General features: G+C 34.1%; 2 protein-coding genes across 4 annotated transcripts in view; one reads left to right on the top strand and one right to left on the bottom strand.

The window, feature by feature from the left end:
* The window catches only part of mocos (molybdenum cofactor sulfurase), an 18,719-nt gene extending 9,222 nt beyond the window's left edge, over positions 1-9,497 (bottom strand). Inside the window, exons 1-12 of one of the 2 annotated variants that reach the window (XM_056470997.1) lie at positions 9,235-9,497; positions 8,842-8,931; positions 8,673-8,739; positions 6,008-6,658; positions 4,705-4,781; positions 3,713-3,912; positions 3,369-3,485; positions 3,156-3,229; positions 2,837-2,945; positions 2,572-2,734; positions 1,973-2,057; positions 1,634-1,758 (exon numbers count right to left, since the gene is read on the bottom strand). In XM_056470997.1, coding sequence (XP_056326972.1) covers positions 1,634-1,758; positions 1,973-2,057; positions 2,572-2,734; positions 2,837-2,945; positions 3,156-3,229; positions 3,369-3,485; positions 3,713-3,912; positions 4,705-4,781; positions 6,008-6,658; positions 8,673-8,739; positions 8,842-8,931; positions 9,235-9,364 — 1,888 coding nt within the window. In that variant the 5' untranslated portion in view covers positions 9,365-9,497. Of the gene's footprint in view, positions 1-1,633; positions 1,759-1,972; positions 2,058-2,571; positions 2,735-2,836; positions 3,230-3,368; positions 3,486-3,712; positions 3,913-4,704; positions 4,782-6,007; positions 6,659-8,672; positions 8,740-8,841; positions 8,932-9,234 lie in introns of both variants that reach the window. The other variant, XM_056470996.1, reaches the window with a different exon arrangement.
* Positions 9,498-13,820: 4,323 nt separating this feature from the next.
* zgc:110045 (uncharacterized protein LOC664755 homolog) lies at positions 13,821-56,112 on the top strand. Of its 2 annotated transcripts, none has more exons than XM_056471502.1 (14): positions 13,821-14,207; positions 16,605-16,692; positions 21,592-21,712; positions 24,516-24,539; positions 24,677-24,709; positions 25,105-25,221; positions 27,710-27,841; positions 30,106-30,234; positions 30,571-30,660; positions 35,879-35,920; positions 38,961-39,036; positions 45,002-45,054; positions 47,651-47,820; positions 55,756-56,112. In XM_056471502.1, exons 3-14 carry the CDS (start codon positions 21,629-21,631, stop codon positions 55,790-55,792), a joined length of 987 nt encoding a protein of 328 aa, XP_056327477.1. In that variant the 5' UTR covers positions 13,821-14,207; positions 16,605-16,692; positions 21,592-21,628; the 3' UTR covers positions 55,793-56,112. The 2 variants fall into 2 exon arrangements, with proteins under 2 accessions (XP_056327477.1, XP_056327478.1); XM_056471503.1 differs by lacking the exon at positions 55,756-56,112 and adding an exon at positions 49,841-50,423.
* Positions 56,113-59,612: the final 3,500 nt, after the last annotated feature.

Genomic DNA, 59,612 nt, shown 5'->3' with positions numbered 1-59,612 from the left:
ATGTGGTGGCATGGGAGATTTGCATCATGGATGTGCAGCTGACAAATCTGCAGTAACTGCATGATGCTATCATGTCAATATGAGCTAAAATCTCTGAGGAATATTTACGGTACCTTGTTGAATCTACGCCACGAAGGAATAAGGCAGTTCTGAAGGCAAAAGCGGGGCCAACCAGGTACAGGTAAGGAGTACCTAAAGTGGCCAGTTAGTGTAGTTTGTTTCATGGTGGGCTCTACTAAACAAATTAATTGGGAGAAGTAAGGCAAACAGGTCATACTGTACACCAGGGTGTCCAAACTCAAACTTGCTTCAATACACCTGTCAGGATGTTTCTAGAAACCTAGTAAGAGTTTGATTAGCAAGCCCAGGTATGTCTGACCGGAAGGTCGTGCGTCAAGTTTCGCAGATCGCTGCGTTGGAAAGTTTAAGCTTGGTGAACTCTGCGAACCTGCGAAATCGCATCACTTTCCTTCAACCTGCAGTCACTACTTTATTTTTTTCAGTAATTAGGAAAATCAGTCCCGTGATTCCTGTCACACGGGAATCTATCACACATAGAAGGTCACATCATAATGATCTACCTCAAGACATGGGCGATATATAATTGCAGCAAACTGTTTGGAAGCATTAATAGTGTCCACACAGATGTCCAAAATCTTTACACGCAATGACCCAGAGACTGTTTAGATCCATGTCACTGATGAGAAGATGACGAATATTTACTGTAGGATGACTGAAATGGCCTTAAACACCCAGCAGGCACAAGACGTCAACATGACGTCAGATTGACGTGGTACCCCAACGTTTTGGGGACGTTGCATTTTTTTTGGAAATGAAAATCGGGTAGACATCTGAACTAAACATCATGCCCACGTCAATGTCCAACTTAAAATTAACCAAATATCAACGTCTAATGATGTTACAGTTTGATGTTGTGTGGACGTTACCCCTATGACGTCTATCAGATGTTGGATTTTGGTTGCCATAGCTGACGAATAAATGTCAGTATTTGACGTCAATATGGCATTGGTTTAAGATGTTGGTGCAACATTGAATTTTGAAATCAACCAAACATCAACGTCATTTGACGTTGTTATTGGCGATCAAAATAACGTTGTCCTTTCTGAATTTTGGTCACCTTATATCACAACCTAAATCTAACCTAATATTAACGTCTTATGATGTTGTGTGCCTGCTGGGCAATAACTAAACGCACTACAGAATGTTACGTTTACACACGTCCATAAATTATATGTAAATGCATCAGCTTTTCACAGCGTAATACTCAATATTCACTACTAACTACTCTTAAGTACTTTTAAAAGGGCTACTTTTTACTCATACTTTGAGTTATATTTACAACAGATACTTTTACTCTACTTGCACTACATTTTAGGCAAGTAATGGTACTTTTACTTAAGTATTATTTTCAGTACTCTTTCCACCACTGACTATATTATTAACCATTTAATATTCCATAGATACTGTATAAGACTAACAACCACTGCTAGTAGTAAAGAGCTACAACTACTACTGTGTATACTATGCTACTATATGCAATACATATTAAGAGATCATTCAGGATTTCATGACATTTCAAAATTAATAATTGAATACAAAGACAGTCTTTTACCTTTTCCTCCTCCAAATTTCATATCACGCATAAATTCTGGTCTCTGCCTTATAAGACGACAAGGTTTTCCCAGAAACTCAGAAAGCCAGGCTGAGACTTCCTCCCCACAGTCCACTGTCTGTACCCTACACCAAAGAATATTAACGTTAATGTTTAATATTCAACTACAACAAAGTTTATATTGATTACAAAGCATTAAATATGAGTTTTAAACATATTTAACTGTTTATAAATGTCAACACTTCATATATCTAAATGCATAATGTAATTATATAATAATATAAGAGGACTCAAATGTTTTTGGTTGGCATTTTGGTGGCATTGTGTTTCTCATCATACCTGTCACCACAAACTTTGCTTTGGGATGTTCTCAGATCTGACTTTTCTAGAATGGGATCCAGAGGAATAGTGACTGCTTCAGAGCCTTAGACAAGAGAGAACTTATCATTTTAACTTATTATTCAATACATTACATGATAAACCTGCAGTTATTATTCTCCAGTGCCTAGACTGCAGCTATGCACAAGTTTTTTGGCCATTGGAGAAATGGTCATGCCCAACTGAGCCTGGTTTCTCTCGAGGTTTTTTAGTTCTTCACTTTTGCCAATTGGTGAATTTTTTTGGACGCCGTTGTTGCCACGGGTTTGCATGGTTCGGAATCTGTAGAGCTGCGCATTGATGGATTTGCTCTTCAGTGATTGGACTCTCAGTAGTGATTATTAAACCACACTGAACTAAGCTAAACTGAACTGAACTTAAACACTCAAAACTGAACTGACACTGTTTCAATGTACTATGATCTTCTATGTGAAACTGCTATGACACAATCTACATTGTAAAAGGGCTATACAAATAAAGATGAATTGAATTATTTAATTATTTTCAAAGATTCATTGATTCACTTTGCATCTCACTAATGGAAACACCAAATCTCTAACCTGAGACCTGCAGCTTCAGTGTATTTGATGCCAGCCAGATAACAGGACGGATGAGACACAGTTTTGGCTCCCTTTTCTGGCTGAGACACACTCCATTCTCATTCACTACCATCCACAAACGGTCATACAACAAACCCTGTGGTCCCAGCGGCCACTCTGTCACCTGTAGATCAATCACAACAACTCTGAATACCTACCATGATATCATTATATCAGTCTGCTATTCACTTTCAGCCTAGAAAGTTTACAAAACAGCTTTGTGTACCTCAAATGATGCGCATGATTTGACAGGATAGATAAAAAGATTGGTTAGCGTATGGCTGCTGCTATTCTTCTTTCCATCTTTTGACATGGTGACTTCAGATAGGGCCATCCTGTCAGATGAAGGGGGGTTAATTTGGCCATTCTCACATCTTCGTTGGTCATTGGGTATTGATGTCAGATGAAAAGACGATGACAATTCTGTTGGTGCAGCTAAATTCAGCTTGGCTAGCTTTGTTCGGTCCAGGATTAGGGGTTTGTTCACAAAACAGTTCACAACAAATCGAAGAAAGTTCTGACTGTCTTCAAAACTGGACATATACCCAAAAGACACACGGAGGGATCCTGTGGGATGTCCATCAACCAGATCAATGTTGTCTCCACAGATGTGTCCGGCCTGGGAAAGAAGCACTTATTAAAGGTTAGTTCAAACATTTTATTCTTATCTTATTCTGTCTGTCTGTCTGTCTGTCTGTCTGTCTGTCTGTCTTTTTGTCAACAAACATTAAAGTTTGCATTGGCTGCCATCCACGTACATGCAAATTACTCTTCACATTTCGGTTGCTGATAGCAAGATAATGTTGGCAGGCTCCTGTGTTGCAGAAACAGCCTGTGCGGATATGAATGTTGAAGAGACTAGCCATTTTGTCCACCTGGCAACAATAGGCAAACAAACAAACAATAAGTAAAAACATATTCAACATTTCCTAAATCTCACATTTTATATTTTCTTTATTATTTGAAAAAAAAAGAAGAAACTGCTTTATTCTCACATATTACAGTATAAATATACATGTAATATATGTGGATTAATAAAAAAAGCAAATACAAGAACAACCCAGAAGAAAAAGGTAAAATAAAGTAACATTTGAGAAACAACCTGAGAATATCCTACTGTTCGTCCATGACAGTCCAGCAGACTAAAGTTGATGATTGCACCCTGTTCTGCAATACTCTGAAAGTCATTATCACAGTAAATCTGTGCCACATGTTTTCCATTGCTGTGACACAGGCACGAAAGGACAGTATATGTGTAGTGAGCTAAACCAAATGTGTGAAGCTGAATGTTCGTCATACTTCCTGCAAACAAAATATAGACACTTTAATAAAATGCATTAGAATTTGAATCACATAACATTTTCATTTATTCAATTAACCATTCAAATGAGGGCAATAGAAGCAGGTTAAATCTTCGGAAAATAAATAATATATGATAATGTGAGTGTCAGTTGGTCTAGCATTGTGTTTTGTATATTTTTTAAACAAACAAAGTACAAACCAGCAGGCACACAACATCATAGGACGTAAATAATAGATTAGATTCAGGTCGTGACGTCAGGTGACCTAAAATTCAATGTCTAGCCAGCATCTAAGAACAACGTTATTTTGACATCCAATAACGACGTCAAATGACGTTGATATTTGGTTGATTTTTAGGTTGTGTTGGAAAGTGATCTAAAATCCAACGTCGCGCCAACATCTTAAACCAACATCATATTGATGTCAAATATCAATATTTATTTGTCAGGTATGGCAACCAAAATCCAACGTTTGATAGACGTCATAGTGGTAATGGCCACACAATGTCAAGCTGAAACTTTATCATCATTAGACATTGATATTTAGTTGATATAGCTTGGATGTTGGACATTGAAATCGGCCTGGCGTTGGGTTCTGACGTCAACCAGATTTATATTTCCAAGCAAAATGCAATGTCCCTATGACGCTGGGGTACAACATCAATCTGATATTGACGTCCTGTGCCTGCTGGGACAATTAGATATATATTTAGGATAGAAAATTGGATATGCTAGTATTAAAGGATATTAAAGTGTTGATGAAAAAACATTCAAAATTAAAAAACTTCTAAACCTGTTAGTTTTTGAAGAGTTTCAAAACCATGATGAAGAGAAATGATGTCCAAGAAAGAAATTGTGCCATCTTCAAACCTTCAAATAATTAAAAAAATGTAACATTAAATTATGACAGCTATCAAATAGTAGCTAACAAATAAAGTCTAAAGGGATAGTTCACTTTAAAATGAAACACAAAAGAAGATATTTTGAAGAATAATACAAACCTATATTTCCATCCACCTATTTATATTGTATTTTATTGTCTAAACATGTTTAATCAAAAATGTGCGTGCATAAAAACATTTAAATGGATAAAAAAACTTCTGGAAACTTAGAATAAACTTTTTATAAGAAAAAATGCACATAAATTACAATGAAAATGTCACAATCACTAGCTCTCTAATTATGACATTTTCATTTTAATTTATGTGCATTTTTTCTTATAAAAAGTACCCTTGCAGATCACTGGAGAACTACACTTCTATGTAGTTCTATGTAAATAAACTGGACTTCAAATACTATCATGCACCTCACACACACCAGTTCCTGATTTCCCTGATGCCAAGACTATATACGCCCCTGACTCACACTTTCACTTTGCTTTGTCTTTTTCCCTGTTAGCATTACAAAACGTTTTCTTTGTCTTGCTTTCCTGTTTTTTTTTTTTTTTTTTTTAACCTTTGTTTTGTTTTTATTGTTTATGCTGTTATGCTTCCTGTCCTGACCATTTGCCTGTTATTTTGACCACATTCTTTGGATCACCCTTCTGCTTCAGTTTGTACCTGTTTGGCCATTGCCTGCTTGACTATTCTTGATTATGAAGCTGCACGTGGATCCTCCTCTCCGTTGTCCTGACCCGTATGTAACAGAAAACACATTTACTGTATAAATTCTAGCATGTACATTAAAAAAAAATCCTCATGACCTCAAAGTCAGTTATGACTGCGTTCATTGCGTTTCATTTTCATTTTTACAATAAAAAAGCCCACAGTGGCTTCTCCTACCACCATAAATTGCATTTTTCTTTTCAAAATTTGGCACCAGTTTTCATAAAGTGATGATTTTTTTTTTATAAAAATTGCTTTACTAACAAGTGTTTGATGCAATGTTTCAGCTTTACACATGAGTTTAATTCACATCTTTGGATGGAGACATAACTACTGACATCCATAACATATTTGTACATTCTTCAAAATACCTTCTTTTGTGTTAGATAGAAGAAACAAATTTAGGTTTGCAATTAGTGAAGGATGACTAAAAATTGATAGAATTTTCATGTTTGTGTGAACAACCCCTTTAAATTCTTTGTCACATCCTACCTGCTGGCTAAATTATGCTTTGGAACAAAATAGTTCTCTTCCACAAGATATGCTGCTGCGGTTCCTCCTCCAAAATACGTTTTTCTCAATACCTCAGCAGCCTCATTCCTTACCAGCAAGGCTCCGAGTCCGGTCGGAAAGCCAAACATTTTGTAGAAAGATATTGGCACAAAATCAGCAGGATACTGGCTTAAATCCAGAGGCGAGCAGCTTACAAAACAGGCAGCATCGAGGAGGACAAACCATCGACCGTGGTGTTCACATGCTGGATAGAGCTGTTGAGACTGAATTCCCTTCACATAATTCAGCGGATACTTCTTGCCGGAGAAGTTACTCTGGGCAGGATAACAGAAAAGATGAGGTGTAGAGCACTCCTCTTCTCCATTTGTTTGTGTCTGTTTTTTTCTTGCTCTTGTTTCCACGTCGCGAGGTGGAACAAAAATTGTGCCAACTCCCTGAAGAGCGGTCGCACCGCGGATGCCCACCACAGATGTGTGGTTGTCAGTGAGGTAGCAGAACTGGCTTCCTGGCTCTTCGTTTGACATGGGCTTCCAGGGAAAGGTGTCAGCCACTAATTTCAGTGCTGCAGTACATCCTGATGTGAAAATCACTGAGTAATCTTCAGGACTTGTATTGAAATGTTCCAGGATCCTGTAGGTGTTCAAAATATTGGAGTATTATGTGTTTATAACACATATATCTAATGTGTCTCATCACATCATTTCAATGTTATAAAATTATTGTTATTTGAATCCTCAATTCAAAACAATGCTAAATTTGGACTGTCATTGAAAATCCATAGACGTCTAAGAACTAAGAGACTATTGATCGAATTTACAGGAATCAGGGCCTACAAGTCTGAATAATCTGGCTGATGGTTTGTGTATATATATATATATATATATGCACATACACACTCACCGGCCACTTTATTAGGTACACTTGACAACAGCTTGTTAAAACAAGTTTCTAATCCGCCAATCACGATTCTGGCAGGCATCAGAATGGGGAAAAAAGGTGATTTAAGAGACTTTGAATGTGGCATGGTTTTGGTGTTAGGCGGGCTAGTCTGAGTATTTCAACTGCTGAGCTACTGGGATTTTCACGCAAAACCATCTCTAGGCTACTTCTAGCAGGATAACGCACCATGCCATAAAGCGTGAATTATCTCAGACTGGTTTCTTGAACATGACAATGAGTTCACTGTAATCAAATGGCCTTCACAGTCACCCGAACTCAATCCAATTAAGCACCTTTGGGATGTGGTGGAATGGGAGATTTGCATCATAGATGTGCAGCTGAGAGCAACTGCGTGATTCTTTTATGTCATTATAAAGCCAAAATCTCTGAGGAATATTTCCAGTACCTTGTTGAATCTATGCCATGAATGATTAAGGCAGTTCTGAAGTTTAGTAGAAGTAGTAGTAGTAGTAGTAGTAGTAGTAGTATATATATATATATATATATATATATATATATATATATATATATATATATATATATATATATATATATATATATATATCCAGCCAACTTATCCAGCACATGTTTAAAAAACAGTAAGAAAAGCATTTTTGTAAGAAAGTAAGAAAAGCATTTTTGCAGTGTATATAGAGTATATAGTACAGCATATAACGCTATATTTGCAGCATGGCACGTGCTTCATTTATTGACGTGTTAGATTCATTTATGTTTTTAAAATAGAAAAAGAGAACTCGTGCTGTTGTGCTCATGCGTTCAGCTCCAGAAACGAGCAGAACAGAGGACTGTGAAGTGAAGTCATCTTTTATCTTAAGTTGCACGCCTAAATGTTCAGATAAATGCAAACGTGTCAAAACGCGGCGCTTAGTGATTATTGTGATTATGTGAAAGCGAAACCATAAATCGAAACTGCGCGGCTCTTAAACAGCGCCATATTCCTGCTGTTTTTTTAACATAATAATAATAATAAAAAAAAAAACAAGATCAAAATCATTCACTGCTCTTGACTGAAGGTCTTTTGTAGCTTTGATAAGAAACCAATCAACTTTAATCCTTAAAGATGCTTAAAGCACAGTTTGTTTTATTTTAATATTAAATTGTATTTTTTTACATTGTATTTTTCATTGTGTTATTTTCTCCATAACTGAAAGAAATTTTTGTAAGTCTGTTTTTTTTCTTTGTCCTCTTCTGCTTCAAGAAAGCTATTAAGAATTGTGAAATTTCATGATCTTTGTATAGACGTATTAGCAACCTTATTTGCAGGTAAAAAATAAAAAATAAAAATAATAATAATAATTATATATATGGCCCACTGATAATCCTTTTAAATATTCATGATTACAAGTATGACCATATATATATATATATATATATATATATATATATATATATATATATATATATATATATATATATATATATATATATATATATATATATGGCCTTTCTGTGCCATTTTCAAATTTAGAATTCAGATGATGAGATGATGTACAAGGGGCATCATTGTGGAAATAAAAATAAGTTAAACTATTTCTTTAACTCAGAATTTGACAGTGGTATGAATAATTTCTGGCTTGGCCATATAATAACATTAATAATAACAGAAACAATAATAGGAAAAATCTAGTTCTATATCAAAAATTTTTGTGGCTGACTGGCTGATTAAAAGTACAAAAGTACTCACTTATATCTGACACTTTCCACGGTGTCGTGTGTTAGTCTACTGCTGGAATTATGACTGTGAGGATTTCCTGAAAAAGAAAATAATTTAATTGTGTGATCACAATAATATTTTGAAGTTGTCAATTCAATAATGCTCATGGTATGATCTCATCAACGAAACGGAAACTCACCATAAACATTCCTAGATATATCATCATGAAATCCTTTAATATGAGATTCAGGAAATAACGTTGTCCCTGCATGATCAAGATATGTAACACCTTGAAAAGAAAACGAAGAATATTTTCTCAGCCTAATGCAATTCACTATAAGATCAACAGAGGGCGCCGCCGAGCTGCTTTCATGCATACTGACAACAACTGAACAGAAAGTAAACACTGCAGCACTTCAGGCCGACGCTTTCAACTGTCAAAGAAGTTAACAAGCTGTTAATTTTGCGTCTTCTACAAAAAGTATGTCAGTGCATTTGATGGTTTACAAAAAGACAGTCATACACGAGATTAAGCTGCAACGAATGCAGGTTTTTAACGTTACCACATAAAGAAATTCAAGGCACCTTTTACCTTTAATCCGTTTAAATTCCCGATCTATCAACTCCTGTTGATCAACGCCGTAACCGTAGTAGTGTCTGAAACTCTTAAAACCCTCAAATGTGCATAAGTCCTGAAAGTCCTGCAAAGACCGAGTCTCCATTTCTGCTCAGTCTGAAAGTCCAGAGAGAGCCCTCTTTCGTGAATTTATGTAAGTTACCGCGTACCATGTCAAATTCGATAGATCCGAGACCAAAGTCCAGCTGCTCTGTGACTGTCTTTTTTACTCTCTACTGCAGAACAAATAAAGGGGAGTTTCACTGAAGTCCTGTGACGTTTCTGGAGCACGTCTGGTGGATACAGAGGGAAGTTATCAAAAATTAAATAGAGAATAACTGATCACTCGTTATCTTGAGACATTATTTTAACTGAAAATAGTTGACACTGTTGATCAAAATAGTGGGGAGAGTAGGTTGGTGTTGAAAGAAATGTATCTTTTATTAAAATTCTTGTGCTTTGGTTAATCCTTCATCAAAGAAAAACAACAACAACAACAACAACAACTGTACAACAGCTTCTACAAAATATTAAGCAGCACAACTGTTTAACTTCAGACTATATGCAAGATTGATTTCAAAAAGATTATGTGACACTGAAGACTAAAGTGTGATATTTACATTGAAGACTTGTGTAATTATATTCATCTTTCATCACATGAATAAATTGCATTCTAAAACATTTAAAATAGAAATCAATCAATCAATCAATCAATCAATCAATCAATCAATCAATCAATCAATCAATCAATCAATCAATCCAACAACCAACAAGTAAATAAATAAATAAATAAATAAAAATCTCAGATGTTTAAAAAATACTCATAGTGTACTGCTTATATTTTTTTTCTATTACATTTTTATTCCATAGTATCATAAAATACCTACATTTCCATAACAAAATATGGTAAATGTAGTGTACACTAGTGATTATGTTGATTGGGATTAAACACAACACAATTTTTTAAAAAGCACCAAAGATTTAGTTTTTTCTTTCCGTTCATTAACTTATTAATTAACTATTATAACATATTATTCATGCTAATTCTGTATTCTCTTTAAGGCAATATCTTGTTAATTCATGTCACGTTAGTTTCGATAAGGCACAGTGAGTCCTGTGATATTGGTGAATGTCAGAAGCTGAACAGATCCACAGAATATATATTATGGGGCTTTATAGCATGAAAATAGATAGTTCCACTCAGTTCACTTTATGTTGCATTGTAATATCTTCTATTAGCAATTTATAATTAAACAGAGTGCAGAGTCATAGAGATACTGTGAGCGATAGTTGCCATAAATACCAGATGGCTCCAATCTGACACTCACTGAATCAGCAGTTCCATTAACATCCACTCCTCGAAAGATTCTTTATAGAGAAAAAAGTTCTTAAGATCATTAACATGTCTACACTGAATGATTCTCAGAGAAAATATTATTGCATTAGTAATTTTAGTATTAATTACTATATACACTATTATTCACGTTCTGTATTAACTTTAAAGGGCAGCTATTTTACCCTTTTCACAAGATGTAAGATAAGTGTTTGGTGTCTCCAGAATGTATCTGTAAAGTTACTGCTCAAAATACCTATCAGATTATTTATTATAGCCTCCAGAATCTGCCCATTTTACTGTCTGAGTACAGGGAAGCTGTTTTTGTAGCCTGTGGCTTTAAATTAAAATGAGCTGCTACTCCCCACCCACCTGCATGCAGTGTTGCCAGATTGGGTGGTTTTGAATTTGATTTGCAGGTAAAAAATGACATAGGCAGGTTGAAAAAATTTGGGCAGTTTTGAAACATAAATTTATATGCAATTTATTTAACAAAACATAACTCTGTGCTCCTACTCCATTGAATTAGTAGTGACCAGTGCATAGCACAAACTGCATGGGCCCACCCACAAGAGGAGGTGAAGAAGTTGTATAGAAGCGTTGTCTGCTTGACAAGCAGCACCCAATTATGTTCAAAAGAATTTCAAACGCCACATAGGATGAATTTACACCCCATTTCAAAAGTAAAACATACTCTAATAGGTAGTGTAATTTACAAAACATTAAAACCTGATACTAATTATACCCCCTAACCCTTCCCCTTACCCCTCGTTTTGCGTGTTCACGTCAAGGGGTAGGGGTGTCCCAATTCTCTTTAGCTTGAAGGTGTAGGGCTATGAGAAAGGGGTAAATACCCCTTCGAATGAAGATTTTTTCAGGACCACTCTCGAAACCAAGGGGTAAGAAAATTTCCCAGAATACACCAGCCACAACGGCAGAAATTTAGTATTTTATAGTATTTCTTGTCATTATTACGAATTTTTACAACAAACCAGCACATGTTAATATATTCATAACCGTGTTCATGTTTGACCGTCATGCTTTAAAAAAAACAAATGCTACAATAAAAACTGCTAAATTTCACGATCTATAATCCATATACATAACTCCTGTACAGCAGTTCCACAACATTCTGACACTCGATGACACTCAAATACTCTGTCAGTAATGTCTAGTGGCTGGGAATGACCTTTTTACAGTGTCTGCTATAATGTTAATGTTGTTTTTGTTGTGTTTACATTGATGAGTATGGCCACTGTGTAAATGCACAGTATAGTTACGATCTCATTGCCACATTATGTCATTATTATGATAATATCATTGTCTTCAGTGATTTCCTGAAGATAAATACCTAAAAATAGCACAACTGGAATAACTACAGCAGTCGCCATCGTCTGATCTCATATGAAGCATGAGATCACGATGACATATGATGACGTGTGCAGGTGCTGTAGTGCTGTCCCAATTCTTAGGGGTAAATTTTGAAGCCCTTCCCCTTCACCCTCGGTTGTAAGGGCCAATGGGAAGGGGTAGGGGTACAAAAATAAAATTGGGATTGGACCTAAGTGCAGTGTGTGGGTGAGAGGGGGTTGTGTTTTGATGTGGGCCAGTTATGTTGTGGTTCTGTGACTGCTGGTGTTACTTGCTGTATGGTTAAAGTTATGACAGTTAAAGTAACTAGGTTAATTTTGAATTAAATCACTAAAAATAAAATAAAACATTTTGGGCGTTTTTTTGTGTGCTTTTGGGCGGGTTTTGGACAGCTTTTGGGCTGGAAAAAGTCAGCTATATCTAGCAACACTGCCTAAATGTCAGCTTCTCATCATGCTTTGCATCAGATAAACAGCACAGTGACATAGACAGACCCAGATGAAGCTGAAATACAGCTCATAAGTCAAAAATACCAAGTAAGTTTATTTTATGTATCTGTGGTGAAGTTTATTCAAGTCTTTCTCAAATGTTGAGTCACATACAAATGCCGTTTGCAGTACACACACACACACACACACACACACACGCACACACACACACACACACACACACACACACACACACACGTGCGCGTTTACTGACACCATACTGCCGTGGTGATTATAGCGGTTAAGAATAAGAAATACACAGCGGTTTTACTGACTTTATAACAAACATGCTCCGTTTTAAAAACTTATAAATTTATAAAGCTTATTTAAATCTCAGTTTATTAGCAAAAAAAAAAATTGTTCTGTGGACATGTGTACACATGTTATTATAGAAACTGTCAATTAATTCTGTCAATTATTTCGGTGGGCAGGGAAAACCGCACTCTTGTGTCATGGGCCTCAGAATCACTGGGATTTGGGTCCTATTTTAACATCAGGAAATTTAAAAAAAGAGACTTGTTGGGTTTATATCACTCCAATATGACAGTTGACACACTATACATACAGACAGTTCTGTCCAAACAGCTTCCGAAAGTTGATTTTCATCATAGGTGCCATTTAAATTTTATTTTCAGCTATTAGTCTTTTTTTTACTCATTTTGAAATGTGCTTTTGTCAGTCTATTAAAAAAATCTAAATAATTTTATTTTAATTGTACTAAAACCTATCCAATCTAATATTTAAATTTTATGTGATCTCAACTTTATTTTATAAAAAAAATGTTTTATCAAAAATGTTTTAGTGTCAGTTTTACTTTTGGTTAACGACAACTGCACCGATCTTTTCTTTTGCAAGAGAGTCTTAGATCTTCATTTTATACTATTTATCAACACAAACGCAGTGAGAGAACGGAGATCCATAGAGACCATTGTTCATTTCCGTCTCAGACAGCAGGCAGTGATTAAATATGCCACTTCTGCTCCACTAATTAATTCACTTTGAAATTCTGCTGCTGAGCAGAGTGCATCTTTTTCTGTTAAAGGCCTACATTGTTTTCACAGGACTTTGGCCTCATTAGCAGGAGGTGTGGGGGAAGGGACATCGGCCACAGAGACATTGTGTCTTTCTGTCCATAATGATGTGACATAGTCAATTTGGAGATGCTTTCGGTGATTGGGGGAGTCGGCAAAAAAACATTTGGCGTATTCTTCCTTTTTTGTGTCCTTTAAAATGTCATTATGCATATGCACATCCAAACCAGATCTTCCCTGCCAAAATGGAAAATGTGTTTGTAATTGAGCCATGCTATTAAAAATCTCTGGTCTTACTTTTTTTGTCAATATTTATTGTATTGCAGCCAGATGATAGTATGGCAAAACCTGTTGCCTTCTATTCTTCTTGGGATTCCCGAATGCTACAGGAACCATCCCAGGATGAAGGAGTTGTTGCATCAATTACGTGAGTATTAAGAACTGGCAGAGACTCATGTAGCTTGGTCTAAAGGCTTATCAGAGGCTAAGCCAGAGGGTGGAAAAAAACAGTAAAGCTAGCCTCAGTCGACCAGAGGTACGGGCACAAGGCCATCTGTCCATTCTCTGAATACAACTGACAACAAAAGAGGGCAACTCCGCACTCAGGAAATCATACACACTCTGGAGCCGCAAACGTTAACTCATCCTGGATTGACAAGGGAAAGAAGACTCGGTGAAGAAAGTAACTGGCATCTCTGCTCTAACTCAACCTCTATCACTTCTCAGGTCAGTTTGTTAAGTTCGATCCAAAGCTGCTCGTCACGCACAGAGACTTCCGAAGGACAAGAGCAAATAGGCGTATTAATGCTTTTCTGGCACATCAACAGTGCTCTTGTCTTATCTTATCTTATCTTATCTTATCTTATCTTATCTTATCTTATCTTATCTTATCTTATCTTATCTTATCTTATCTTGTCTTGTCTTGTCTTGTCTTGTCTTATCTTATCTTAATATGATGTGTGACTATAATGAATATATATATATATATATATATATATATATATATATATATATATATATATATATATATATATATATATATATATATATATATATATATATATATATATATATATATATAATTTTTATTGTTTTTATCCATGTCTTAGTGAATATAGGCAATGTATTTTGGTGCATTTAAACAAATTAGATTTATTAAACAGATATATTTATTATAATAATATTTTAGTCACCAAAACATATTTAGAAATTGAAAGATAATACAATTAAATTCAAGTAAGATGTTGCAAAAAAGTTTACAACCTACAAAATTTCAACTAAATTTTTCACTTTTTTTGCTTCTCTTGATCTTTCCTCTTTATTAAATTTGTATTTAATATTTTTCTATAACATATACATTTGGGTGTACTAGCTTTTGGTCCTTTATTGTAACTTATTTTGTTAGATAAGCTCCAGATTTGGCTTCAGTACTGACTAATCTAATGTATATGCACAATATAATATTGTATAGCTTCCTTTAAAAGATAGATTTGTGAGGGTTGTTTTTATTTATGCTGAGAATTGTATACAACTGTTCATGTGTCACAGAAGAGCTCTCCATACTAAAAATAGATCAAATAAGTTACATATGTAAAAAAATAATAATAAAATTACATTCATACTGCACACCTTAGTTTCAAACAATGAGTAAACACTTGTCCATATCTAATAACTATTACAATTAAGCGTAATTCATCTAGTATGATTTTGGTTATACAATCTGATCACTGTAGGTAAAAATGATTTCCTGTATCTTTCTCTGTAACACCGGGGTTGAATTAATCTTACACTAAAGGAGCTTGCACACGCTTGAACTGTATTAAAAAACTGGATGATTATTGTGGTTCATCATACTGATAAATTTGTCCATCATTCAATCATGTGCAATCTCTTTTATAGTGGTAGTACACACCCCACACCAGAACCTGCCCTTAGTTACATGTCATTTTCTTGTTGCTTTGATTACTTGTCATGGTTAAGTTTGCAAGTCATTTTAGATCAAAGCATTAGCCAAATGATATAAAGTGAATGTGACTGTAGGTAAACACAACATTTTGCAATATATAATATAATATAATATAATATAATATAATATAATATAATATAATATAATATAATATAATATAATATAATATAATATAATTCCCAGTACTGGGTTGCAGCTGGAATGACACCCGCTGCATGAAACATGTCAGAATGGTTGGCGTTTCATTCCGCTGTGGCGACCCCTGATAAATGAGAGACAAACCTAAGGAAAATTAATGAATAAATAATGTAATGTATTGTAATATAGTACAACAGATATAATTCGTAGAATTTTTTAAAAACATTGTTCTAAGTTTGAAGTTACCAACATATTTAAATGAATACAATGAATATTTTTGTTGATTGTTGATTCCACTAAATTGTCCAAAGTAACATAAAAGTCTGTTCACAAACAGTAACAATAGGCTTGACCACTTAGATTACGGATTTAAAGCTGACTGATCATTTCTGAACACTAATCTGACCCATGGTTTGCTTTGTACATCATTTCAGTGCCAGCTGCATATATTATTTTAATTCCTGCTTCATAAACACATCTGACATGTGAACAACAGAATGTGCGATATCAGTGTTCAGACTTATTAGCGCAATGGTATATGAAGGCAGAATGTTTTCAGATGCCTGTTGACAAGCTTTGCAAAGATAGAAATAGGTCAAATGGGTTTTAGCATTAGCCAAACAAATCCCGGCCTATAGGATTAGACAGGATGGTGGCAGTGCCTTTGATGCATTTACCTGATGAAACAGCACAAACTAACAGCCGCACAAAGGAAAAAGCTTTTTACACCACTTGTTATTAAATTCAGCCATTGCGATTCATATTAAGAATGCTGAATCTATAACTCATTTCGTAACGTCCACATGAGCACTCTTGTTCTCAAATTGAATTGTCTGTCTTTGAGACTACTTACATAACTGTAATTCAACAAATGAGCCTTTTATTGACTTAGATATCGAACATGAGCAAAAAACTAATTATATATATATATATATATATATATATATATATATATATATATATATATATATATATATATATATATATATATATACATATAACTTTTGTTTCTTTTTTAGCTATTTTTACAGCTCGGCACTCTTAAACAAGCTTCTCTTCTGCTGGAGTGTCATGGAAAAAGGGACCACATTTCATCTAACAGCTTATGTAAGTCTGAGAATGTTTCAAAAGCAGTATTTTTCTAACAAATGAAGGCATCGGGACTCAATTGTAATGGATCTCACTTAAAGGAAATGCATTCACTTATTGCTCGTAGCTGCAGGGTCTCATTAGAAGAATATGAGGAATGCATGAGACATTATTAAAGAGAAATTTCAGACAACCTACTAATACTTCCTCTGATGTAACGCTGACTCATTTTTTTTTTTTAAGTTTTCACCCATGAATGTGTTCTGTGATCTCGGATGTAGATGGTGATAAATGCGTGGAATGTGTGAACAGACAACATTGTGTTCACTCCCTGATAATTTAATAGGCCTTTTAGACATGGTCACACAAACATCACTTGATCCACAGGCCTAGAAATACAAAGCTGGCTCCTTATGGGTCTTATTAAACTTGGTCACGCCACTTCTATTAAACCAAAACCATTAAAGAGACCCTATTATTCTTTTTTTGTATATTACCTTTTATGCATATGCAATTTAGCTTTTCGTGAATGTATAAGGTCTGCAAAGATTTAAAAATTAAAGTGCATGATAAATATAGAGTCTTTTAAAATAAGAAAATTCCAGTTTAATTTACATGAAGTGATTTATGTAGATCTGTAACACATTTGCTTAATGCCAATCTATCCTCATCACTGGCTGCCTATGAACAATGTCTGTAAACAGTTTTTTTGTCAACATAAAATCTAGAAGGAGCATTAACTGTTAAGTCAACTTTCAATTCTTGACCTATAAATGTCACCACAATAATCACTGAAGCTGTTAAATAGCTTCAGCTAAATCCTGATTTATACTTCTGCATCGAATGATCGGCGCATAGCTTGCATGTTGCCAATGCCATTGTCATTCATTTACCTTTCGACTTAGTCACTTTGTATATCAAGGGTTGCTAAAGCGGAATGTATTGTAAAACTTATCTAGCATATGTTTTACACTGCGGATGTCCTTCCAGCTGCAACCCAGTACTGGAAAAATACCCTCAGGCTCTCACATTCACACACATACACTACAGCCAATTTAGTTAATTGAATTCACCTACACCGCATGTTTTTGAACTGTGGGGGAAACTGCACCCTGAGGAATTTACACAGAAATGCTGACTGACCCAGCCGGAACTCGAACCAGCGTTCTTCTTGCTGTGAGGCAACAGTGCTAACCACTGAGCCACCATGCTGCCTAATGCCATTGTGAAAATTGATTTTTATGTTTTAAATCCTAAAACACTAAGATTTCTAACAGTGATGAGTTTCTTTGCTGGTGTTTGGAAATCTGTGTGATGCTACTGTAGAAGAAGGTCAAACTTACACTCATTCAAGTAAAAAGGCGTGAACCAACCAACAACTTTAATCAAAAGTAAACAAAACAAAAGTATCCATCCGTATCTTTTCACAGTAATCAACACTTGTTAAACACTCACACCACCACCTTCCATGACTCTCAGGGTCGCCCACGCTTGTCAATGCTACCAAGCCAACCAACATGAAGTTAAATTTTTTTGAGAGGTCCGTGTCAGGGTTTGGTGAAAGGATATTGACTGTGCAAAGGCTATGCCGGACCTACTGCATGGACTCAAAACAGAAGTATAAATTGGTCTTAATAAGGTACTACTTCAGCATATCTGCACTTTCTTGTTTATGATGAAAGAATTTGCAAGTATGAGGTGCCATGTAGAGCTTTAATCAAAATTCACACACAGAAAACTTGGGTTTGGAAGTGAATCTTTTCAAAGTTTGCAAAAAAGAAATATGAAGATATGTGTAATGTTTATCCCACATAGAGTTGAAGGAAAATTATTTGCCCTCCTGTGACATTTTGGCTCTTTTTCAAATATTTCCCAAGTAATGTAATATTATAAGTAATATTTCCCAACAGCTGCAAGGATATTTTCACAGTATTTTGTGTTTAATTTTTTTCTACTGGAGAAAATCTTATTTATATAGTTTGCCTGAAAAAAAACCTCACTATTTTGTTGTTAGATATTTTCAAAATCATTTTTTAACATTATTAGTGTTCTTAAGATTAGTTTTTTATTGACTACAGAGCTGTTGTCCAAAACGTACCTTCATTCATTAATTTTCTTTTGGCTTAGTCTCTTTATTCATCAGGGTTTGCCACAGCGGATTGAACCGCCAGCATATGTTTTACACAGCGGATGCCCAGCTGCAACCCAGTACTGGGAAACATTCATACACTCTTACATTCACACACACTGTTTAGTTTATTCAATCCACCTATACCGCATGTCTTTGGACTGTGAGGGAAATTGGAGCATGTGGAGGAAACCCACACGAACACGGGGAGAACATGCCAACTCCACACAGAAATGCCAACTGACCCAGCCGGGAATCGAACCAGTGACCTTCTTGCTGTGAGGCGACAGTGCTAACCACCGAGCCACAATGCCGCCCCAATAACTTACCTAATTAACCTAACTTGCCCAGTTAACCTAATTAACCTAGTTGAGTCTTTAAATTGAACTTTAAGCTGAATACTAGTAAGCTGAAAAATAAACCGTACATTATCATGTATTATCATAATGGCGAAGACAAAAGGAATTATTTATTTTAAATTATTTATTAAAAATAATATGTTTGACAATATCTTCTCCCTAATAAACACAACTTGGGAAATGTCTGAAAAGAACAACAATTTCACAGCAGGGCTACTAATATTGCCTGCAACTGTACATACATTCTTTGCTTACATCTATGGAACCATACTGTTTATACAAACTTTTGCATCTATTAAACAATTATGATAACACACATATACAGTGTTCAGCATAAATGAGTACACCCCTCTAAAATCTATCTTTTAAATTCATATTTTTAATAGGAAGCTATACAATATTTTATTTGTGCATATACGTTAGATTAGTCAGTACTGAAGCCAAATTTGGAACTTATCTAACAAAATAACTTCTGATAACAGTGCAAAAGCTAGTACACCCAAATTTATGTTATAAAAAATATTGAATACAAATTTAAAATGAGGAAAAATCAAGAGAAGCAAAAATTTTTACATTTTAGATACATTTTTTGCTTAAATTTAATTGTATTTTTATTTTTTTTTACAATTTCTGAATAAGTTTGGTGACTAAAATATAATAAAAAAATAAATCTGTTTGTTTAAATGCACCAAAATACATTGCCTATATTTACTGAGAAGTGGATAAAAATATTCATTTTCTAAATGGGGTGTACTCAATTATGCTAAGCACTGTATATAAGTCATATAAGTGTACATATGTACTCGTACGTCTATGAACTAATCACAGTCATGCATACATACAAACTCCTGAATCTATGAAATAATTAAGATTGTGCATAAATACAAACTTGTGTCTATGCAAAAATCCTGTGTACAAACAAACTCTAGCATGTATAAAATGATCACGTACATCTGTGAAAAACTCACAATCCCTTGTACATACAAACCTTTGGATCAAATTAAATGATCTTGCATACTGTACAAACTCTTCACTTACACATACTGTATCATTGAAACACTCATTAATGCATACAAACTCTAACCTACATAATTGAAATGAAAAGCTACAGACGTAATATCTCATAATGAGCCACAAACTTATTAAAAATGTATCAGTAAACTACTTATGTTTTGTTTGTGATGAATGTGGGTTGATCAAATAGTTATTTTAAAGTTTCATCATTGGACATTAGACCAATTAAACAAATTATACAGACTGTGCCATCTGACCAATCAGAGCAAAGCAGACTGTGTTGGTGTTAAAAAAAACTAATTATCACCGGAACCATATGAATTGTAAAACTTGTTTGGCTGGTTTTAAAATTCATATATATGTATATATACGGTGGGGGAAATAATTATTCAAAACATCACCATTTTTCTCAGAAAACATATTTGTAAAGGTTTTGTTGACTTTAAATTTTCACCAGATATTGATAGCAATCAAAAAAAAAAATACATATATGAAAAGAAAACAAATGTAATTAGTTAACAATTTAAGTTATGTGTAATAAAATGAAATGACACAGGAAAAAAGTATTAAACACATGAAGAAAGGGAGGTGTAAAAAGGCAGTGAAAGCCCAGACAGCAGCTGAAATCTCTTAGAAGTTATTCAGCAACCCTCTGACCTTCGTCAGTGTAAATTAATATTCAGTCCAACATCTATATTACCAGGATGATGTTGATAAGACAAGACAATGATACAAAACACAGTCAAGGAAACTCAAATGGTTTAAATAATAGGTCTCCTGGAGGGTCGTAGCTCTGCAGAGTTTGCTCCAACCCTGATCAAACACAGCTGACAGCTGACTCTTTTGAACACCTCAATTATTTAGATCAGCTGTGTTTGATAGGGTTGAAGCAAAACCGTGTAGAGCTGTGGCCCTCCAGGAATTGAGTTTGAGACCTTCGGTTTTAATGATTGAAGTCCAGAACCAACCTTTTTTTTGTAAACTAAGGCATTTTAATTCAAAATTCAAGGTTTCTAATGCGATACTTCAAAATGTGCATGACCACTGGGTGATGGAAACTCAAAATTGATGAGCTGGTTTTCAAACAATATTATAAGAAAATAAAAGTGTTTTTTGACCTTGGATGCTTGCAACCTATTATTATAGACATTCAAGACAAAACAAAGATCCTTTTAAATAGCAAAATAAGGGAACTTAAAGGCAAGACCGGCTCGCCCGCCTCCAGGGAAATAACACGCTGACTTAATGTCACAGTGAAACAACAGGTACCTACAGCTAAACAAAATGAACGCACCAGTGAATAGACATTTACAGCTGAGAGCAGGAATTATTGTCAGGGCTGAAATGTTTGCTCAATGAAATTCATCTCATATCTGCTCTGAGCGAACTGGTAAATTTGTCTGTTTGTGTGCGCAGAGACAGTCTGTTTGAAGCATTGAGACCCAAGAGAAGAATGAATATGAATGAGAGGGAGGGAGGAGTATCCGAGGGGGGGCTAAATGTCACCCTCACCATTCGCCTACTAATGCATGGCAAGGTAAGACATATGTCGGATCCTAGCCAAGCTGAGTTTCATTTGTTTTCAGCCTTGTGTTTTGCAGGCATACCTAGTCAAGCAGTAAGACCAGAACAAGAGAAAGATTTCTGATTGTATAAGCCATTCCTTTAGTTTACGAGTTGTCGATATAATTGATTATGAAATGTTTTCTTTTTGATGACCTACGGTAGTATTGACAGCATGAAGTGGCTTTTGCAGCATTATTATTTCTTACAATGAACCCACAATTTTCCTGGGCATCTTTATTTAGCTGCCCTATTATTCAGAATCATTTCAGAAATATTATTACCTTTTAAGTATAACTGTTATACAATTAAGTACATTTTAAAACTGTTATTTATTCATGTTTTTAAAAGCTGATTATTGCCACATGATAATAAAGGAATCCATTTATTTCATGATGTTATAATTCATAGAAAGAACATTTTATTTAGAACATAAATCATTTGTAAGATTACAATTGTGTTTACTGTCAAGTTTGATAAATTTTATTGTATCTTTTGTTAGTAATTATACACTGTAGAACCCAACAGTCAGCTTTAATGAATTGAGTGTAGTTCACTCCAAATTTTCTGAAAGTTAATTCTACCCATTTGAAAAGAGTTTTGAACTCAGTGTTGAAGGCAATGAGTTAATTAAATACCTCATTACTTCAACTTATATGGAGTAGGCTCATAGTACTCATATACTGTAGATTAGTTTTTTAAGTCCAATAGTTTGTTTCCTTAAACGGTTTGAGTTGCCCTAATGCATTGTGTTTTACAGTACTCAGCTTGTTTGAGTTCTTTATTCAGCGGGTTTTACTGTGCTCAAAATGCTTCGTTTACTCAAATTTATTAAGTTCACAGTACTCATTAGGATTAGTTTTTGAACTTAAATGGTTTGTTGTAATTGGTTTCCTCAAACGTTTGAGTTACCTTAACTTTTTGGCTGTTACAGTGTATGATTCATAGAAAGAACATTTTATTTACAACAGAAATCTTTTGTAAGATTACAAATGTATTTACTGTCACGTTTGATCAATTTTAATGTACCTTTTGTTAGTAATTATACTGTAAAACCCAACAGTTAACTTTATCAAATGAAATGAGTGTAGTTAACTCAAAATTTACTGAAATTTTGAACTTTGAAAAGAGTTTTGAACTCTTAACTCTTAATGAGTTAAATAAATACACTGTAAAAAGTGATTAAAGCGAGTAAACCAATTGCCTTAAGAGCAACAAGTTGACTTTACAAAAATAATGTAAGTAAACCCATTGTAACTTGGAACTGTTAAGTTGACTTAATTTGTATAATTATGCAAATTATACTCACTTTTTAAAAATAAAAGTAAACTAATCACTTTTTTCCGATACACCTTTATTATATTTGTTTTTTCTCATCTTTTCTGTATCTAGCAAAATGACATACAGTAAAATAAATCTGCTCTTCCAGAGTCTAGTGTGTCTTCTAAATTCAATACAGGCTATAATTGTAAATTTTATAGACTTAATGAAGCACCAAATATGTAATATTATGATTATTACAGTAATTATTTGAAAACAGGCGTGCTAAAATAGTCTGACACTGTAAAGAGGGATTAGTTGACTTTAAAAAAGTGAGTACAATTTGCATAAGTCAACTTAATAGTTCCAAGTTACAATGGGTTTACTTACATTATTTTTCTAAGTCAACTTGTTGATTTTAAGGCAATTGGTTTACTCACTTTACGTAACTAATCATTTTTTTACAGTGTACCTCATTCCTTTAACTTAAATGGAGTATTTGTTGGATTTTACTTTGCTCAATTAATTAATTTACCTGAATTAAGTTCAGAGTACTCATTAGGATTATTTTTTAACTTAAATGGTTTATTGCAACTGGTTTCCTCAAACGGTTTGATTTACCTTAACTTATTGGGTTTGACAGTGTACAATTATATTTAATATGTTTTTTTTATTTCTAATCATAATAAGGAATCATTTGTGGACATATTTAAAATTTGTTTTTGATTAATGGAATAAAACATTTTATTTAAACAGAAATCTTTTGTAGCATTAAATATTTTCTCTCCCTTTTGATCAGTTGAACGTGCCTTTTATATAATTATAAATATTTTATTATATGATTGTTGTTATAATTATAATAAGGAATTACTTATAATTTCTTGTTATATTGCTGTCTGATATTTTTTGTGGACATTTTTTATTAATAGAAAATGACATTTTATTTAAACAGATCTTTTCTCTTACTTTTGATCAATTGAATGTGTCTTTTGTGTGTGTGTGTGTGTGTGTGTGTGTGTGTGTGTGTGTCTGTGTGTGTGTGTGTGTGTATATATATATATATTCTTTTTTATTATAACTATACTAAGGAACTATTTATAAGTTCTTATGATATTGCTGTGTAATATTTTGTAGATTAATAAAAAATTCAGAAGAACGTTTTAGTCATTCAAAACAATTAAATGTCAGTATATTAAATTTTCACAATACTTAGCTTATTACAATTTTTACTGTATTTTTTACTGTATTTTAATTATTCCAAACCTTTGATAAGCAAATTTATTTATATAGCACATTTCATACGCAATGGTAATTTCAAGTGCTTTACAGAAACAAGAATAAAAGAAACAAGTATAAGAAAATAAAAACAGATTAAAAACAGATAAACAGCATAGATAGTTAGAGATATTTCAATACAGTACATAATATTAAAATCCATTAGGGACACACTATAATTCACTACATTAATATGTTATATATGTTTTGTTTATTTATTTTGTGCGTCTGTGTGTTTCTAGGAGGTTGGAAGTATCATTGGGAAGGTAAGCATTTCAGTAATATTCTGAGTAATAATTATATTGCTGAATTAAGCATAAAAAGCAATGTACACATGTAATATAATTCATTTGTTTTAGTTTAGATATTCTTTTAAATTATTTCCTCTTGTTTGGCTTTTCAGAAAGGAGAGACTGTCAAAAAAATGAGAGAGGAGGTAAGTGCCACACTGATCTATACACAGTCAAGCAAGACTAATCACTTTTCATTTATGAATATCAAAACCTAATTTAAGATGTCACATATTGAACACATAATGAACAACATTTCCCATTAACCATTGACTGTTGCTTTAATATGAAACGTAATGCATCAATGCTGACTAGCAGTGTAAAGATTCAAATGAGCTCATTTGGGAAACCACATGTTTTAGACAGCAAAAACTGGGATAATTTTCAGTTTGAGCAACCTCATCTTATTCAAATTATATTATTTGAATGATCAGTTACATGGTATTTAACTGGGAGAGGGTGCAAATGTCAGCTCACAGGCGAGATTGATCAATTAAATGCGATGCGACGCAAAAACCTCTGCTTTTCTCTGTGGATTCAGAGTGGAGCCCGAATTAATATATCTGACGGTTCCAGTCCAGAGCGCATTGTCACCATCACTGGGGCATCTGAGGTCATTTTCAAAGCCTTCGCCATGATTGCAGAGAAGTTTGAGGAGGTGGGTGGAATTTTTCTAGTAATGAGTGGTTAAAGTTATGGGTGATTTGATTCATTTAGATTGTAGTGCACTGTTCAAATGTTTATGTGGATTTGCAGTATATTCATGACATATATTTAAACCAATTGTGTAACATAGTTGTTTGATTTAATTTATTACAGTTACTGTGGATTTTTATTACCACAATTTGTTGGTTTATTATCCTGTTGCTGCTTGTTTTATTGTGATTTATTCCTTTTTCTTATGTTCATTTTTAGAAATATACTTGTGAATTGGTATCGTTCAGTCATTTTAGATAAAAAAATAAATGAAATTATTTTTTAAATTTAAATGAAGATGCATGGGAATGGTACAAAACTGCACTCCTTGTTATGAGCACACACAAACGTATATTTATATATCTGAAGACATTGTATCATGAGACATATCCTAATGCTTCTCAAAGCTGAACTGGTGAGCAAATTCAGCTGCAGTGTTGAATAAATTGCCCATTGAGATTCTCCACATCATCCTGTCCTGCTGTCAGAGGGTTTCGTTCACTTTAGAATGGCTCACCATCTTGCAAAGTCAGTGAAAGCTGGAAAATCAATCAAATATATATATTTCGGAATATATTACAGAACAACCTAAGGTGTCCTAAGTTTAGAGGTCACTGCTTAGTCTTAATAAAACTGTTATTTTTCAACTTTAAATAAGCCTTTATTGTAAAGTACAGTAAAAAAACTAAGTAGTTCAAATTCCTCTGCGTTATTGGTGTTAAATTGGCACGTAGTGGTAATTTCTCTAATTACAAGCCCTTTTTTAACTGGCAGTTTAATGTTGTGTTCTTATCATTTTGAATTGGATCCTTGGACTGGAGATTATTCATTTTTAAAGTAATGTTCGGCATAATAGACCTGTGTTAAATGCAAGCTTCATGACATTCAGTTATGTTTTTATCACTTTAGTATGAAGACATCCACATTGTCAAGTCAATAACACTATTTTTTTCAATGTAAAGTGCCGAGTAAAAAGAAGGCACTGCACCAGATGTCTACAAACAGTTGGTCCAGTGTGTCAATCAAAGATTAATACAGATGTTTGTTTATTCTGCAACATCAGAGGCCACAAAAATTGCAAAGTGCAAGAAAGTGCAATTCCTTAGTACAAAGTTCCAAGGTGCATTCCAAATACTAAAAAAAACAGCCATTCGAGTATGGAGCGACTGGAAGTGTCACAACTTTTCCCTGGTTCTGTGTGTGGTTATTGTGGTACAGTACAACAAGTCTAGAATCTAAATCTAAACCTCCCAGTTTGCAAGTTATAATGATGAGTTCTACAAAGTCATGCAGACTTTTTATAAGCTGTAATCTTGTAGTTATGGTAAATTCAACATAGTGTTACACATACTTAACTTTCCAATTTTCACTCATCTAAATATGAACAATAAATGAATGATTTTGTATCACTTTATTTTGATGGTCCCTTTAATGCATTTTGTTGAATTTGAGTTACATTGCATCTAGATGCCAACTAATTCGTTTATTGAACCTTCCAGCTGCAACCCATCACTGGGAAACACCCTTGCACTCGCAGTCACACACATACACTACGGACAATTTAGGTTAACCAATTCACCTATAGCCCATGTTTTTCCACTGTGGGGGAAACCAGAGCACTTGGAGGAAAACCACACGAACACAGGGAAAACATGCAAACAGTTTTAATACCTACTGTAAATAAGCTCATACAATCTGATTTTACATAGTAATTTATTCTTAAAAGATCAATATGGCTTTGCAGCGAGGTTGTCCAGATGAAGGTCAAAGGGACCTTTTCAGTCATAGTGAGAGATGCTGATCAATTTAGTTATGTGATTACTATATTTCTAAATATGAAATGTTAGCTGATCTAGTCTGCTTTGTGCACAAAATAAAACATTTTTGTTTAGATTATTTTAGAACATTTTTGTTTTAGTGAAACATTCATATGTTTCATTAATTATAAGTGACAACCCTGCCTTAAATGTTAAGAAAATGGTATTAGATCTATAGCTTGAGCACAGTTTTTATATTATGAGCCAGTTATATTATAAGTTGTATTATTTTTGAGCTGCACGAGTGTATTCTGTAACACTATTACTCTGGCTTTTAATGAAATGAATAGAAAGCAAATTAAGTCCCAGCCAGGGCGAACACTGATTACCATAATGATGAGTTACAACTATTTACACTTTTATCCCACAATGCAGCTTGATATGGCTATTTTTAACAATGCTACAGCAAGTGAACTAGTCTGCATCTCACAGTGAACATTAAAACGCAGCATTGAACTGTAAGAAATGATTTAAACCTTGTACATCCTGTCAACATCTTAAAGTGTTGAGGTTTCATTTAAAAAAGGCATCAACATCTTGCAACAGTCCCTTCCCCGGTGTACACTTGACTTTTATTTAAAAAGACACAATTGAATTGAGCTGCTTTTTGATTTGTATATGCATCTCTTTTAGGATATCTTGGCATCCATGATAAACAGCACGGTGACAAGCAGGCCTCCTGTGACACTGCGCCTCGTCTTCCCTGCCAGTCAGTGCGGTTCGCTCATTGGCAAAGGAGGCTCGAAGATCAAAGAGATCAGAGAGGTAGATATTCTAGGTGGAGGTTTAATTGTCAGCAAATGCACAGGGTTTGTGATGCAGGTCACAGCGGCTCCCAGATGATGCACCGAATGATCCGTTAAACAATTAGTTTCCGTTGTCTCAGCGGCAGGCAGAAACACTTAACATCAGCATGATTGATTGTCCTCATCAAGACAGAACTTTTTATTCCTGAGCACAGGGGGCCGCTCGCCTCACACTTCCGCTAAATCCGCACGTTATGAGACGCAGCACCCCTGAGCTGTAATTTGCTAAACTCTTGAACCCGCTCACTTTTCCTCCAAGTTATCTATTCACTGTTTGCGCTGATGGAAAAACAAAGCGATCCACCTCGCAAGCAGAACAATTTGTTGTCATTTAGCTGCTGAAATTGATGTGAGGAGGACACTGGCTTTAGCTTGAAGGCTTTGTTTTTTTTATTCGGCTGGTGGATCACATTGAATAAATATAGCTGTCCTCACTGCTGAGGGCTGTGAGGGGTGAACTGGCTGCTTTTATTCCCAGTTGCTATGAATGTCTAGGACAGGACGGCCCACCAAAGGCCTAAATAGACTCACATTTATATACAGTATCCAAATAGCGTGACCTAAATAACTGGCCAGACGATAACAATGTCAGTTCTAGACATGAGAATAGCTGTAATCCCAAAAGGGACTGTATGGCACACTTTTTTTGCCATTTTCTTTGAAAATAAGTCTAAATTTGTACACTTCACTTCCTCAGTGCTAAGATTAGAAAAGGTGTGATTGCTATTGCTTTTCCTGTTGTAAATATGCAAATATGTTAGAATTGTGTGAATGCTAGATGTTATTTAGATCAAAAAGTTCTTCAGGAATATCCATATAACCTACATTTTTTAATTCACAACTGTAAATTATAATAAAAATTATTTATAAAGACATTTCAAAACAAAATATGTATTCATTAAAGGACTTCAGAATGTCATTTAGCAGTCCGATATATTATATGTTACCCAACACTGGGAAACACCCAAAACAGTCTTTCACACACACACTCATACACTACAGCCAATTTAGCTTAATTTACCTATAGCGCATGTCTTTAGACTGTGGGAGCACCCGGAGGAAACTCACGCGAACATGGGGAGAACATGCAGACTCCACACAGAAATTGCAACTGACCCAACCGGGGCTCGAACCAGTAACCCTCTTGCAGTGAGGCGATCGTGCTACCCACTGCGCCACCATGACGACCAGGTTATAGTTAAAATATAGTAATTCTAATAGTTTAATATATGTTTGATTTTTGGAAATCACCAAGCAACTCCTCCTGATTGTCCTCACTTTTGGAACCACTGTGTTAGACAAATAAGAAATGAAAAATGTGCAGAGCAGTGGGTCCCCAGGACCAGGATTGAAAAACCACTGTTCACATTAGGCCATGGTAAATGATTTATGACTGAATGTGAAGCGACAGGTCAGATGCAGCATGTCCAAATTTCTTTCATACTTAGAGGGTCAGGTCTAGGCGAAAGGTAAATTCTTCTTGTGCCTATCCATCTTCCCTTTTTGTGATATTTAAAAATCTTATGAACAACAAATTAGTTACAACACAGTGTAGCAGCACACGTCCTTATGCCTTACAAAGACACTCAACAATTGAACAAAACGTCATATGTTTCCTTTGTCAATGCTTGCAGCATGTGATCACCTATCTGATTAGACACAGTATTAAATTTAAAATCTAATAAATCTAATGAAAAAGACATTACTAAATGAGCATAATAACTCTCAATTTGTGCAAAATTGCTTTGGAATCCAATCAAAAGTCTGACCAACAGTACATAGTAACTCTCAATTTGTGCAAAATTGCTTTGGAATCAAGTCAAAAGTCTGACCAACAGTACATAATAACACTGCTCCACCATATTTTCACAATGTATACTATCTATAATCATACTATTTAAAGCATACCTTTTTAATGCTTGTGAAATAAGTTCATATTCAAATGTAGCACCCAGATCGTTGTAAATCTTGGCTTTGATATAGCAATCAGGTAAGTTTACAAAGTAATTATAACTCAGATAAATGTTCAATGTTTGTGAGTTTATTTAATTGCTCATTATCATTAAATATACTCACTCAGACAGGCCAAACAGGTCTGCAAATGTGAAGCATAACCTACTTCTTGTAACAGTCAATATTAAAAGAAGTACGAATGCTGTTACTTGTGGCTTTTCTAATCATCCCGTCCAGCATGTGTTGACTAAGAGCGTTGTTATGTGTCAGAGCACAGGTGCCCAGGTCCAGGTCGCAGGAGACCTACTGCCAGACTCGACTGAGAGAGCTGTGACCATCTCTGGCACCCCACACGCCATCACCCAATGCGTGAAACACATCTGCACCGTCATGCTGGAGGTTTGTCACCATGCACTTTTTTAATTGAAAATCAGAGCAACTATGGATGATTTCCCTCGTGCTTAAATGGTATTTCAGGTGGGGAATATTTTTCAGCTCTTTCTCACCTTCACGCTTCATTTGCATTCACTTTCAGTGCATGCACTACATGTTAAATGTTCCTACTTGCTTCATTAGTTCCCAGCATCCAACCTTGGATGCCTTTGTTTTTCAGGATTTTTCCCTTGCTCACATTAACTTTGGGTTTTGAATATTAAAATCCAGTGAGGCTTAACAGAGCTCTGGACACATACTGACTAGTGCCTCTGCTTTGTTTGTCCTGTCTTCCTTATTTAGTCACCACCTAAAGGAGCCACCATTCCTTACCGACCCAAACCCTCTGCGGGTGGTGGCCACACAGTGTTGACGCAACCGCATGCTGCGACGGTACGTTCTCCATCCATCTCTTAATGCAAAAGCCGTACGATCGAAACAGTCCTTCACGAGCATTAATGATTCCATAGCTCCCTGCAGTCCCAGTGGGGTGCTGTTAGTGTGGATGTTTACGCTAATGATTATACCAAGATCAGCTGGCGAAATAAATCTAACCCCTAGACGCAATCAGTAATTCAGTCACCAATGGGGCCGTTGGACCATGCCAAGTGCTCTTAAACATGCAGATCAGCCTCGCTTTGAATTACTAATTCAGATCTGTAGGTGTTTGAATTGGATCGCTTCTAACTAATTGTTGTAAACACAGCTGTATATAGCTGGAGTAAACAATTCATTCATCAGTATTCCATTCTATTTTAATATTCATACTTTGTGAATTATATGGCAAGCCATTTTATCATTTCATGTACTAATATCTACTCTTATGCTACTTGTACATTGGTAAAAGTATCCTTTCTATAGACCTTTTTCTTAGAATGTAAAATTACCCATTATGTAGGGCTGGACGATTTGACCTAAAATTAAAATCTCGATTAATTGAACATTCCAACTCGATTACGATTAATGAACTATTATTTTATTTATTTATTGTATTTTTTTGGGCCAGATAGTTCACTAACAAGTTTTATACAGTAAATATGCTGTGAGATGTTTGAATGAAGGGTGCATTATTGATTTTAAAATGATTGATGGAAACATACACTATCTACTATCAATGATTATTTATTGAACATCAACGTTGAACAATTAAAATTAAAATACACTTTGCCTAAAACCAACAGTCACTTTTATTCTTATAAAAAAGTGGAAATAAAAAACTTGCACTTTTGGAAACAAAATAAATTATTTTCTATGTTTCTCATATTAAAAGTAGAAAATAAGCAGTATTTTAATATGTTAAAGTAAATAAAAATTTTATTGTAATGGAAAATATGCCGTTTCAAGGCATCTGTGGCACAGCTTTAAATCATCGTCAATGTAGTGCAAAAGTGCGATGTGTAAGTTCATTTTAAAGAAGGCTGCACCAGACCATACTTGAGCATTCGACTCAGAAGTATAAATCGGCCTCAACAGAGCAGGGTCACATGACTCTACAGGGGAAGTAGGGAAAAGTATGAAAAGTAAAAAATTGACCTGGAAAAAATAGGTCGATTATAGGTTCTGAATCTCGATTTCGATTACTTTTCGATTAATTGGCCTGCCCTACCATTATGCTTTGCATATATGCACAAGGAGGATGCTTCAAACTTCTGATTGGCAGCTGATGCGTATAAAGTGTCACATTCGGACAGCTTTAAAACTATAGTTTTAATCTATTTTACTTGCTTTTAACATCTTTGAACTAATACTGCTTTTGATCAGCACCACCTCCTGGACTTATTATTTAAAAAAATGCGATCTAATGGGATAGAAAACAACTGCTGCAAGGTATTTTTCAGCATCTGATCTGACGGCAGACACTAAATTAGGAGAATGTATTTCTCTAGCACTTGAATCACATCTGACAGAAGTATAATGTCTTTAAACCATGTCTTTCTTTCAAAATGTAAGTTTTGCATCTCAAAACACTCTGTAAGCCACTGAAAACAGAATCGACACCCAGTTGAGAAACTCTGCTCTGGCTAATGACAATTCTTAACAAAAGTTCTAAGCACCCTACCGGAAGGCGCTGGTCACTATGGCACCTTCCATGCAACAACGAAGAAAAATGTCTATAAAGGTCTTCTTAATCATCAGCAACAGTATTAGTGCTAATTCTAGAACTTTTTTTAAAAAAGATACCAATTTTTATTAAGCTCGAAATACATCAAGTTAACGTCAAAGAACTAGGAGAAGTGGAAACCTACTTAAAAGATACTCCTACTTATTTATGAGATACTAGAACTTATTTATAGGCCTGGGAGTTGATTCCAAAAAACTAAAAATCCTCCTTTGAGGCTTTGAGAACTAATTTTAAAGTTCAGAACTGATTCCATAAGGGAATCGACTCCTCTTTTCAGTTTAAAAGAGCTAATTAATAATTTATGATCAGAAGTCACTTGCTAATAATGATTAGAAACATTTCCGCAATAAAGATTTGGATTGCTCACTCCAATTATTTTGTTCCACTAACCATATCCACAGCTCATGTGACATTTTGTAATTTCTAATTTGTAATTTTGGTTATGGTATATCATGCTGAAATATTCAAATAATAGACTCTTTCATTAATTTTCCTACAGCTTAGTCCCTTTATCCATCAAGGGTTGTCACAGTGGAATGAACCGCCAGCTTATCCACTACAGCCAGTTTAGTATATTCAATTCACCTATAGCACAAGTCTTTGGACTGTGGGGGAAACTGAAGCACCCGGAGGAAAGCCATGTGAATGCGCAGAGAACATGCAAACTCCACACAGAAATGTCAATTGGCCCAGCCGGGACTCGAACCAGTGACCTTCTAAATGTGAGGTGACAGTGCTAACCACTGAGCCACCGTGTCACCCCAAATAATAGACAAGATAAGTTTTTAACTTAATTTTATTACTAATTCAGACACGTGTTTTTTATGTATGTGCCTTTTGGTTGTGCCATCAGGTTTTGTTGAAATATATAATTGAGTATAATCTGCATAGTGTGTTCTAATAATGTCTCCCAGGGGTAGCATGTATATTGTAAACAACAAAGGGCCTAAAACTGATCCTTGAGGCACAAGGGGAATACTTTACTGACCTGACTTGTGAAAGCTGTCCATTTATGTTTACAAACTCGTAACGGTCAGTTAAGTAAGACTTAAACCATTGTAAAACCTGGCAGCACTTAGATCAATAAAAAAAAAAATAAAAATTAATAAAAAAGTGTTATCATCCAAAAAATGTGTACTAGTACCTGTTTAATAAGTATTAGTAGCTAATCAATAAGTACCTGTGTCTAATAAATATGCAATAAGTATTGTTATCTAAAAAATAAGCACTAGTACCTAAAGCTAGAATATAATATTCCAGTCAGAATGTTTTATATATTAAATATTAAAACAGTTTGCCATAAAAATACAAACTAAACTCTGACCCTTTATTTTTGACAACTCCTCTTGGTATGTTGTCCAAAGGGCTCCTGCCATTCATTTGAGTGGTCATGACATTTAGTTTGACTGAGGTGAGGACTGCAAAGGCTAGATGTCTGTATAATGAAAAATCATGTCAGCTTCAAGCTTCATTTGACTTGCAAGATTAAAAATGTACTTCTGTGTTTATGTTTTAGCTGTGACTGGTGGCAACATGGGGTGTTCATGTGATGCCCCCTTGTGGTTACATTAAGATGAACTTAATCATAATTGCACCTGACATATTTAAGTATGTTCAGAATAAATAGTCTCAAACGGACAGAATTGAGTTGTGGCATAAAGTCTGGTCCGCTTTGACATTTATTCTGACCAATCATCATCACATAACCTCAGACAGACTGTTTCACTGGTCAAGTGTTATTTCTATTTTATTTGTACCCAGGTTTTATTTTTGATCATACCTTTTTGCTTAATATGTTTTTATGATTGTAAACAAACAATTACTGCACTTTACACTCTTAGAAATATACAAAAAAAGTACATTATGGCGACACGGTGGCGCAGTGGTTACAAATGTCGCCTCACAGCAAGAAGGTCCTTGGTTTGAGTCCCGGCTGGATCAGTTGGCATTTCTGTGTGAAGTTTGCATGTTCTCCTCAGGTTTACGTGGGTTTCCTCCGGGTGCTCCGGTTCCCCCCACAATCCAAAGACATGCGGTACAGGTGAATTGAATAAAAAACTAAATTGGTCGTAGTGTATGTGTGTGAATGAGTGTGTATGGATGTTTCCCAGTACTGGGTTCCAGCTGGAAGAGCATCCGCTATACAAAACATATGCTGGATAAGTTGGCGGTTCATTCCGCTTTGGCGACCCCTGATGGATAACAGGACTAAGCCGAAGGAAAATGAATGAATGAATGAATTAATTAATGAAGTATGTTTATAGGTCAAATAAAAGAGTATATTTAAAGAATTAAAAGAATATATGTGTATATTCATAGCAGTAACGTAATGCATCTAATGGTAGCTTAAGGTATTAATATAATTTTAAGGGTACCCCTGTAATAGTAACTATTTTGTCTTTTTGAATTCTTCAAATGACAAGTACCAAAGAAGGACAGGCTGCAATTATTAATTAAATAAATAAGAGGTGAAAAGAAAAAACAAATGTTTCGGCTATGTGCTGATACTGATGAAGTTTTATCTTTTCTCCTGTGATTTAATTATTAAATTATTGCAGCCAAATCAAATGTTATCACTCGATTGAATGGCCGTTATCAGTGGTTATCCGCTGATAGATATTCAGTTCTATTCAATGTTTATTTGTATAGCACTTTTACAATGTAGATTGTGTCAAAGCAGTTTAACATAGAAGTTCTCGTAACTTGAAACAGTGTCAGTCCAGTTTTCAGAGTTGAAGTTCAGTTTAGTTCAGTTCGGTGTGGTTTAATTTTCACTGCTGAGAGTCCAAACACTGAAGAGCAAATCCATCGATACGAAGCTCCACAAGATCCAAACCAAGCAAGCCAGTGGCAACATTTGGTCACATCACCAAACTTGTGGTAGAGCACGGTGATTTACATTTTGATTAAATCTCTTTGAATTCTAGAATAATTCTGCATTTATATACATTGCTCCAATAAACTTAACACATCGTGAACACAACTATCCAATGAAAAATGGTTTACATTTAAAAAAAGGTGGGTGTTGCGCTGACATTAGAATATTTGTCGGATTTTTGTGAATCTAAAATAACAAATGATTTGGATATACAGTGCTGCTGTCTTCCTAAACTGCTGCTACAGAAACTCAGTAAGCAAACTTAACTTATTTCAAAAAGGACTGATTATTTAAAATGGCAAAACAATTGTTTCCTTGTAGATGTCAACCTACAAAATGATTGACCTGGCAATTCTAGTTCTTCCTTATAAAAGCTCATTGCATCAGTCTGGTACCTTTTAAACAATAGTTACATTTTTATCCAGTTCTTTAAGTGATCTCATCTGAGCTTTTGATTTTCATGAAAGATTTCTAGGTTTTTTATGAAGTGTATATCAAATAGACTGTGGGTGGTTTATGGGCATAGCATGTCGTCTGAGCCTGACTAATGACTGAGCAGCAAATAGACGGATGTTATTTGAACTAACCTAAACACTTTATCTGTTCCACAGGCATTTGCTATTCCAGGACAGTTTGCCATTCCACCCCAAGACGTGAGTGTTCGTCCTGCTGGCTGATCAGTATCATTCACGGCACAGCACACTTCACAACACAACACCACTGCAGTGTCCCAGTCACATCTCCCAGCCCTTGCACAACCACAAATCTCCCACTGCGTTCCTCACATACACCTGAGAGCCGATCTCCCTGTCCTTCCAAACACACTCAATCCTTCACTAACTTGGCGCTTCCTTCAAACGAGGATATCAGATTAAGATGCTCTCCACCTGTGACCACCTGCATCGCGGTTAAAACACAAATAAAGATCGTGTGTTAAATCAATCAGTTACACGAATGCTATAATTACAGTGGTTGCAATGCAGCACTGTATTGATTAAACCCTACACATTATGGATAGGGATTGATTTAAACCTCTCAATGTAAGTGGTTCAGTTTTGTAACGAAAGCATGTCTAACTGTTTCCAATACAGAATCTATTATGTAATGGAAGCCTGTTTCTAATTTTGAGGTAGAAAATGAAAATTTTATATATATACATATATATATATATATGTTCATCACTGATACAGGACTGATATATATATATATCATGGATGTTAGATGTGTTGTAAAACATACAGTAGTGGCCTAAGGTAATTAAAATTATAATTTGCCCTTTATTGAAACATATTGATGTAGGATGTATGTGCTTGGAGAGTGTACAACACTTGCATGTATTTAATTTGATAGAGAAATGGGTTGAAGAGTGACTGCTACTCTAATACAAGTAAGAATAACATACAAAATAAAAATTTGTGTTTATACACATTATTTGAGAGCTTTTGTTGACTTATAGGGTCAATAAAAGCAAATATTGTATGAAGCATTCATTCAGGCATCACCTTTGACCACTACTGCAGTTTCATTGCAACAGAGTAGCAATTATGAGTTGATAAAATATATAAAGTAAAGCCACAGGTACACAAAACTAGTATTACTAGTATTAAAAAACTAACAAAGAAACAGCTATACAGATATACAGTGGGGGAAATAAGTATTCAACATGTTACCGTTTTTCTCAGAAAATATATTTCTAAAGGTGCTGTTGACTTGAAATATTTACCAGATGTTGATAACAACAAAAGAAATCTATATAAGAAAAACAAACAAATCTAGTTCATGAATTAAGTTATGTGTAATAAAAGCAAATGACACAGGAAAAAAGTATTGAGCACATCAAGAAAGGGAGGTGTAAAAAACGAAGTGAAAGCCCAGACAGCAGCTGAAATGTCTTATCTTGAAATGTAGTTATTCAGAAAACCTCTGCCCTAAATTAAGGACAGAGGGTTGCTGAATAACTTATGAGAGATTTCAGCTGCTGTCTGGGCTTTCACTGCCTTTTTACACCTCTCTTTCTTCATGAGTTCAATACTTTTTTCCATGTTAATTTATTTTATAACACGTAAATTAATTTGTAAACTAATTAGATTTGTGTTCATTCATTTGTGTATTTCTCAGGTTGTTATCAACATCTGCTGAAAATTTTAAGTGAACAGCACCTTTAGAAATATTTGAAAGAATTGTATTACATTTTCTAAGAAAAATGGTGACTAATTGAATACTTATTTCCCCCTCTGTAAATTCCGGCTGTGTGATATAGTCAAAGTCAAAGTATAAATTTGCAGTTTAGAGATTTCAAGTCACAGAATATAGTAAAGTAAACAAGCAGATATGAAAAATGTATTTGTGAGATATCAATTATTCTACAATACCTAACAATAGATAACTGCATAGTGATTTGAACACCCTTTTTTCTTCACTAATAGTTATAGCACCCAGTAAATATAAATGAACATCAGCAAGACTATGCTACAACTACAGTGTACATTTCAACCACACCTCAGTGACATGTTATGTTACATTTACCTTTAATATTAATTCACCAGCTGTCTTTGCAGCATTTTTTGATCTGATTACCTGATATGTAGAAATGAAGCAATAGTAAAATTTAATTAATCTATATTAAAACCGAATCGCAAGCTTATGAAAGAAAGTGAATCGTCCAATTTGTGCCAATGCTCTGCTCTAAGATAACACATTAGCAAGTTGGTCTACTGATAACAAACAAGGGGATTCTATTCAGTCAATTAAAAAGCAAATTTTTAATCATTTAAACAAAAATAAATAAATTTTATAGTATAATTTTCATGTTAGAAATGCAAAAGCTGAATAATCAATCAAAGCCCACTGATAAATCTGTGATTTAATTTAATATTGTTTTATTCAACTAAATTAATTTAATTGAACAATTATTTTATTAATGATTCTAATAATCATTAGATTAGAAAAAAAATATTATGATTTTTGATTAATGTAGCCTCAGTCACAGCCTGAGAAATAAAGCTGCAAATATATGCTTTAAAGTGATACATACATTAGATATGAAAGTTTTGCTTAAATTTGGAATATAAACCAGCCTAGTGTGATAAGATTTAAAGTCAATGCAATGGAGTCGTGAGATTTCCAGATTATATAAACTAATTTGAGTTTAATTATATAATTTTAATTTAATAATTATTATAATTTTCAAGAAATTTGAGATTTACTCAAACATTTCCCACTGTAGAAATTTAACCAACAATTATAATATATTCACAATTCATTCGAAATTCATATTTACACCTATATGCATTCTGAGTTGTGATTGGTCTTGCATGTAACATCTTTAACACTACCTCTGCAAAGACATCATCAAGTCATCTGTTAATTCTCACTGACAGCTGGCAGAAACCCAGACATATGTCATAAACCCTGCAGAGCGACTCAGATGAATCATTTCACTCTCAAAACCTAAACACACCTCAAACTTTAACTCAATTCTGTCCCTGCCCCTCAAGCACTTTAATCCCCCTGAGGAAAAACAAATCTAGTTTTTCGATCATCTTATTTGGGAGAAGTGGATGGTAAGTCCAGAGGGGGAACCTGATAGCTAATCAGATGTTGAAATTTTAATATGGGTGCAGTTCTGTCTGTGTGTTCCGAAATAATTCCGTTTTGATTGGCTAGTTCTAACCTCCCTTCCTGCCCCCGCAGTTGACCAAGCTTCACCAGTTGGCTATGCAGCATATCCCCCTTACCTCCCTTGGGCAGAGCAACCCCACCTTCCCTGGTACGTACCCAAAACTCCCCAGGGAAGTCTGTCTCTCCCTCTGTCTGTCTGTCTGTCTCTCTCTCTCTCTTGATCTGTCTTTTTCCTTCGTCTGTCATGTCTCACCACCTCAACCGCATGTTCTACTTTTCTGAAGAAATTGAGGGCGAAGCTGTTTTTGTGGTAAGGCAACAAATATCATAACACTGCCAACATAATGCTGCACATGCCGTGCTATGATACCACCATTAACCAGCTCCAAAGCTCTATTCAGGGGCGGACTGGCCATTCGAAACACCTCTGGACAATATGGGCCCTTTGCTTTGCGTGTATACTGTAAATATACAATGTAATATATACACTGTAAAAAAAATTCTGTACAATTTACGGAAAAATACTGGCAGCTGTGGTTGCCAGAACTTTTTTGTAAAAAATACAAATTTTTTTCTGGAAAATTGTTTTTACAAAAAAATGTTGTATTTTTAACATGAGAAATTTTTATTCATTAACTGATGCAATGATCATTTACAAACCTTTGAGTTAAATATTTATATTTGCAGAAAGCAACTACATTTTAATTGGCATTTACTAGCATAAAAATCAACATTTTAAATGCCTAAGTAATATATCTGGGCATATTGATATTGAGAACCATCGTACATCAGTTCACTACAAAAACTTTTTAAATAATGTAAAGTCATTAAATGCATTAGTGTGTTCATGTGTGACTGTAATTAACAAACAGACTTTCACTGCATTAGTAACTATACAGTTACATTTTTAAAAAGAAGATTCAGCATAACATCAGATTCTATTAGTTCATCTTGGACTTGCACACAGATGCTACTATTCTCCACAATGGTGACACAAAATAGTTTTACAGTATTTTGCTGTTGTTTTTCTTGATTTTACAAAAAAATACCGGCAGCTGTGGTTGCCAGTAATCTACTGTTTTTAACATTTTACATTGGTAAGTTCAATCTACAGAATATTTTTGTTAAAAATACATTCCACAGTCCCAGAGCAAAATCCTCACTAGTTTCCTAACTACAGAGGGTTGAACACTCAGACAGTGATGAAGTTAATGAGATAAATAAGTGTCTAATTAAAGGAGGATTAATAATTATTGATAAAAAACTGTTAACAAGCAGAATCATGGAAGGAAAGAAACACAAGACCAAATAACACAAATTACAGCCAAAATCAAAGATGAAATCAACTGAAAATAAAACTAAATAAAATAATAATTAATAAAAATAAAAATAATTACACAATAAAACTTTTATTTCTCAAGATCTCAGTAGAGATCATTTAACAACTCCACAAACATCAGGAGCTTCACTTATTACTGACCTTTGACTTTATTTCTGTCAAATTAACAAAAGCTCTTAATGAAATTTCTGTTGTTCATTTGAAGTCACCATGACTGAGGACAGAGTCTGCTTTAGTCGGGATCTTCAACTTCTCGCAATAAAGTAGATTTATTTTTATTTACTTTGGTTGCTATGTTTAATTGTGTTAATCACAATATTTGTATAGCGTGAAAAGCCTAAACAAAATAAAATTAAGTGTGATGAGATTAACTATCATATCAAAGCTACCTGTGGATTCTTGTGGTCTTGTTGAATGGCATCTTAAGTGTGAGAATTAAAAAATAAACGTAAATGAAACTATTGGAACTTAAGCAATCAATGACAGTTTAGCAGGTCTAAATAATCCAGTCATTATGAGAACATTTGATCTATGGCAGAACTCGCAAACACACAAATGTCAACAATTAGTCTCTGAATCTCAATAATGGTGACAAACCAAAAATACAAAACACTCTACTGAAATATTACACCCCAAAAACTAAATAAATGAAAGGCAAAGAAAGAAATGTTAAGAGCATAAAGCTGCATAATTTATTCATGCTGCAATGCATGCTGGGAGTTTTGTACTATGCTGGTACCCAGCATGCATTGCGGGATAAATGACTTATGAAGCTTTTTTTTTAGCTACCATGGATGAGGTTCATATCCTGATTCTTGATGTCTGTGTGTCTTGAATGGGTTGCTGGAGCTTTCAAGGTTTTCTGCATGAAAGTCTATCGATTAGTTCCTTCATAATTGTTCGTTGACCCTTCTAGAAACTGAACTACTGTCCCAAATAACATCACATAAATTAAATATAATAATTAACTTTTTTTTGAGACTTAAATTAATTGATTCTGTAATAAGTACATAATAGTCTTCATTGCTTTTCTTGCTATATCTGACGAGTTTCAGAAGATCAGTTATAACAGCCAGAGAAACATTATGATAAAAGAGTGAAGGTTCAAGAGCCCAACTAATGCAGCCTCTGATCTCCGTGATGGTGAGGTCAAATGAAACGTTTTCAATAAAAATATAAACCTCTGTTAATTATCAAATATTCATGCAGATATGAAAGAATTGAAGTCAAACTGTAATCAGTGAAGCTGCTAATGCTGTTAATTAATGGAGTTGTTTAATTCTCTGTTTTAATTCAGTTGGTTTGGTGTGAGGCTGTGTCTGTAGTTTTATTTCTTGTTCTTTCCTTCAGTGATTGTGCTTGTTAGCTGCAGGTGTTCATCAATTCACTTATTTGTGGTCATTCACTCTGTCTAGTGGACTAAACTAATTGACTAATTTAGGGACTAGTGAATGAGGGTGTGTGGTGAGATTTCAGACACTCTGATTAGTTTCTCGAAAACAAAGGTTAGATCTGTTACAGTTATTTTCTGTATTTTGTACAGAAATGAGCTGTTAATCATTTAACAGGTTTTCACTGTAGATTGTACAGACTTTTACTGTTAAAATCACAAACATTTTTTACAGTGTATATATATTTAAACGTTCATTAGCAGGTTCTCTCTTTTGTGTTTTGCAGGTGTTTTGTTGTTTATTTTTAGATATGAACTGCAAGGACCTTGATCTCTGCTCTGTCGACTTCTGATGTTGAAAATTCTTTAAACAAAGTGACGTTTATAGATGGTTTAGTAATTTTAACTAATATATTTTATAAGAAGTGTATACTATAGTCTATAAAGTAACTTTACCAGGCTTTAGTAATTTACAATACCAATACAGACAATATGTCACATCAAACTATTAAAAATGTCAATTAAAGAGCACCTATGATGAAAATCAACTTTTGTAAGCTATTTGGGCAGAACTGTGTGAATATATAGTGTTTCCACAGTCACATTGGAGTGATATAAACCTAACAAATCTCTTGTTAAAAATTTCTTGACGTTAAAATAGGATTCAAATCCCAGTGATTTTGAGGCCCACCGCAACATGAGGTAGAAGTGCGGTTTTCCCCGCCCACCAAATTGATTGACAGGCACCATGTTTCTATATTAACATGTACTGTATACACATGTCCACAGAACATTTTTTGCAAAGAAACGGGGATTAAAATATCTGTTCCAACTCTCTGTGATTTTTATAAGTTTAAAATGGTTTTAAAACAGAGCATGTTTGCAATAAAGACAATACACTAGAAAATAATACAATATAAATATAGAAAATACACTATGTAATTCTTAACCGCTATAATCACCACGGCTGCATTGTGTCAGTAAATGCTAATATGTGTGTGTACTGCAAAGGCATTTGTGTAAGACTCATTGTTTCAGAAAGGCTTGAATAAACTCCACCACAAATACATGACATAAACTTATTTGGTATTTTTGACTAATGAGCTGTATTTCAGCTTCATTTGTGTCTGTTTCTATCACTGACAGCCATTTATCTGACCTAACGCATGAGAAGCAGACATGCAAGTGAGAAGAGTGAGAGGGGAGAAGCAGCTTATTCGCATTTAAAGCCACAGACTATAAAAAACAGCTGTACTGTACTCAGACACCAAAATGGGCAGATTCTGAGAGGCTGTAATAAATTATCTGATGGCTATTTTGAGCTGAAGCTTTACAGACACATTCTGGAGACACCAAAGGCTTATCTTACATCTTGTAAAAGGGGTAAAATAGGTGCGCTTTAAAGTCATTTAAAGTCAAGGATTTTTTGAGGAAAGATCAAGGTCCCAAAATGCAATTCAGAAGCATAAATAAACAAAAACAAATGGCAAAATACAAAAAGGTGATAATGTATGGATATTTTTTATTTATTATTTTATTCATAACAATTAAGCTCAAGCATTTAAACACTGCAAAATACAAGGTAAAATGCAAGGGGCTGAACATGAAGAGGCTGAATGCAGCAGTATTTGCAAGCTTTTTAAAATGAAAATGTTAAATAAGGCAGCCATCTGTCCAGTTTTAGTTTTAGACAGTCCAGTACAGCTTTGTTCAGACAGTGATTTTTTTAAAATTATCTTAAGCTATTGTATAGTTTATCCAATATTACAAAATTAATAAACTAGGAATGCTCATTTCGATTAACTTGCCAACTGACAACCGCCGCTTGTTAACTGAATATTAACTGTCAGATCAAATATCACTGGTCAGATCAATATTAAATTATTATTTAATAATAATAAAAAAAAATTATGTGTCTATTTTGTGTCTGACACATTAAGTATTGCATTTCAAATTACTGATTTATTTTAACATGCAAACAACAGCATACAGAAGGTATTAACAACAAATCTTCACGCACCTGCAGTGATTCCAACAGTATAGAACTAATAAACTAAATGTATATAAATGTAAAAAAAAGTATATAAATAGGCCTGGCCTAGATATTTTTGACTTCAATGACAAATTTAGATTACAAAAGGAAAACACTGACTGAATTCTTTTTGAGAATCAGCATAGGCTGTTTTTTTTCCCATCATATGTTTATTTTTTTTTTCGTCAAATAAAAATTTCAGGCTACCTCAAATCGATCACTTCATGGAAATATGCATTTAATTAATGCCCTGATCTAATTCTTATATCACAAACCTCTGTCACTATTTTTAATAGAAGGCATTAGTTTAAAGATTATGTCAAATGATTAAATTCAATACATTAAAACACTGGTTAAGCTTAAGCTAATATTACATGTTGTAGCCTAAATTTTAAACACACTATTGTAAATAATATATAGAGTTGAAGTCAAAATTATTATTCCTATTTGAGATTTTAGTTCTTCAAAAATGTTTTTTAACAGAGAGATTTTTATAAGCACATTTTTTTATATAATAATTTTAATAAATAATTTTATCTTAGATTTTATTCAAATAGATAAAAAAAAAACTTTCTCTGAAAGAAATAATATAGGAAATTATTTGAAAATGCCCTTGCTCTATTAACCAACACTTTAGATGCATCACTTTCATTTCTTTATGATGGTCTACAGTATTTTTAAGCTTGAATATGGGGTTATAAATTGCAAATCTAGATGGTGTTTTATATGTTGTGTTGCCCAGGCCACGGTTTAGTCCCAGTCCGCCTCTGGCTATATTAGCCAATGTTGTTGTAAGGTTCTTCAAATGTGTCAAGTCACCATAATGACGGCTATGTGATGCATATGTGTCACCCCTTTCTCTCCCTACGTGTGAACTCATCACAAACGTTTAACATTATTCCCCCCTCATGTCACTCCGTACCTCCACAATACCCTTGACCCATTCAAACCGCCAGCATTTGTTCCTGAGCAAACCTGAAGCCCACTTTTACAGCAGCCCACATTTGTCATGACAAATAGAGTCCACGCATTGCAATTGCCAGCCCATAATTATGACTGTGAAAACAGGGAGTTGAAGAGATGCAGCCTCTTCAGCGACGTTTCCGATAATGTGCACTATTTGGAAATGCTTTTATGGGTGTTTTTAAATCTCAGGCAGATGTGAATTAAGCAGAAATTCATTCATGACTCATCCTCGGTGGCAGCCTTAGTGCTTTCGTATATTGTGTAATTTGATGTGATGTTTATTGGATGTCGTTTGAGCAGTCTCAGCGACAGTGTAGTAATGTTTAAAGTTTCATTTTGTCAGACGCTGAGTTGTGTGTGGTTTACCTTACCATTTCCCTGCATAGGTCTGGAGGCCTCCATTGCAACCAGTTCTCAAGAGTTGAGCATACCTAATGATGTAAGTGATATATGTTTTGAATGGGATGCAATTAGCTTGTGGCACTGTGTAGCATTGTTTGTTGTTATTTATATGTACAGCAGCCACAAAAAGAATTTAGTCTTCGGTGTCACATTTAAATCTTATTTAAATCATTGTAATATGATGATTAGCAGAATTTCTTTGTTATTGGTGTTGAAAAAAGTGATTTTTTTAAAATAAAACTATAAATAGTATATATTCTAGATTTATTGGATAGTATGGGTTTGATTAAAATGTTAAAAGTAGTTTTATTGTATAAAGATCTGATAATATTTCTTCCAAATATTAAATAAAAATAATTTTATGATCATTCCTGACAAATATTCAGAGTAAGAAATGTTTCAATTTGTTGTGATAATATAGATTAAACTCTTCTGAAGTTAAAACTTTGATATTGTGTTGTCTAAAAATGAATATAAACATTTCCGTCTGAATTATTGCACTTGTTTTGTTTATTTATGCAACAAATGATTGGTACAATAAAAAAATTCAATGCTCTAAAACAGTTGTTCTCAAACTCTGTCCTGGAAGTCCGGTGTCCTAAAGATTTTAGCACCAACTTGCCTCAACACACCTGCATGTTTCTAGAAAGCCTAGTAAAAAGAGATTAGCTAGCCCAGAAATGTCGGATTGGGGTTGCAGCTAAAATCTGCAAGACACTGGACTTCCAGGACCGAGATTGAGAACCCCTGTTCTAAAAGATCATGCTTTAATTTTAAAATCGGATGGAATTTCAGAATAATGTGAATACACATCTAAACACAAATTATAAATTGCAATTACAGAGAATTTTCGAAGTGGTCTCTAATTTTTTTTTGTAGCTGTGTACAGCTGTGTGTGTCTGTGTGTGTGCACTGGTTTATGTGGGTTAAAAGGACACACATTTATTTCATGACGTGTGTTGAGGGCTGCACGATATTGGAAAAATGTGACTTTGCAATTTTTTTTCTCTGCAATATATGTTGCAATATATAATGCGATTTCACTAGATTAAATTCAGGAATCATACAGTCATGGAAAACCTGGAAAAGTCATGGAATTTTGACATGGTATTTTCCAGACCTGGAAAAGTTTTGGAAGAACAGGAAAAAAACCCACAAAGTTTTGGACAAGTCATGGAAAACAGATATCTGTATACTTGAATATAGGTTACTTACTTATCTAAATCAATTTTACATTGATATAAATATAAAATGAAACTAAATATATTTTTGTGCCTTTTACGATATGCTGTAATAAATTTGAACATGCATTGTTTTTCTTTAAACATGCATATGTAGACATTGCATGAAATATTAGGTCATAAAAATTTACTTGTAAGTCTTGGAAAAATCATGGAAAAGTCATGGAATTTTAGTAGTAAAAATGTGTATGAACCTTGTAAATCACTCTTTTTGCAAAGACTTTAGATTTATTGGGATGATTTTAAAGGGGAGTGAAATATAAATAAATTTTAAGTAATTTATTATATACATACAGTATAATAAACACAGTCATAAATAAACACAATGGAGCAAATAATAAAAAGAAATAAGCAGTGATTTATGGTTTTCTGGATAGAGTCTAACAGTATTCAGTTACAGAAATTGAACAGTCAAATGTCAATTAACAATGCATAGTCTTCATCATACAAATTGTTCAATAAAATTAGTCTTTATTAAACTTATTTATGCTCTATTAAAATGCTTACATAGTCACTGGCCTTAAAAACACATGCACATGATTAACTTTCGCTCTATTATGCTTCAATTCTGCAGAGTCACCACAAATCTCATGTGTTTTGACCTGTGGTCCCTGGTCATCTATAATCCCAATTTAACATTACATATTTTGCGATGTGACTATTGCGGACATTCACACCGTGATATCAGTGCTTAAACAATATATTATGCAAGCCTAATTACAATGCTGATGTGGTTTTGTGAGGATATATCCTTTGTAAATTAAAAAGCTTTTGTCTTTTGTTTTGATATTAAAATTTTGCCATTTGAGGGTTGGGTTTAGGGGTAGGGTAAGGCAATATAATAACCATTTTTACAGTATAAAATACATCACCCCTAATGACATCATCATAAACTACAAATTCAAGAATTTGTGTGTTTATTTGTGTATAAAACTATTAGCTGTCAATTTTTGATTTCCTTGTTGAATAAGTAAAACAATATTCTTTCTGGTAAGATAAAATCTTACTGAGCCAGTTTTACATTTCTTTACTTATTTTAACCAATTAATTTTAGCACATTTCAGCACATTAAAATATTCCAGTTGAGACCTTATTTTTGTGTTTTGATTGGAAGCCTGCCTTATTTTGCTTTAAAATGCATGCCATATTTTGCATTCTTGAAATGAGTTGCATGCAGCTTTTCTACCCTCACAATGACATATTGTTACTCTGATCATAGATTAAAGCAATCTATTATTCAGCACCTGCTTGCAGAATCTATTTGGTAAAATCCAATGCATGCCATACAGTACAGAACAACTTCCATGTCCTCGAGGTTCACTCTCAAGCTTGGTAGACTTTTAATGTCCAGATGTTATTTACCCCTCACCCGTCTGTCTTGGTGTCTCTCAGCTCATCGGCTGCATCATTGGCAGACAGGGCAGTAAGATCAATGAGATTCGCCAGATGTCTGGTGCCCAGATCAAAATTGCCGGGGCCACAGACGGTTCGGCAGTTCGCCACGTCACCATCACGGGCTCCCCGGCCAACATCAGCGTGGCTCAGTACCTCATCAGTGCCAGGTTAGACCTTTAACTCTCACGTTTGACATGATAGTTCAAAAATGAAATTCTGTCATCATTTTTTTACGCACCCTCATGTCATAAATATTAATACCTTCTTTGTATAATGACAGTCAAACTCCAAAAAGGACATCATAAAAACTGTATAAAACCAGTCTATAGAGGGCTGGTCTGCAGTATGCCACCATTTTCTGAAAGAAATGTGTGCTTTTATTCAACAGGGTTGCATTTAATTGATCAAAATTGAACGTAAAGACATTTATAATGCTGCTTGTATAAAATAAATGATGCTTGTGGAAATTTTCTATTAATTAAAGAGTCATATGGATTTTTCATGGTTTACACAAAAATATTAAGCAGCACAGCTGTTTTCAGCATTAATTGAACACAAAAGTGTTTTTGAGCACTAAATCTAAATTTCTAAAGGAAAACTGAAGACTATGGAGTATATACTGAAAATGCAGCTTTTAAAAAAATAAATCATATTTAAAATATATTAAAACAGAAAAGTTATTTTTTTTATTGTAAAAAATACATACTTAACAATGTTACTGTATTTTTTATTAAAAAATGGCCTTGGTTCTCATAAAATACTACTAAATCAATCAATCAGTAAATAAAAATCCAAAACTTTCAATTTACATTGCAAGTTTTTAAAAATCTTTTAGCAGCTCTGTCAGAATGATAAACCAAAACTGAAATTATTCATTTAAAATCATCTACATTAAAGTTTTCAATTAAAATATGCTGCCTTTGAAGCATCATATCGTTTAGTGGCGATTTTGATAACATTGCCATTTGTACACTAAATTAAAACAACAAAAACAAACAAAGATAAAACATTTTATTTTCTACATCTTTGATATATAAAGATACAGTAAGAAATTATAATTTCAAGCACGTTGCATGACAATGACTTAAAATATCTAACCCTAATATCGGTCCTGCAGGCATAGGATGTCAACATGACATCATATTGACGTTGTACTCCAATGTACCCCAACGTTCTGGGGACGTTGGATCTTGGAAATGTTTGGAAATGAAAATCAATGTCAGGCCAACGTCAATGTCCAATGTCTAACCTAAAATCAACCAAATATCAACGTCTAATCATGCTACACCTTGACGTTGTGTGAACGTTACTACTATGACATATCAGATGCTGGATTTTGTTTACTTTCCAACACAACCTAAAATCAACTAAATATCAACATCATTTGACGTCGTTATTGGACGTCAAAATAATGTTGTCCTAGATGCTGGTTAGACATTGAATTTTGGTCACCTGACTTCATGACCTAAATCTAACCTAATAGTAACGTCTTATGATGTTGTGTGCCTGTTGGGTGCCATCATGCCTGATATGAAATCTACACCTTAAGAACATTTCCATGAATAACAAACTTCATTTGAGCTTTTTTAGCACATGAAACTATATTATTCAGAAGACTTGGAATGTAGTGTAACTTAGTGTAATATTTTTTTTATTGGAACGCAAAGTGGAAGCTTGTACATTTAATTTTTTGCATTTAGCTACATTTCAAGTTTGATGAATTCTAACCTGCAAATTCATATTACAAAAACCAGTGTAAATGCTAGAACACTGATTTAGATTTAACAAAACAAGAGCAACCAGTGCATTCTACAGAGTCTATTCCTTTGTGCTTTACTGAACAAAAGCCATGAGAGTGAGTAAACAAACCTACTGACAAAACTAGATGAGCTATTCAATTCACCCAATCAGTTTTACAGTACAAAATGCATAATAGACAGCACTCGTATGATCTGTTTCATCTCACACATTTGCCACGTCTTTATTGATTCTCATCCAGGCATGTTATACCCTATTATTATTCCTTCTTGTAACACGTAACATTCCCTCAATTGATGATTCTTTTTTCTATTTCTCTCACCCCCTCCTTCATGTCACTCTCTCTCTCCTCTTGTGTGGCCCATAACCCCTCTATTAACCTCACACTTGTCCCTACCCATTTGCATGCATCTCAATGTGTGTCTTCAGTTTAGAGATGGCTAAACTGAGCATCCAGGCTGCGTCGTCCGCCAGCGCCGGTGCACCAATCGACCTCGGCTTGGGCTTCTCTCAATCCACCCCTTCCGCCTCCACACCCTCCCCCATGGCCGTCCTGACTGCTTCCCCCTCCGCTATTAATGTCCACTCGCCTCCGTCCGTCCCCTCCATCCCCAGCGCCCATTACGCCTTGCCTGTTTCCAGCCTGCTTGGCATGAAAACCGTCCCCCTGCTGGCAGTGCACGCAGCCTCCTCCGCAGGTCTCCCGGCAGGCCTCACTCCCTACACCACAAAGATCCCCACCTCATCCGGCATCAAAAAATCTGAGCGGCAGAAGTTTGCCCCATACTGAGTGACCGTGGTCTTTAATCTCATCCGTAATGTTGTACTTGTTTGTTATTCATTCATGAATATTAAATAATTAGTTCACTTCAAGAATGAAGATTTCCTGATAATTTACTCACCCCTTTGTCATCCAAGATATTTATTTGTTCAGATGAAAGAAATTAAAATTTTTTTGAGGAACACATGGAGGATCTTTTACCATATAGTAGCCTTTTATGGTTTTTACTTATTAAACTACACTTTTAATGTTCAAGTGAAGTAATTTTAAAAAAAAAACAATTATAATAATAATTTTATATATTTTGTTACCACAAAAGCTTGCTTCCCAGAACTATTGCCAGACAATATTTTCAATATGTGAGATCATTATTGAATGTTCAAACCACTGAACACCATATAATTCTACTATATATAACAGCAGCAACAACAACAGCAACAAAAAAAAATCCAGCACGTTTTCCTCAAAATCCTTAATTTCTTCTTGACAGAAGAATTTCATTCTGGAAGGGAACTAATCCTTTAACTATACAAAATTTTGTTTTACATGTCTCTTTGCAATATTTCACCAAGAAATAGTGAGAGTATGACAAGATTAATCTCTTCGTATTCTGTATTGTCTTCCATTTTGTTTGGCATTTCATTTGGAAGTGTTTGAGATATCCATATTGCATCATATAATTTATCTGACACTTTTTTTTAAAGAAAAGCCAAAGCCTACAGGAACTTGATTTATTGGTACTATGCAGCTCATGGTGTAGAATGTGTATTCTCTCTCTCTCTCTCTCTCTCTCTCTCTCCCTCTCTCTCTCTCTCTCTCTCTCTCTCTCTCTATATATATATATATATATATATATATATATATATATAGTTGAAGTCAGAATTATTAGCCCCCCTGAATTATTAGCCCACCGTTTATTTTTTCCTCAATTTCCATTTAACGGAGGGAAGATTTTGTCAATACATTTCTAAATATAATAGTTTTAATAACTCATTTCTAATAACTGATTTATTTTTATCTTTGCCATGTAAATAATATTTTACTAGATATTTTTTAAGACACTTCTATACAGCTTAAAGTGACATTTAAAGGCTTAACTAGGTTAATTAGGTTAACTAGGCAGGTTAGGGTACTTTGGCAAGTTAACAGTGTATAACAGTGGTTTGTTCTGTAGACTATCAAAAAAATATATATAGCTTAAACTTTCTCCAGAAGAAAAAATATTATCATAAATACTGTGAAAATTTCCTTGCTCTGTTAAACATCATTTGGGAAATATTTTAAAAAGAAAAAAAAATCAAAGGGGGGCTAATGATTCTGACTTCAACGGTATATAGTATATATATATATATATATATATATATATATATATATAGACAACATTATTAGCCCTCCTGTTTTTTACCCCCAATTTTTCCCAAGTGACATGTAACAGGGCAAGCAAATTTCATATTATTTCCTATAACTTACACTCACCGGCCACTTTATTCGGTACACCTGTCAAATAATGTTAACGCAAATTTCTAATCAGACAATCACATAGCAGCAACTCAATGCATTTAGGCATGTAGACATGGTCAAGACGGTCTGCTGCAATTCAAATCAAGCATCAGAATGGGGAAGAAAAGTGATTTAAGTGACTTTGAACATGGCACGGTTGTTAGTGCCAGACAGGCTGGTCTGAGTATTTTAGAAACTGTTGATCTACTGGGATTTTCATGCACTATTATCTCTAGGGTTTACAGAGAATGGTCCAAGAGGAGGAAATATCCAGTCAGCGGCAGTTCTGTGGGCCACAAATGGCCTCCACAGTCACCAGACTCAATCCAATAGAGCACCTTTTGGATGTGGTGGAACGGGAGATTCACATCATTGATGTGCTGCATATAAATCTGCAGCAACTGCCTGATGCTGTCATGTCAATATGGACCAAAATTTATGAGAAATGTTTCCAGTACCTTGTTGAATCTATGGAACGAAGGATTAAGGAATTTCTGAGGACAAAACCGGTCCAACCCAGTACTAATAAGGTGTACCTAATATAGTGTCCGGTGAGTGTATATACAGTATATTTAAGTTTGGCTACAATTAAAAAAAAAAACTATATTTTTTATTTTTTAAATTTTTTTTATAAATAAACACTATTGTCCAGTGATTTGTCTAATTAACCCAACTTGCCTAATTAGTTAGCCTAATTAGTTAAGCCTTTAAATAACACATTAAGCTCAATACTAGTATCTTACAAAATAAATAGTAAAATATTATGGTCTGTCATCATAGCAAGGACAGAAGAAAATTAAATAAATTTGTTATTAAAAACTATTATGTTTAATAAATTGTTGAGAATATCTTCTCCCCGTTAAAAAGCACATGGGAAATATTTTAAAAAGAATTTAAGTTCCACAGGAGGGCTAAAAGTTTTAACTTTAACTGTATCTTTGTGTGATCTTAAATGTGTTGATTAAAATGGCTGTTATCATTGTTCCTTTATATTGATACAATATGCAAAGTGATTTAAAACAGGATGTACAGGATTTAAACCAGGGGTCACCAATCTCGGTCCTGGAGGGCCAGTGTCCCTGCAGTGTTTAGCTATAACTTGCCTTAACACACCTGCCTGGGTGTTTCATGTATACCTAGTAAGACCTTGATTAGCTTGTTCAGGTGTGTTTAATTAGGGTTGGAGCTAAAATCTGCAGGACACCGGCCCTCCAGGAACAAGTTTGATGACCCCTGATTTAAACAGTGTTTCACAACAATTTCGTATAACCACATTAGCCTACTTCATTAGCATAACAAATGTCTAATTAGTGTTATTGTTATTATTATTATTATTTAGAAATAGCCTTTTCATTTATTGCTGCAGAAACATATAGTTCCAGTACTCAAGATGAGGGACATTCAATAAAATAAAAAAAATTCTTTATGATATGTGGTCATCTGATAAAGGATCTAGATGAACAAAAAACTATTCCATGGAACCCACTTCTGAATCATCTTAGGTCATGTTCATCACAATGAATCATGGGAATGAAAAGTGTCCCTTTTGATATCTGTCATTTTGAAGGGCTCTTTGAAGTGAGCACTTTGGTTTGGAATGATCCTTGAGTAATGGCTGCCATGATTGTTCTCAATCCGAAGCGCCCTTTGCAGACACATTTGTTCCATTTATCTCATTTGGGCAGCCTCTTCCTAAAATATACTAAGCAGCTTTATATTCTGATGTATTAAATACAACTGTAATGTTATATTCTTTCCAAAATGTGCAAATTGGCTTTAATAATCTCAGTGTACTGATGACTAAAATATTATCTGAAAAATATTTTTTGGAATATATTTAAATACTTTGTAATAAGTTCATAGTACATCTTATTTGAACAGTAGTACTGTAGATGTGTAAACCTGAGGAACATTTTCATTTAAAAGGATGTGCTTTGATTTTCACAATTGCTAAGTAGTTTTTTAAAGTATGTATATATTATGGCAAGGTGGTTTTATACATAAAATGGTGTCTTACCCATCAATATATATATTTAACATAAGTTAACATTATAAATTTGACTGTCCTTAATGTTCAAAGGCTTGGGATCTGCATTTTTTTAAAATACATTTTTAAAATAAAACTCACCAAGGGCATCTTCAAAACAAGATGCATTAAAGGCTTTTATTATATTACAAAACATTCCCAGCAAATAATTTTGTGTTTAATAGAAATCTAATAGACATATAAACATAGACAGCTTTGCTAAAACAAGCCTAAAATTGGGCTGTCAGTAAAAATCTAATAGACATCTAAGAATAGCCCAAAACTAGACAAGTCATCAAATATATTAGACAGACTTTATATGTAGTCATTCATTTCTGTTTTTTTGATGACTAGTCTAGTTTTGCCCTATTCTTAGACGTCTATTAGATTTTCCCTGACAGCCCAAATTTAGTCTTGTTTTAGCCAAGACGACTGTGTTTAGATGTCTATCAGACATCTATTAGACATCTTTTAAAAACAAAAAACGTTTGCTGGGTTCTGTTTCAAATGCTTATTTGCACTTTATAAAAGAAACCTAGTTATTATTTATTATTATTAATGTTTCCACAAAGTAACATTTTAAAACTGATATAAAATACTTGTTTCTGAGCAACAATTCCACATATTTAATTGATTTGGGAGGATCGTGTGGTTGGAGTAATGATGGTTGAAAGTTATTTTCATTTTTAAAAAAATTTCAAACTGAAAAAAGATATTTAAATAGCATTTTTTTTTTTACCCTTTAACTGCCTGCTCTACCAAATGGTTGACCATATTTTGACTGTTTTAAATAATGACTGTTAAAGTCATACTTGATTTTGGTTTTATTGTAAAAAACAAAACAAAACAAGAAAACATGTTAAATGATAATCTGAAATATTTTATGGCATACTTCAAAAAATAAAGATGATTTACACTTCATACACAACATGTCTTACACTTCATATTTTCAGATTTTTCATAGTATATGTATTAATTCCAGTACTTCTACCATAAACAGACATACAGTTGAAGTCAGAATTATTAGCCCCCCTGTTTATTTTTCCCCAATTTCTGTTTAACAGAGAGATTTTTTTCAGCACATTTCTAAACAAAATTATTTTAATAACTTATTTCTAATAACTGATTTCTTTTATCTTTGCCATGATGACATTAAATAATATTTTACTAGATATTTTTAAGACACTTCTATGCAGCTTAAAGTGACATTTAAAGGCTTAACTAGGTTAACTAGGCAGGTTAGGGTAATTAGGCGAGTTCTTGTATAACGATGGTTTGTTCTATAGACTATATTGAAAAAAAAATTGCTTAAAGGGGCTAATAAACCTTAAAATGGTTTTAAAAAAATTAAAAACTGCTTTCATTCTAGTCTAAATAAAATAAATAAGTCTTTTTTCAGAAGAAAAAATATTATCAGACATACTGTGAAAATTTCCTTGCTCTGTTAAACATAATTTGGGAAATATTTATAAAAAAAAAAAATTGAAAGGGGGGCTAATGATTCTGACTTCAACTGTATCAACCATTTGGTAGACGTTAATATTTTAGAAATTATGAGATGTGTTAAAAAATACATTCAGCGTGTTAACTTGTGACATTAGAAGTGCAATGCAATCCAAAAATGTTTTTCTTGGTGATACATTTAAAGGGTTAACCAAAATAATAATAAATGCAGCCTTGGTGAGACTTGAGGGTGAGAAAAAAAAAACTCAAAACTTCTTTATCAAATATCTTTCAGCTTTATTCTCTTTCATTTTCTGCGAACCTCGAAGCACTCTTTTGCAACCCATGTGGGTCTCGGAACACCACTTTGTAAAGCCCTAATACAGACGATACTTTGTAAAACAATATTAACCAAAATGTGCTATTTTTTCTCCAAGCCAAGATAAATGATGACAATATAAAACTGTGACACAGAAGACTCATGCTCCTCATGCCCAACAGGGCTAATTATGAGAAGTACAAGTGTTTTTTTTTTTTTTTTTTACCAAGAATTTGATCTCTTTTTCTGTATCTGATTGTGTGTTTTCCTCCTAGGCTGTCCTCAGTGATAGCAAGTCTGAGGCCACTGTAGTGCAACATTTACAGCTTATCATTAATCTCTGATTGGATTACCCTAAAGACATAGTGGACTCTTTTGGACTCAAGAAATCCTGGCTATAGTACAGTACATGATAAAAACTGTTTTCTAATTTAAACAAGAAGAAAAAAATGTACAGTATTAAACTGCTGCGCTGTAACTGTAGTTTTTACTACCGAAGTGTCAACAATTTAATGTAAGATGTATTTGTGTTTGTCTGTAGATTGCAATTTGAACATCTGTACACATTTTTTCTGAGAAATCAATGTGCTTTTGACATTAAATGTAGATTTAAAAGAAAGCTTTTTTTAGCATATACCCTTGGCTTTATTTTTATATTACAAAAATGACTTGAAGTCTGTCTTTAAAATGAAATTAAACATTTTTAATACTCTATTCCAGTGCATTTCCATGCCTGACCTGTGATGATTGAAGTTAAAAGGGAAAAACTTGTTTTCATGGTGCTCCAGATGCATATCTGCTGCCCTGAGCCTTTTAATAATACATGCCATACTTAAAACAGGGTTATTTTGGTTAAAGTAAGATGGTCTCTAAGAACCACATGTCCCACAGAGGAAAAGAGTTTTCATAAACTTTACGTGATTCATTTTTGTCTTAAAGAGGTGGTCCACTACAATATCATATTTTAAACTTTAGTTAATGTGTAAGGTAGCTGTGTGAACATAAACAACATCTCTGAATGTAATACGCTCAAAGTTCAATGTAAAGGGGGACATTGGCTTTTACAGAGTTAGTTTAGCAAAGCCTACATTGAACAAAATTTAGGGACTACAAAACAATACATCCAGGTTAGTGAGATCAGAAACAATTCAGGTTATGTGCATTCACCACACGCATACACCCTGCACAGCGAAGGATCGTGGCCAGAGTCATTGTTATGTTATAGCAGAGAAGGCAAAAATTCCGTCCAAACGCTACTATTTCCATAGATCCTATGGTACAGAAAATTCAAAAAATATATAGCTCTAGCATTTGATGAAGGACAGCTTCATGAATCTTTCCCAGTTCAGTGCTGCATTCGTTAAAAACTCCTCAAAGAAGGAGCAGCTTCAGCTATAATAGATGACGCTGTGGATTGTGAGCCACAACCTCTGAGTATTTTTATTTGTTAAAACTGATCTATTACATGCACAGTTTCTAGCATTAACGGTATGTTGTAGCAAGGACATAAACAATGGGAAATGCTGTTTGACACCGTTAACAATTTAGCTACAAGTTAATACTTATCCATCAAACCCCTGTAAACACCCAGATTCTTCACCAGCGCTGCAGTGTGTCACTATGCGGCCGCTTTCCGTGCATTCAACATCTCAAGTAACAAACTCGCAAAAGATTTGTGAACATTTCATATTACTTACACATGCTTATTCCGAATAAATATGAAAGACATTTTGTTAGCCGACAAATCAGAGCCTCTTGAGGACAGGCCAGTAGCTGTATATAATTAAAGTAAGATATATGAAAAAATAACGTGTTTTTCTACAAATAAAGCATGAGCACACATTGCTTTGAATCTTATAAACACAACCAAGCCTTAAAAATACACTCTGGACCACCCGTTTAAGATGTAGAGCTTATATTATCCTGCTTATCAACTGTTTGTTTCTGGTGGATGTCTGCTGCTTTTGTAAATGTCATCAGTACGTCACTGGTTTACTAGGGGACAGACTCAGTGACAGGCTGAATGCTATTCATTTCAGTCTGACACAGAACATAACATTCCCTTTGGATCCATGGAACAAACAATGCATCAAAGACACAGATTTTTATGCATTCAGCAACCATATTCACATTATATTAAAGATTTTCTGATCTTTTGTGGTTTGTTAATAGTTTTGTAAGACATATGAATGTATTTATGACTAGAGCCTAAAATGTTTTGCTGTAATCTAATCCTCAGACGTGATGACAAGAAATGTCATCTAATGCATAAGGCATCTGATTGGTTTAATTTAACATGACTTGTTTAAGTCATGTGTGTCTTGTTATTGACAGTAGAAGTTTATCTGGAAACAACGTTGGGAAATGTTTAATCTGTTATAATGGGAGCATTGACTTGATGTTTTCACACCTTTAAACTTTATACTGAATAAACAAATTGTGATTGGTTGCACACATGATGGTCAGACTCCTTGTGTTGTCTTTTGGCATTGAGGATTTACAGTTACCTACATTTTAAGGTCACTGTTATTTTAAACTTCAATCCTGCTAGGAACAGGAATCGAACCACTAATCCTTGGGTTACAAGTCTAACTCACTGAATACTAACTCACATTAGGCTACAGCTGCCCCTTATTACAGTTTTTTTTTCAATCGCTATCAAGCGCTTACCCATACTTCAGAAACTTTTTCTAAACTCTTAACACAGACGCACACCTACAAAATACAATTGGCCAAATGGATAACTTTCTTCTCAAAAATACGTTTTGTTAAACATATACTAACTTTTTATTTCGAAATAGAACACATCTTTCTCTGTACACACTAACTTTACCAAAACACTCGAACTCTGACTCAAAATGCAATGATTCTGTCGAAGAATAGCAGTCAATCAAAGTAGGTTTCAAAATACTGTCTATTGTTAACATTACAAAACTGCATAGACTTTTACTTGTATTTGCATGCAAAACATGCAGTCCATCGTTTTGACACTAAATTTCTTGGTTGGGAACTGTATGTCCACATGTAGAGTAATGATCACATTCAAAAGCATTCCAGTAAAAGCAAATTAATTTTTGTTTATCCTTTACTGTTTAAGGTACTGTTACTGAGGTACAGTATAAACACAGTATGATAGAACAGATAAAGTTTTACAGTACTGCTTAAAGCGAACAAAATATTCATGAAACACACAAGATCATTCTGAACAAAAAAACAACAGCAAAAAGCCCAGATAAAAAGGGGGCATCTAAAAAAAAAGCACAACATTACAGTTTGTAATCTCTGCGATCTTCTGGGTTAGGCCACATGTTTTTATCAACATCACTCCTCAAACTCCACCTTTTACTGTATAAGTGTAAATGTAATACAGTCTAAGCCAGACTGGAATCAGCTGTGGTTGGCCCAGTTTACCCAACATAAATAAGCTGTTTGTCAATTATTTAATTGTTTGTTTATTATCGGCTGAGATATATTTTTGATATTGATATTGTTTTTGAACTGATATCATTGCAGAAGCAGAGGTTTTTATACTGTATCTAAGGTTTGGAATATTGTTTTTGCTATTGTGGGATGCAGTGCTAACATCCATCATTTTGTTGGGAAGTACAGCTTATCTGTAAAGAAAATGTAATCATTGTGAAAATGTGTTCACTGGCTGCATATTGGGTGAAAATGACATGAAATGTGTGTATTGTATGGTCACAAAAGACTGATGCTGTGCTAATTGTGTTTAGAGCTTTGAAAATGTGACAACTGGTTGGACAAACGCTTGCTAGCAACTGAAAAAAAACTGAAACTGTAAAAAAAAACGTGACAAATTTACTTATTTTGCACTGTCAGTGATGTTATTTTTGATGACGCCAAATGATTGCACTCAATCTGTTTTTATTGTCAAAGCAACACAACTATCAAAACAAAATACTAATATGATGTGACACATTGTGTGGCTTTTGAATTTAAGAGTCAGACAAACAACACTAAAAAAAGAAGTGATGTATGTCTTCACAGTTTTTTGATAAGAAGAGAAATGAATGAGAATGAGATGCCTGATGACTTTATGCTCTTAGTAAAGAATGGCTACTAAAAGAGTGCAGCTATCTAAATGGGTATAATAAATGCACACAAAACAAAT

This window comes from Danio aesculapii, chromosome 13 (genome assembly GCF_903798145.1).
Source record: "Danio aesculapii chromosome 13, fDanAes4.1, whole genome shotgun sequence".
NCBI classification, from domain to species: Eukaryota; Metazoa; Chordata; class Actinopteri; order Cypriniformes; family Danionidae; genus Danio; species Danio aesculapii.
The sequence above is the reverse complement of the archived record's forward strand: the minus strand, read 5'-3'. Positions and strand labels throughout refer to the sequence as shown.

What these genes read in the sequence shown, in the direction of transcription:
- zgc:110045 (XM_056471503.1), top strand. Translation starts at nt 21,629, where the DNA reads ATGAATATGAATGAGAGGGAGGGAGGAGTATCCGAGGGGGGGCTAAAT. An exon ending in TCTGCACCGTCATGCTGGAG is followed by an intron (nt 30,235 to 30,570) that starts GTTTGTCACCAT and finishes TTCCTTATTTAG; the next exon opens with TCACCACCTAAAGGAGCCAC. An exon ending in AGTTGAGCATACCTAATGAT is followed by an intron (nt 45,055 to 47,650) that starts GTAAGTGATATA and finishes GGTGTCTCTCAG; the next exon opens with CTCATCGGCTGCATCATTGG.